At 38.5% G+C, this 70093-nt stretch overlaps 2 protein-coding genes and 1 pseudogene across 2 annotated transcripts; all 3 read left to right on the top strand.

Annotated features, from left to right (window-relative positions):
* Nucleotides 1–22110: 22110 nt before the first annotated feature.
* Nucleotides 22111–23111, top strand: LOC127078536 (putative F-box protein At1g65770; annotated as a pseudogene).
* Nucleotides 23112–29386: 6275 nt separating this feature from the next.
* On the top strand, nt 29387–30651 carry LOC127087117 (F-box protein SKIP23). The gene has a single exon (XM_051027971.1). The coding sequence runs from the start codon at nt 29473–29475 to the stop codon at nt 30502–30504; it is 1032 nt and encodes a 343-aa protein (XP_050883928.1). The 5' UTR covers nt 29387–29472; the 3' UTR covers nt 30505–30651.
* A 16299-nt stretch (nt 30652–46950) lies between these two features.
* Nucleotides 46951–49054, top strand: LOC127078535 (uncharacterized). Its single transcript, XM_051018984.1, has 3 exons — nt 46951–48160; nt 48661–48755; nt 48839–49054. The coding sequence occupies exons 1-3, from the start codon at nt 46951–46953 to the stop codon at nt 49052–49054; spliced, it is 1521 nt and encodes a 506-aa protein (XP_050874941.1).
* The last annotated feature ends 21039 nt before the right edge of the window (nt 49055–70093 follow it).

Genomic DNA, 70093 nt, shown 5'->3' with positions numbered 1-70093 from the left:
TCAGTGCCTTGCAGAGCAAGTCAGAGGGTATTGAGGAATGCTTTGAAATATCGACGGGTAAATTTTGGGGTATGACAGCTGCCCCTGTTCAATATTCTTGAACCGAGAGAGTAGAATGGTATGTGTCGTTCGTGGTCTGGAGGTGAAAGATTATTGAACACTAGAATGCCCCAAAAATTTGCGCCTATCCATTAGGCTTGATGGGGATGGGCTTAGAGATGCCATCCAGGAAGTTTGATGACGAGCTTTCGATTGTGTCGTACATTAGACGATGTCTGAAGACATGGATGTCATACCGGGTCATACGCTAGACCGTATAATGAATCATCCATCATGCTGTTGCTATCGCTGGGGAGTCAGCGTGTGCTATATACTGCTGGGGATGAGGGATCAGAAATGTACCTGTCCGAAGGTAGCATCTGAGTAACAGAATGCGCCGTTCATTAGGCTGAATCTGCTTTAAAAGGGAGTAGTCGTATACTAGACTACCATTCAGAAATGAACCTGTCCGAAGGTAGCATCTGAGTAACAGAATGAGCCGTCCGTTAGGCTGTACCTGCTTTAAAGGGAGTAGTCGCATACTAGACTACCATTCAGAAATGTACCTGTCCGAAGGTAGCATCTGAGGGGATGAAGGTCTAACTTGGTCGTACATTAAACCATATCTGAGCAGAATGAGCCGTCCGTTAGGCTGAATCTGCTGAAAAGGGAGTAGTCGTATACTAAACTACCATTCAGAAATGTACCTGTCCGAAGGTAGCATCTGAGTAAGGGAGTAGCCGTATACTAGACCACCATTCAGAAATGTACCTGTCCGAAGGTAGCATCTGAGGAGATGAAAGTTTAACTTGGTCGTACATTAAACCATATCTGAGCAGAATGAGCCGCCCGTTAGGCTGAATCTGCTGAAAAGGGAGTAGTCGTATACTAAACTACCATTCAGAAATGTACCTGTCCGAAGGTAGCATCTGAGTAAGGGAGTAGCCGTATACTAGACCACCATTCAGAAATGTACCTGTCCGAAGGTAGCATCTGAGTAAGGGAGTAGCCGTATACTAGACCACCATTCAGAAATGTACCTGTCCGAAGGTAGCATCTGAGTAAGGGAGTAGCCGTATACTAGACCACCATTCAGAAATGTACCTGTCCGAAGGTAGCATCTGAGTAAGGGAGTAGCCGTATACTAGACTACCATTCAGAAATGTACCTGTCCGAAGGTAGCATCTGAGTAAGGGAGTAGCCGTATACTAGACTACCATTCAGAAATGTACCTGTCCGAAGGTAGCATCTGAGGAGATAAAGTTTAACTTGGTCGTACATTAAACCATATCTGAGCAGAATGAGCCGTCCGTTAGGCTGAATCTGCTGAAAAGGGAGTAGTCGTATACTAAACTACCATTCAGAAATGTACCTGTCCGAAGGTAGCATCTGAGTAAGGGAGTAGCCGTATACTAGACCACCATTCAGAAATGTACCTGTCCGAAGGTAGCATCTGAGTAAGGGAGTAGCCGTATACTAGACCACCATTCAGAAATGTACCTGTCCGAAGGTAGCATCTGAGTAAGGGAGTAGCCGTATACTAGACTACCATTCAGAAATGTACCTGTCCGAAGGTAGCATCTGAGGAGATAAAGGTCTAACTTGGTCGTACATTAAACCTTACTTGAGTTGTTGAAGATCAGAGTGGATCGTACGTTAGATCGTATCTGAGCTGGAGGTCCAAATGGGTCGTACGTTAGACCGTATTGGAGTTGCAGAATGAGTCGTACGTTAGGCTGTATCTGAAGAAGAAAGTAGTCGTACGCTAGACTACACCCCGTAATATACCGTACGCTAGGCAGCATCCGAGGATTTGAAGGTCCAAATGGGTCGTACGTTAGACCGTGTTGGAGTTGCTAAAAGCCAGAATGGATCGTACGTTAGATCGTATCTGAGCTGAAGGAGTCATATGTTGGGCTGAATCAGAATGAACCGTATGTTAGGCTGTATCTGATAATATTTGTTGTATTTGCAGTGAATATCTGGGGTGGGCTTAGAGATGCCACCATTGGGAAGATGTCAGAACGTTCGTCAGATGGATTATATCTGAGAGCTGTATTCGAATCTTGAATGCGATCAGAAAGATAATCAGCCTGAAAAATAAAGTTAGTTTCATGCAATGTCATGATGCATGCGTGTGCCGTGATATGATGTGATGGATGAATTATGCGTCCGGAATAAATGCGGGCATTGTATGCATGTATATGTTATGAAATGATGCGGAATGAAAATTGTATGTAGGTGTGTAATATGAAATGATGTAATGAATGCATTAGGCGTCTGAACATTCTTCCAGGGAACACTACTGGGGAGATAAATCTCAGTCTGCCGGTCGGAGACATTGGTATTGATGACCCTGTCTCGGCTGGGGGATGCTTGATTTCTGTCTGACGGTGAAAACACTCCACAGAGCCTGGCTGGGGATGGAAAAGATGACCCATTTGTCTAGTAATGCCACTCTCTTCTGGGGAATAATTGGCGTTGCCGGGGAATCGAATTAGCAACGGATTCATTGGAAAGCATGGTTAGACCTTCTCCTTGGTCCTGAAGTCTCGTAGTAATTGCAATTTCCATTTTAGGCATGTATTTTTGATAAACATTGATCATATTCAAATGCATATATCAATTCAAATTAAATCAATGGACGTTTATGCAAACAAACAGAAAAGTAAAATAACAACATTTTTTCCGAAATGAAATGGTATTGATTTTGAAAGAGGGCCTATAAACAGGCAATTTGTGTACAAGGAGACAGAAATCCTAGTAAGAGGAAATTGTCAAGAAAACAAAGAGAAAGCTATGCAGAAAAAGTCCTATTGATTCTAATTCCACTACTGTCATCATGTCTTCAGGCATCTCATCTCCTGCTGTCGGATAGAGGTGATTGGCTTGTTCAGTCCCTTGAACTTGGTTGAAGCTGACAGAAAACGGGACATAGTCATACGCTTTAATCCCTAATTTTTGCCTGGACCGCCTTTTCAGGTTTTCAGTCCACCGGGATACCCCTTTTTGCCCAAGCCGCCTTTTCAGGTTTTCGACTTGCCGGGTGCACGTCTTTATATGTTTATCCCTAATTTTTGCCCGAACCCTTTTGGTTCGCCGGGATGCCCTTACTTTTGCCTAGGTACGTCGACCTAGCGGGTCTCTGTTATGCGTAGTATTTTTTAACTATGTCCTCGTTCACAGGATGCGGGAAGTCTTCGCCATCCATTGTAGCAAGTATCATGGCTCCACCGGAGAATACCTTCTTAACCACAAATGGCCCTTCGTATGTGGGAGTCCACTTGCCTCTGGGATCACCCTGTGGTAGCATGATACGCTTTATCACCAAGTCGCCAATTTGATACCTCTGTCTCTTGACTCTTTTGTTAAATGCCTGAGTCATGCGCTTCTGATACATCTGCCCGTGACAAACAGCCGCAAGTCTCTTCTCATCAATCAAATTTATCTGATCGAGTCGAGTCTGAATCCATTCGTCCTCGTCTAAACCCGCCTCTTTCATGATCCTTAGAGAGGGAATCTGAACTTCCACTGGTAAAACGGCTTCCGTTCCGTAGACTAAAGAGAAAGGAGTTGCCCCTGTCGAAGTGCGTACTGAAGTGCGATAACCGTGGAGGGCAAACGGTAACATCACATGCCAGTCTTTGTACGTTACTGTCATCTTTTATATGATCTTCTTGATGTTCTTATTAGCAGCCTCTACGGCGCCATTCATCTTTGGCCGGTACGGGGAAGAGTTATGGTGTTTAATTTTGAACTGCGTGCAGAGTTCAATGATCATCTTGTTGTTCAAATTAGTACCATTGTCAGTGATAATCCTTTCAGGGATGCCGTATCGACAAATAAGGCTATTCTTGACGAAACGTGCCACCACATTCTTGGTGACAGAAGCGAATGAGGCTGCCTCTACCCACTTGGTGAAGTAATCAATAGCGACGAGAATGAAGCGATGTCCATTAGAAGCCGTGGGTTTAATCTCTCCAATCATATCGATGCCCCACATTGCAAAGGGCCAAGGCGCTGTTAACACGTTCAATGGAGCAGGAGGCATATGTACTTTGTCCGAATAGATCTGACACTTATGACAGGTTCTGGAATGATGGTGGCAATCAGCTTCCATGGTAGACCAATAATACCCCGATCTCAGAATCTTCTTGGCCATTGTATGTCCATTAGAATGAGTCCCAAAAATACCGTCATGCATGTCTTCCATAATCTTTTCTGCTTCCTTTTTATCCACACAGCGAAGCAGAGTCGAGTCATGATTACGTTTGTATAACACTCCCTTACTCAGAAAGAATTTAACGGAGAACTTCCTCAGGAATTTCCTGTCATTGATGGATGCCCCTTCAGGGTATTCCTGAGTTTCTAAATATCTTTTTACGTCGTGGAACCAAGGTTTTTCCCGTACTCCCTCAGTGTTAAGTTCGTAACAGTATGCCGGTTCATCTAGTCGCTCAATGGTAATCCTGGGGGCTTCCCCGTCCCATCTGACTCTGAACATAGATGACATGGTAGCTAATGCGTCTGCCAACTGATTCTCTTCTCGTGGAATATGTTCAAATGTAATCTCTTCAAAGTATGGGATTAATGTCATTACCTGCTCTCGACAAGGGATGAGATTTGGATGTTTAGTATCCCATTCTCCTTTGATCTGACTGATTACCAAGGCCGAATCTCCGTATACGCTCAAAAACTTGATTCGCCAATCTATAGCAGCTTTGAGTCCAAAAATACATGCTTCATACTCAGCCATATTATTGGTACAATGAAAACATAGTCTAGCTGTGAAAGGCGTATGGTAACCCTCGGGAGAAATGAGTACAACCCCAAAACCATGGCCCAATGCATTAGAAGATCCATCAAAGACCATAGTCCATCGGGATCCCCATTCGGGTCCTTCGTCTGGTTTAGGTTTTCCATTATCAGTAACAAGCATGACATCCTCATCTGGGAACTCAAAATTCATAGATTGGTAATCGTCCACCGCTTGATGAGCCAAATGATCAGCTAGCACGCTTCCTTTGATTGCTTTCTGGGTAGTATACTGGATATCGTATTCCATTAAGATCATCTGCCATCTCGCTATTCTTCCGGAGAGGGTAGGCTTCTCGAACATGTATTTGATGGGATCCATCCTAGAAATCAACAAAGTGGTATGATTCAACATATACTGTCTTAGTCGGCGAGCAGCCCAGGCCAAAGCACAACAAGTTCTCTCGAGCAGTGAGTATCTTGTTTCACAGTCGGTAAACTTTTTGCTCAGGTAGTATATGGCATGCTCTTTTCGACCAGACTCGTCATGTTGCCCCAATACACACCCCATTGAACTTTCTAACACGGTCAAATACATGATTAGAGGTCTTCCTTCGACTGGTGGTATCAGAATTGGAGGTTCCTGGAGATATTTCTTGATTTTGTCAAAGGCTTCTTGGCATTCGTCATTCCATATCATCTCTTGATTCTTCCTCATTAATTTGAAGAGGGGTCTACAGGCAGCGGTCAAGTGGGAGATAAATCGGGCAATGTAGTTCAAGCGTCCCAAGAAACCTCTGACCTCTTTCTCCGTACGGGGCACTGGCATTTCTTGAATAGCCTTCACTTTAGCCGGGTCAACCTCAATTCCTTTACCACTGACAATAAAGCCCAAGAGTTTACCGGATCTTACTCCAAAAGTGCATTTGTTCGGGTTCAATCTCAACTTGTATTTCTTCAACCTCTCAAACAGCTTGTATAAATGATCGAGATGTTCCTCTTCAGTATGAGATCTAGCTATCATGTCATCCACATATACTTCTATCTCACGATGAATCATATCATGGAACAAAACCACCATAGCACGCTGGTACGTTGCCCCTGCATTCTTTAAACCAAATGGCATTACTTTATAACAGAACGTGCCCCATTGCGTCACAAACGTAGTTTTCTCCATGTCCTCAGGCGCCATCTTAATCTGGTTGTAACCTGAGAATCCATCCATGAATGAGAACACCTTGTGTTGAGCGGTGTTATCTACCAGAACATCAATGTGCGGGAGTGGAAAGTCATCCTTGGGACTCGCTTTATTCAGGTCTCGGTAATCTACGCACATTCGCACCTTACCATCCTTCTTTGGCACTGGCACCACATTAGCAACCCATTGAGGATAAGAAGTAACGGCCAGAAAACCTGCATCAAATTGTTTCATCACCTCGGCTTTGATTTTCTCAGACATTTCAGGACGCATGCGACGAACCTTTTGCTTAACAGGACGACATTCTTCCCTCGTTGGCAGTCGATGCACTACTATATCGGTATCCAGTCCTGGCATGTCTTCATAAGACCAAGCAAAAATCTCTACATAGTCATGCAACATCTGAATCAACCTTCTCTTGACACTGTTTTCCAAGCCTGCTCCTATTTTGACTTCTTTCTTGTTTACTTCAGTGCCCAGATTTACAGTCTCAACTGACTCCTCGTGTGGCTGTATAGTCCTTTCTTCCTGCAGTAACAGTCTGGCAAGTTCTCCAGGTACTTCACAATCTTCCTCACTTCCATCCTCGGCTTGGTAGATAGGATTTTCAAAGTCATAATGAACAGTAGTAGAACTATTGTCAACAGGATCCAGAGTGGGTATGGATCTGCAATTCGTTACGTGAGTGTGTGTAAGAAAACATAGCTCGTTTGGAAGATGATAGAAAAGATAAAGAGCGCAATATTTGAATGCAAAAAGTCCATTGATTTATTGAATATGAATATGCTTATGAAGATGACAAAACCCTTAACAAATTAGCTATTGTGCCCCGGGCATAGACACAACGCTTGGAGAAGTTCAATTGTAAAAAAACAAAAATTTGCAATACTAAATGGACAATAACAATTACTCCTGACTAAAGGAAATCGGGATAGTGTCTTCAGCCTTCCAATTATTGAGTCCGTCGCCAATTGTTGGGAAAATCCAGCTATCCAGGTCGCAATCACTGTCAGCATCTTCTACAGCATTGATTTGATCTTTGACCATCTTTTCCGAGCTAAATCCCATACCAGATTTATCAGACTTGTAGGGTATGTTGATCAGTTGACCCCAGCCAGTACAGCCACCATCTTCAACCACAGCTTGAGCGTCCTTCAGGGAGACCATGGCAGGAGGAGCTCGAATAACCTCGGGCACAAGGGGAGTTGGCTTAAGGACAGGACTAGGCGGAGGAACCACTTCAAATGACTGGGACGGGGTCTCGAAGAATTCACCATCCATCTCAACGTATCTGAAGGTATGCACACTACTGACAATGTATTCTTCTTCCCCACACACAGTGACGATCTTACCCTCTATTGGATACCTCAGCTTTTGATGGAGAGACGAAGCTACAACACCTGCCTCATGAATCCAAGGGCGTCCCAGTAAGCAAGAGTAGGCAGGACGAATGTTCATTACATAAAAGGTAGTGTTGAAGACCTGAGGTCCTATCTTGATAGGGAGAACAACTTCGCCGTGGACAACACTCTTTGCACCATCGTAAGCCCGCACCACAATGTCACTAGGCTTCAGTTCAACGCTCTTGCAGTCAAGTTTATCGAGCACGGCTTTCGGTAGCACATTCAAAGAAGAGCCATTATCGATCAACACATGGGACAAGGTGATCCCTTTACACTCAATAGAAATATGCAGGGCTTTATTGTGATTCTTCCCTGCCGGTGTCAGGTCAGCATTGGAAAAACCTAGGCCATCGTCAACAGTCAGGTTAGCAACATAGTTTTCAAACTGATCGACGGAGGTCTCCTGAGGTACATGGGCAGTCTTCAGGAATTTTGTCAAGGCATTGGCATGAGATTCAGAAGATAACAGCAAGGACAACATCGAGATCTTAGACGGGGTATGCCCCAACTGTTCTACCACATCAAAATCACTCTTGCGGATGATTTTCAGCACTTCTTCCATTTCTCGTTTGGCAACGTCTTCAGTAGTAGCTTCGATCGGTGCCCCTGACGGGGAAGGGTTGACCGGTTCCTTTCCTCGGTTTTCGGGAACTGGAGGTGAGATCTCTGGAGAGAAGATCCTTCCGCTTCGAGTAACTTTACTAGTCCCAACAATGTCATTAGGATTAGCAGAATCACCAACTTTCTTTACGCCATGGATGTAAATATCACCTCCATAGTTCCACGGAATGGCTTTGCTTGAAGAATACGGTACTGGGCCAGGGGCAGTGATGATTAGAGGAGCTACCCTGGGCTCAGCAATAATCTTCACAGGTATTCTGGGAGCAGTAATCTTCACTGGAACCTTGGACCTCGCAATCACAGATACTTCTTCAATAGGGTTTTCCGTCTTAGAAACCCTTTCAAAGAGAATTGTACGATCGTCCATCAGCCGTTGAATACCATTCTTCAATTTCAAACAGTCCTTGGGCCAGAGTATGCAAAGATTGCAATCTTCAGTACAACCTGGAAATAAACCAGCTTGCAATAAATTCCTCTTTATGATCGGGAGAGGAGATGTTAAGTCCGCCACAGCAGTGATGAGAGAATCGTCATCGAGAGCATTAACAGCCTTGTCATGATTAGGCATAGGAGCAGTGATGACATTAGGAGTCTCCGGAGGCTCGAACTCAATTTCCCCAGCGTCGATCATGTCCTGAATCTTATTCTTCAACAGCCAACAATCGTTTGTATCATGCCCGGGGCTATCGGAGTGATATGCACACCTGGCATTGGGATTATAACGAGGCGAAGCAGTGTTGACATTTGCAGGAGGACCTCTGAGAGTGATTAAATTTACCTTCAGCATGCTTTGCAGTGCTTGTGCTAAAGTCATATTGAGCTTGGTAAACTGCCTTCTTGGTCTGTCTTGTCTTTGCTGGAAGTTTTGAGCTGGCGGGGCTGCGATTGTCACTGCTCCAACGGCGTGGTCACCATTTTTCTTACTATGGTTCTTTTGACCATACACAGCATTCGATTCATTCTTCCCATGGTAGGACTTTTTACTGCTTGTAGAAGTAGCCGCCTGTAACTTTCCACTTCGAATGCCGCTCTCCACCCGTTCACCTGTCAGTATAAGTTCAGTGAAACCTGATGAAGAACTCCCTAGTAAGTGGCTGTAGAATGGGCCAGTCAGGGTACCCATGAACAGGTCTACTAATTCTCGGTCCGTCATAGGGGGTTTGACCCTGCCGGCCAAATCTCTCCATTTCTGAGCATACTCTTTGAAGCTTTCTTTAGATCCCATGGCCATATTCTGCAACTGTAGCCGAGTAGGTGCTAATTCAGAATTGTACTGGTACTGCTTATAGAAAGCTGTTGCTAAATCAGTCCAGGTGCGGATGTCAGAGCTCTCGAGCTGATAATACCATTCCAACTGTGTGCCAGACAGGCTCTCTTGGAAGAAATGAATCCACAACTTCCTATCAGTGGTATGCGGCTGAATCTTTCTCACATAAGCCCTTAGATGCATCTGAGGACAAGACGCACCATCGTACTTAGTGAAAGTGGGGATTTTGAATTTGCGGGGAACGGTCACATCGGAGACCAGACCCAAACTTTCGAAATCCAGACCAGGTGTCTTCTGACCCTCCATGGCTAGCATGCGTTCCTCCAGCAATTTATACTTATCATCCCTTGGAGAGTACTGTTCATTTTCATACTCTTCATCGTCATCCTCAGGGTTAGAGAAATCAGCATTCTCCTCCTCTGAATCATTTTCCGCCCCCTCTTCTGGGCCATTCGGGATTCCAAATTTGATTCCCGTAGCCTGTCCTTTGCGCCTTCTTCCCGGGTTAATGAAACTCACAACTTTCTTGTCTTTCTTCTTTTCGACCAAAAGAGCCTTCAGTTCCTCCTGCCCCTTGGATAAGCTTAGCATCATCTCCTTGAATTGAGCATTCTGAGTCTGGAGATCTTTGACAGTTTGTTCGAGATCCATTTTTCTGTTTAAGAGGCAGACCGTGAGAATATGGTCCTTTAGAATACCTGTTATGCAATGTTATGTTATGCTATGCAACGTATGAAATGTTTTCAAGGACTTTCGAAATTTAACTTTGCGTAAATCACCAATAAGAGAGAAATGTTTATTGCTAACTTTTTTTTGATCAATGTTCATTACAAAAGGAACAATAATAAGATACAATGAAAGCTCAAGTCTCCCAGGGGCGACTTCTTTTTGGGCGAAGATATGCATTGAGTCTTCGTTCCTCATTAAGCTGACTGGTGAGCTCTAGTACTTTCTTCCTTTCTGCATTGAACTGAGCTTCGAAAGTATCTCTCTCCTCCCTCAACTGGGTCCAGGATCTTTTCAATTCCTCAACATCAGTAGGCATATCTGGATAAGGAATGATCTGGGAAGTACCTCCTTCGACCTCTGATTCAACAATCAATGGTCCGACTGCAAGATATGGCATGACAAGTTCACGAGCTCTGGCGCGTACCCATCTGAGATAAGGCTCCATAGGAATAGAATTTTTCTTTCCTAAATTGCTTCTTTTCACCATGCCCCAAGCTCGTACAAACTTTTGACGGAGATTTTGAGGGTCATTGTCATAGTCGAACACTGTACCTTGAACAATCATTTCATGTGGACCATCCCTTCGAGCATACCCAAACTGACGTAGGGCTAAGGCAGGATTATAAGTAATACCTCCTCTTATCCCCATGAGTGGTACATTAGGGAATTCTCCACAACGGTCGATGATGATAACATTTTCTCTGAGGTTAGAACACCACCGGATGTCTGAATGAGAGAGTGCCATTATCCTTTGAGACCATTTCAGATTTTGATCATTCTTCAAGACTGATTGAGGAAGGTGCGAAATAAACCACCTAGACAGTAAAGGTATGCAGCACATGAGAGTCCCTTGCCTTTTCATAGTACGAGTGTGAAGGGAATGCAAGATGTCTCCAAGCAAGGTAGGCACGGGGTTATGAGTGAGGAATATCTTAATAGCATTCACGTCTATGAATTGGTCTGGATTAGGGAATAGCACCAAACCATAGATTAGCAATGCTAGAACGTCTTCAAAAGCATGGACATTCATAACTTTTAGGAATTCTCGGGCCTTACCTACCAGAAATTTGGCAAGTAAGCCCTTAACTCCACTCCTTGTTACCCAGTTGGTCTCAATGTCAGACTTCGTCATGTGTAGAGCTGCGGCAACTTCTTCAGACTTTGGCATCTTTTCCAGACCACTGAAAGGTATTTGATCAAGGATAGGTATCCCAAGCAGCTTGGAAAACTCTTCTAATGTGGGTACCAACTGATAATCTGGGAAAGTGAAGCAATGATGCTTAGGATCGAAGAACTGGAATATGACTCTCATCATATCTTCTTTGAAACCAGTGGTAACAAAATTGAGGAGATGACCATGTTTCTTGTTGAACTGAGCATGATCGGGGAGTTCTGACACCAAATCCTTGAGTTGAGGAGAGATCGTTACAAGATTGATCCGGATAGTCTTCCTGGAAGCCATAACCTGTTCAACAGAGCAAAGCTAAATTCCTAAGTCCTTGAAATGGTTAGTATGATGCCATGATGTTATGATGTTATGATGTTATGATGTTATGCAAACACAAGCATGTCACACAACAATTATTCCTAGGTTTTAAGGCTTGCATGAGTTCCATAGGTGAATACCCTCCCCACTGAAGTTTGGTTGGTTCAACCTGTCCTAGAATAGTAACCGGGTTCTAGAAGGATCTCCAATCATCGACCTTTCTTTAAGTCCACTTCAGTGCAACATCAAGTGATTGACCGAAGCTTCCCTAAAGTCCAATCTCAAAGAGTGTAGCATCGAGTATCAACCAACCTCAGTCGGAACCGAAATCAGTTATCTCACTACTTTCTAATGGCTAGGATAAGTCAATTAGGGTTCTAAAGGTCTGGTTAATGCTTTGATGACACCACGCGAATGCCAAATTTCTCCTCAAGTGAACATGAGGAACATCAGGACATCCAAAGTGTCACATTAACCGTAGCTATCATTTTAACCATTCCAGTATACGCCGGATAGTCGCGATGATCTATTGCTACTTACCTAAGGTACACTAGATCCGGGTGTAGGATCTTTCACTCAACAATTCCCTTAAACGGAAGAACAATTAGGAAAACATAAATGATTTTTTTTTTAAGGTGGACCTCTCTTTGTATTCCCCAGCGGAGTCGCCAGTTCTGTCATACGGTGAACTGGACTTTTTGTTTTTTAATCGCGATGTCGCGGTTAGCAAGAGTCGCCACCGACTTTTCTTTTATCCCATAAGGAAAGGTGGAAAAGAACAGGAAAGACCTTAATTTAGATTCTTAGGTTCGGGAGGTACTTTATACAAAGGGAAGGTATTAGCACCCTTTATATCCATGGTTATCCATGGGCTCTTAATTGCTCAATCATTTATGTTTTCTAGTTTGAAAAAGGTGGTTGAGAAATGTGTGAAGGATGTTTTGAAAAGGGAGAATTTAACTTTGTAATGATTCTTGCATGAATGTATACAAAGTGGTTATCTCGTTTAGTGTTTTGAAAGTAGTTTAGAAAATATAACTCGGCAATGATCCTAGTACGGATGTATGCTAAGTGGTGATTTTCCAAAAGGATGTTTGAAAGGTGTGAGGTGTGAAAAGTATTTTTTAGGTTATGAATGAGCAATTAAGGTTATACCTGTCCGAGGTCTTTCCGGGCATTTCCTATCCTTATGAGGGTAAAACTGTCCTTACTATTGAGAAGTAAGTAGTTTATCCTTTGGACGTTAAAGGGTCATCGTAGGGTCATCGATTGGTCATTGAAGGCAACAGTTGTGAGGATACCTTAGCATTCGAAGGGACTATCATCATTTAACCGTAGGCTACACCGAAGGGTCATCGAGGGACAAAATCGTATTTCCGAAGGCAACATCCGAGGGACCATGATTTATTTTATGATGATTTAATCGAAGGGCCATTGCTAAGTGTATCCCCACATTCGCGGGACATGACCGTATTACGTAATCGTGGGGTAATAAAGAGAGGTCCGGTATGGTTTATTTAAAGTCCATATTTTAAGTTCATTAGGTAATTATGATGATTCCGCATTAAATCGATACATTAAAATCAATACATTAAGAATCAATACATTAAAATTGGTTAGGCAATCAATATGAATTTTCACGTTAAAGTGAAATAATTTAGAATCCATCTCCATGAAAGTCTTCCACACATAAAGTGGAGTACCTAGCCAGCCACTTCCTTGAGAATATGCGAGCTTTAACACAAATTAAACACACGGGTGAGAATACCAAGTTAAAGTGCAATTGAAAATTGCACTACAGAATGAACACAATAGTCACAAGGTCAAATAATGCATGATTACAATAAGACAAACATAAAACGAAACATGAGAACAGCTACTGGTACGTTCGCCTCTGCTTCGCCTAGCGACGGCTTAGCGAATATTCGCTCCATGCTCGCTTAGCGATGTGCTAGCGAGCGGCCACAGATTTTGAATTTTGGCAATCGTACCGTCTCCGGAACCTTGAATTATGACATTAAATTACAGGCACAGCATGGATAGCATTCATGATGTTCAAGCATACTTAAATTTGCATGTGAAATCAGGTTACATATCAAAATTTAATCATGATGCATTATGTAGGTAACGGTTATCAATTGGAAGCATATAACAGCGATAATACGCAAACCTGTTTGCAATTGCTATGTTGAACTGATCACTCTAGGTATCGGATTGAGCTGGGCGGTGGTAGCTTCGAGGCGGGTGAGCGGCCTTCAGGGTTTCCGTCTTCCGAATTCTCTGGATCAGCAGGGTTTCTGTGTTTCTCCCTCTGGGTCTGTGTGTCTGTCCTTTTCGTGGCTGAGGAGCTGGTATTTATAGTAGTAGTGGTGGTGACCTAATGGGCTTAAAATGAGGTCCAAAACTTCAGATTTTCGCAAGCTTCGCTAGGCGAAGGAATTGCTCGCCTAGCGAGCAAGCTAGTTCTGGGCTTTTTCCTGGATCTGATGCTTCGCTGGGCGAGTGTCATGATGAAATGTTCGCTAGGCGAAGGGACTGCTCGCCTAGCGAGCAAGCTATTTTGGGCCGCCTTTGGATTGGGCCTGTTGTGAGCTGGGCTTTTGTCCATTTGATATCAGTGCCTTGCAGAGCAAGTCAGAGGGTATTGAGGAATGCTTTGAAATATCGACGGGCAAATTTTGGGGTATGACACCCTAACAAAATAAAAACGTATATTGAGATCAATCTGACAGACATAATTAAATATACAAATACACACGAATATTTAGGGGAATTTCACTTACGCGTCAACCGTCTTCTTCATACTCGGATATTTACTCCAATCACCCGGTAACGAATCGAGATAATACACCATTAGTCTCGAAAGATCCATAGCAACCAACACCCAGTGACCACTGTAAAATAAAACAAAAATTTAGATGCATGAAAATTTTCTACGTAAAAGATATTTATAGATTAGAATGAAATTATTAGAAAGAAAATCTAACCCGTTTCCAGAATTAAACGGTAAAAAATACAAATTGGGTGTAGTATTATCGCCGGCCACCATGAATCTATCGACTAGTTCATTCATTACGGATGTTGGATTTTTCGTTATAAACATTGTGTTGATACGGGAAGCAGCAATAAAATTGAATCGGTTACACAATTCAGTTCCCCGCATCAATGTGTCATACATATACCTTAAATAGAAACATAATAAACATTAGACTACTCATTGAAATGTGTAAATAAATTGTTCAACTAAGTAAATAATAGATTGATCGGAGTACCATATGTATGTATGAATGACAGCGATGCCCAATTCTTCGTGTTCAAAAAGTTGTTGCATGTCCTCCTTTGCAATTAATTCAGAATGAGCAATTCCGAAAACACCTTCATCCATATCTACACTACGGATGGCGCCGTGCATAATATCTGTCTCTTCCACCATTTTCTCAAGACGCATCATAATTTGAGATTTTGTCCTGGACGTCGTTGGAATTTCCTTACTAGCTTTGTCCAACATTTGACCGGGAACCTAAAAATATAAATTAAATCATGACTTTTTGTGATGCAACAGAATCGTTGTGTATATAATTCAATGGGTATATATATTTGTACCTCTTTTTGAGATTTAGGATTTGTTTTTGTCCCGGACTTCGTTGGAATATCCTTACCAGCTTTTTTCAACATTCGACCGGGAACCTAAAAATTCATATAAATTAAATCATGACTTTTTGTGATGCAACAGAATCGTTGTGTATATAATTCAATGGGTATATATATTTGTACCTCTTTTTGAGATTTAGGATTTGTTTTTGTCCCGGACTTCGTTGGAATATCCTTACCAGCTTTTTTTAACATTCGACCGGGAACCTAAAAATTCATATAAATTAAATCATGACTTTTTTGTGATGCAACAGAATCGTTGTGTATATAATTCAATGGGTATATATATTTGTACCTCTTTTTGAGATTTAGGATTTGTTTTGTCCCGGACTTCGTTGGAATATCCTTACCAGCTTTTTTCAACATTCGACCGGGAACCTAAAAATTCATATAAATTAAATCATGACTTTTTGTGATGCAACAGAATCGTTGCGTATATAATTCAATGGGTATATATATTTGTACCTCTTTTTGAGATGCAACCGACTCAATGCGTCTTGAAATCCCTTTACCAGCTTTATGTGTGGGTCTTGTAGGAGTCTAACATTACCATGTAATAAGGATTGATTAAATATCATAATTGTAGCTGAATTGAAATGTGAATACTAAATATTCATAATCATTTAGAACATATATACCTCGGCATCTGGGAAAATTAGATCTGACGGCCATCCAACAAAGGATCCGACTGCATCTTGCATCAACATTGTCTCTGAAACAACGTCAGGTAATGGTAGAAGCGCGTCCGTATCTAATACAAGGTCAACCAAAACTTTCATATATCCCACCGGGAGGGGATTATGGTGAAGTAATTCACCCGAAGTGTTGTGCACTTTTCCCTTGCCAACTATGCGATAAGTTGGTGACGATAGATACAGCTGACAAGGTGTAATGCCCTAAACCAATAATAAATATGTTATTGTTAACGTGTATATGTGTCAAGTAAAAAGTGCTATTTTAATTTCATAATAACATATATAATTACCTCGGGAAATTTCGGTTGACAATTGATACTAGCTCGGTCACTAGTATCTTTTGCCTCGGAACCGCGCCTTTCCTCTCTATACCTTGCATTCTCCTTTTGCAGTTCGAGTACTTGTGCCCTTAACTCCGCCAAGGTCTCCATCACCTCTTTGTTGGTAGGATTTTTGTTTTTGGTTTTTATAAAATGACGACGGAGTCACACCAAAACCCTTACCCCTCACACGACCGGAATACTCAGGAACATTTAGTACTCGACTAAGTAGGCTCCTGCAATCCTGGACCTCGGTTGAAGGTAAGGTTTGGGATAAAGTCTCCTGAAATATTATTAGAGGAGATTAAAAATGAATTATATGTCTAACAAAATTTTCGATATAATTAAAGAAATAATGTTATATATACTTACACATTCGTCATAAACATTTTGAACCGCTTCAACGACAACCCCATCCTTCCAAACCGAGCAGCCTTCCACAATACGTGCTCCGGAAGAGATGTTGCGTCACTTTTCTCCTCGGCTAGCTACACATTGAATCAGATTATAAGATCATCAATTATAACATATTGTGACAATGTATAAGCTCATAGCATTTGAATATACTCACAATTCTTTGTTGTAACCGTGCATATCCCGTACGCCCTTTTTTGTACGGATACGCGGGTTTTGATGCCCTTTTCCGATTTTTGTCGCTTACTTCCTGGATAAAAAAGTTTAAGGCATATCAGAACCAAGTAACTTAACAATTGTATAATACCATAATTAATAGACATTACATGGAATTTTTCGTTTCTTCGTTTGGCGACAAAGTTATCCCATTCTTCGGCTGAAATAATCTCCGCATACTTCATTGGCCGTTCTGCTTCAACAAATTTTCCTTCCTCATCCTTGAGAAATTTGTTGGACAAAAAGGATCGAAATCCTCAGAGTCTTTTTCCGGCCAATTGAATACAATATTTTTGCCGGTTTTCATCGATGTGAAAGGATCTCTAAAAAACATACACATGGAGTGTGTTATTATAAGTAATATTATAACAATATATGGTCAACAAATAGTCAAAAAAAAACATATAACAATATATCGTAAGTACCTGTATCTCGGACCATATATTCAGAATATGTTGTCCAATTATCACATGTAATCAGAATATGTTGTCGAACAAGGAAACCAATGTAACTTGCCAACATTGAACCGTTAGGCTCAATTAGTTGGTCTTCAGCACTCCAATGTACTTCGAATTTTTCACCCTTGTCTCTTGCACGAATGATTGACTTCATAACAGTCAATCCTCGTTTGATTTCATTTTCAACATTGTTACGTGATCCACTCGCGTCATGGGTATTGTCTTGGTTACTAGCCATTTTATCTGTAATATAGAAATGATTCAATAAGACCCAAGTAAGACAATGACCATATTCGTGAAGCTACACAAAAAACACATTCATATACCTTCCATTTCTCTCATGTTACAACAATCTAAACTCTCTTTTTTTTTCATCATTATTGAATACAAACTCACACACACCTACTGCATACAAAAGACCAATGCAAACTTATGGTGTTTGGAACATGAACAAACTTGCATCCATAATCATCAAATTTCCAAGCACAAGCTCAAACACACTCCAAATGACATCAGTTTTCAATCAGAAATAAAAAACCTTACATAACCATACAACATACAACATTCAGTGATCAAAACCATACACAAAAAAATAACAAAAAATGATTTTCAACAAGGTGCTCATGAACACCATATAGTGCTCGTTTGCCCTAAACAACATTAATCAACATAATGCACAAAATGTAAAACTCAGTTTAGAAAATGCCCTAATCAAACACCTGAAAATACAAACTATTGAGAGAAATATCTTCAAGGTGACAGTAACGATGGAGAAGAAAGTGCACAGCGACGGTGGACGCAGATAACTCAGTGAACGTGAACGCAGCAGCAGAAAAAGGCGACGGCGACGACGACGGTGAGGGAGGGAGAGCGAACGGAGGACGAGAGTAATCGCAGTAGAGAGTAATCGCAATAGAGAGAAAACCCAGTTACGTAAACGAAATAGCATATAGCGAGGGAAAATAAAGAGACATGCAGTATATGTTATAATTTTAATGTTTACTAAAGGGGACCTTAGAGGGCGCTTGTGTAAAAAAAGCGCCCTCTAAAGGGGGCATAAGAGGGCGCTTCTAAAAGCGCTCTCTAAGGCTTTCCAAAAGCGCCTTATAAACTGGAAATGTACATGGACTTAGAGAGCGCTTTTTTAAAAGCGCCCTCTAAGGGTACCCTTAGAGGACGCTTTCATAAACGCGCCCTCTATTGGTGTCCCTCCATTTCCTCATTATTTTTTCGCTTCACTTTAGAGGGCCTTTGTTACAAAAGCGCCCTCTAAAGTGTGTTGTCTATTCCAGTTGTTCGCTCCTTATTTTTTCTCTTCACTTTAGAGTGCGCTTTTGTAATAAAGCGCCCTCTAAGGTGCGCTGTCTATTCCAGTTTTTGGCGTAGTGCCTCCTTTGACTTTTTAGCTTATTGGGGTTGACCATATGCCTTATAAAGGGCCATGAGCATGTCAATCACCTAGACTCTAAGTCATTGTTAAACTCTTGATTTGCTTAAACATTTTATTTTAATATTTTGAGTATTAAAAAAAAATCCCCTTGATTTTTAACAAAAAAATGAGAGGTATGTGGCATTTTGGTTGAAACATATTTTATTGTTTTTTTATTTAAAAAGAAACAGATTTTACCTCGGCTTTGAGTAACAATCGAGGTAAATATAACCTTGTTTATTCAGTTTCTTCAGCTTCTTCAGCGTCCTTAAACAAATCTTCGTCGTCCATTTAATGAGTATCAACGCTCAAGACACTATCATTAGTGATCCTCCTGAAACCTAAAACCAATATTATAAAAGTATTCTGAATATTAAAATTTGATAGTAGTGAATCCACAAGAAACTCAAGCGTTTTTGTGAAATCCTATATGTTTAATCATAACGCCAAAGATTTATGTGATGAATTGCAAGTTCAGAAGAAAAAAATCAGTTCAAAGATTTGTGTTCTAACATAATCTCTTAATTGAATATTTATTTTATTCATGTAACATTTTTTTGTTTTATATCAAACATTTGATCTTCCTCAAGATCAATGAAACAAGGATCCCCAACATTTGCTCTTCTCCAAGAGATTTAGCATTTGTTCTTAACCGACAACGATGACGATGAAGAACAACATTTTTACTTGAATATTTTGTGTAAACAGTGTAATATTTGGTGTAAACAATGTAGTTTGTGAACAAATTAATTTATTAATATTTTTTGTAAACAATATAATGAGTATTAATATATATATATATATATATATATATATATATATATATATATATATATATATATATATATATATATATATATATATTCACTCAATTTGTTATTAAACCAAGAGGTTTTCGAAAATATAAAAAAACTATTGTTAAGATTCAAACTCATGACCATTTAAACTAACTCCTCAGTTATTTTTAAACCGTGAGTAAAGTTCCCACTTTTCATGTTATCATTCGTTACCTTGATATTATAACTAAGGTGAAATTAATTTTGTGTCCGACATGACATGTGTTATTTGTTATAGTAAGAGTGTTGAAACAAAATCTCTAATAGTTAGAGAAAGCTATATAAATCCTCTTCTCTATTGAACTTCATATTTGGAAAATGCTTATGAAAGAGAGCTAGAACAAAGGTGTTATGATTTACCTTATAATGTAATACGGTAAAATAAGAAACACATATTTCTAAACTCATTCATTTATATCGAAATGTTTTAGAGTTTCAATTACTCTTATTTTTGACCCATACTTCGCCAGGTATATTAGAAATAAAACTACATTTTTTTAAAAATAATTGATATTTAAATTTTTATTTGCATATAAAATTATCTTGCAGGCCATTTAGATTATGTATGCAATTATACTATTAATTTTTTAATGTGAAAGACAATAAATCAGAAAAAAAATACTATGATAATTTAAAATGTATAAATTTAAAGAAAGGAGTATTAATTAATAAAATAATATTATTAAATACTTCTTTGTAAATTATATTTAATGTTGTATCTATATGTTCACATTCATTATTAGTCACCAATATCTTCAATCCTTTCCTTGAAGTAACCTTTGATATGGCAATATATATTTGTGTTAGAAAATTTGTTGTGTTAGATATACTCCAACATGTTTAAGTGATTGTCTTTACTTTTATCGATAGTCATTGCAAATGAAACAACTAAAGAAAATTGACATTCTTGAATTTTGAAAGATACTCTTTTACTAGAAAGAGTCAATGATAATCTTGGGATATAAAATCATTGACTAATATTAATAGTCATTAATATATTACAAAAATAAAAAAATTTAAACTCATATATCAAAATCATTTTTTAAAATATATTTTACCTTCATACATATGAAGGTTCAGGTTTAAGGATTTTGTGTTCGTCGGTTTGATTGAAGAATGCATAAAGAGATTTAGTATGAAAGAATTTAATGAAGAGTGACTTGGATGAAACTAAAGTTCCTCTTCGTCATTTAATTGTCTATATTATGGTTATATAGACAAATTATCTAGTCGTGAGAAATTATAAATTTTATCTTATAAATTTAGTGTTTTTTTAGTCAATCACCTCAAATATATAAATTGTATCGTCTTTTACGCTCTATATCACTTTTTGAGTCATTCATCCAATCTAATTTAAATTATTTAAATAAAATATATTTATTCTTATTTATAAATGTCAATTCTTTATATTAATTCAAAATTAATAAAAAATAATTTTATCTATCATAAAATATATAAAGAAATAATTAAATCATTCTTATTTTTAATATTGTAGCTTAATATTCTATTATTATTACTATTGTTAATTATTAATGTAGAGTCAATTTAATAAAAATTATTATTATTAATTAAATATGATATTATTTATATTATTATTATTATTATTATTATTATTATTATTATTATTATTATTATTTATTCTTAATGTAGGATCAAGTAAATAACATGATTAAGGTTTTTATTCAAAGTTCTATCATGATAACACGTGAATAGGGGTTTTGTTAAAAGTTCTCGTGAATAGGGGTTTTGTTAAAAGTTCTATCATGATAAGACGTGAATAGGGTTGCCAACTTGAATTTATATATTAAGATTAACCTATGTTTACGGTTTCTCTGAGTATATTTTACCTTCATACACGTGAAGCTTCAGGTTTAAGGATTTTGTGTTAGTCAACTTGATTTAAGAATGCATAAAGAGATTTAATATGAAAGAGTTCAAGGAAGAGTGAATTGGATGAAACTAAAGTTCCTCTTCGTCATTTAATTGTCTATATTATGGTTATATAGACAAATTATTTAGTCGTGAGAAATTATAAATTTTATCTTATAAATTTATAGTGTTTTTTTAGTCAATCACCTCAAATATATAAATTGTATTGTCTTTTACACTCTATATCACTTTTTGAGTTATTCATCCAATCTAATTTAAATTATTTAAATAAAATATATAAATTGTATTGTCTTTTACACTCTATATCACTTTTTGAGTCATTCATCCAATCTAATTTAAATTATTTAAATAAAATATATTTATTCTTATTTATAAATGTCAATTCTTTATATTAATTCAAAATTAATAAAAAATAATTTTATCTATCATAAAATATATAAAGAAATAATTAAATCATTCTATCATGATGGCACGTGAATAGGATAATTAAAAGTTCTATCATGATGGCACGTGAATAGGGCTGCCAACTTGAATTTATATATATATATATTAAGATTAACCTATGTTTACGGTTTCTCTGATCATATTTAGGGTTTAGACATTATAAAGGGTTTCTCTTGTGAACAAGTTTCTAAACAGAATCATCCTATTCAATTTTTTCTCCATCATGATGATGAATAGTAGAACAAATGAAGGAAAAAGAATGGGCGTAGCTGAATTACCACAGGAAATCATTGAATTGATATCCAAAAGGTTGACTATCTCCGATTCCGATGCGTATGTCGCACCTGGAATTCCTCTCTTCCCAAAACCCCTCTCCATCTACCACCTCAACTCCCATGGCTCATGCTTTCTCACAATTCCTTCTTCGACCTCACCGCCAACAAACTCCACCTCCTCAATCTCCCTCTATCTCGTATCTGCGGTTCTTCTTTTGGCTGGCTCGTCATTCTCCACCAAATCTCTGAGATTCGTCTTCTCAACCCTATAACACAAGTCACACTTTCTCTTCCTTCTCTCTACACTTTGCCAGAGTTGGTTAGAAAGCATTTGGATCATAATAATAACCGTTTCCTTAACAAAGTTGTCTTGTCGTCTAGCCCTTCGCGTAGCGACGACTTTGCTGCATTGGCCATTCTTAATCCTAGTGAGTTAGCATTCTGTAAAAAAAGCTACGATTCTTGGTTTCTCTTTAGTGTGAATGAAAATCACCTATGGATGGATGTTGTATCCAAAAACGGTTTGTTTTATGCTGTGAGCTCAGAAGGAATGATAGCGGTGTGTGATGTTGAAGGCTCTAAAGTCTCCATTATTAAGACGACAGACTCTATCAATTTATGGAATGCAATTTACTATGCTGTGTTTTCCGGGGAGGACATGTTGTTGGTTTATCGGTATTTACTAAAGAAAAATGTATCTCAGACAGAAAGGTTTCGAATTTTAAAGATGAATTGGAATGTGCTAAAGTGGGAAGAAATTCATAGTTTGGGCGAAAACATGTTGTTTGTAGGGCAAAAGTCTTGTGTTTCTTTTTCTGCTGCTGATTTTGTTGGATGTCGTCGAAATTGTATCTATTCTGTTAGGAAAGATGATATCAGCATCTTTAGTTTATCAAATAACAGCATTGAGTTATGGCCCCATTATCCACTAAATATAGATCGTAGTTTGGGATGTCCAATTTGGATTACACCAAATCCGGGATGACCGAAAAATTGTCTTGTTTAACACTTTGCTTACTATTATAATATATTGACTATAGCTTAAATACTTTGGTTTGTGTTCTCTTTTTTAATGGTAATGACTTTGAGAGATCTAGGTTGCAGCATAGCAAGATTATGGTGTTATTACACTAACCTTGTTTACTTTAAACACACTAACATAGCGTGTATACGTGTGTGTTTGTGTGATATTCTTTTATATACTAAAGTATGTTATTCTTGTCTCTCATTGATGTTTTATTAAAGGAATTTCAATTAATTGATGATGAACAAGTGAGTTAAAACACATATATTCTTATATATTCTTTTATGCGGGGCGGTTCTAATTTTTTAGAATTCCCGGACAAATAATAAAAATGGACCTCTAATAAAAATATAATTTTTTAAAAAAGAATAATTTTTTATTAGTCAAATAAAAATATGTTATTGTATTCACTTTGTCAAATTCTTGTATTCGTCACTAGCTATAACTACTTCCTCTTCCAACTCAAACACAACGAAAACAAACAGTATTAGGATCAATCTTGATATAAACATTTTCACAAGTGATAATTATCAAATTAAGATTATAAGCTAACTATGGTAAAAAATTTAGACAAGAAAATATTCTTACATAAGCAAGAACCATGCAATGATCAAACCTAAAAATGTATAACAAGAAGAATTGAACCCACAACCTTTACAACCATGTTCAAAAATCAATCTTCTATTGTTTGGTCAATGACAAACTCATATTTATTTCCATTTTTATAATTTATTTAATAGATTATTAAATATATATTTCGTTTATTTTAAAACAAAATGTGGCCCCTTAATTTGGACACCCTAGACTAAGGACCGTCTCGCCCTTGCTCAGGGTCGGTCCTGCTCTTATGTTGTGGGAATAATATTTGTAGCCAGTGGCAGAACTGAGGGGGAACGTGGGAAGACCACGGCCACCTCTCAACTTTTTATTTTTTTTAATTCATATATATTAAATGACTAAAACATCCTTATTTTAAATTAAAATTAATTTTTATTTTTTCTTTTTCATTCAAAGTTAGGTTAAAATACAGATAAGGTAAAAAACTCCTATCTTTCCTTTCTTTCTCATATGGGTTTGCTACCGGCACCGGAATCGGAACAGATTAAAGTGATCGGCATCTAACAGGTAAAAAACTTTATTCATTCTTCTTTTATAAAAAGTAACAAATTAAAGTGATTGCTTGATTTGTGTTTTTGAGATTTTTAGGGTTCTTCTTTCTTGATGTGTTAAAATAATTTATATGAGGTTTATTAAGCCAATTCATAACACTGTAATTTATAAATATAGTTATACACTGTAATAAGGTTTATTTAATCATTGTTGCTGCTAATTTCTAATAGTGAAGTTACCGGTATTTGAAAGCGGATTAAAGTTGATTAGCAAAAAACTAAGTGGACGTCCCGGATCACTTGTCTTTATTTCTATGGGTTTTAGAAATTGAAAGAAAGTTAGGAATGGAAAATATTGTTCCTTTCTTAAACACATAGGGAAGGATCCTTGCTCACCACACAACAATGCAATGAAAGCTTGTCAAGACTTGTTGAATCAAGATGGTCATATTAGAAATGTTATTCAAGTGCAAAGTTCAAGTCAAAGAATGAATAATCGGTTACGACTCAAGACTTCAATTGACACTGTTCGTTGGTTAACACTACAAGCTTGTGCTTTTAGGGGTCACGACGAAAGTAGCAAATCAAGAAATCAAGGTAACTTTCTTGAGTTATTGAAACTTTTAGCATCCTACAATGATGAAGTTGCAAAAGTTGTGTTGGAAAATGCTCCACAAAATTGCAAGTATACTTCACATCAAATTCAAAAAGAGCTCTTACAAATTCTTTCTAGTAGGGTGAAAAAGAGTATTCGTGAGGAAATTGGTGATTCCAAATTTTGTATCATTGTTGATGAAGCCCGTGATGAGTAAAAAAAGGAACAAATGACTCTTGTATTAAGATTTGTTGATAAAGTTGGTTTAATACAAGAGAGATTTTTTGATGTGACACATGTTAAAGACACCACATCTTTAACTCTTAAGAAAGCAATATGTGATATACTTTCTCGACATAACCTTGATGTTTCTAACATTCATGGCCAAGGGTATGATGGTGCTAGCAATATGAGAGGAGAATGGAATGGTTTACAAGCCCTCTTTATGAAGGATTGTCCTTATGCATACTATGTTCATTGTTTTGCTCATCGATTGCAACTTGCATTAGTTACATCATCAAGAGAAGTCAAACCTGTTCATAAATTTTTTGAGAAGCTGATCTTTGTTGTGAATGTTGTTTGTTCTTCTACAAAGCGTCATGATGAGTTACAAGCTGCCCAATTAGAAGAAATTGCTTATTTGTTAGAGATTGATGAGATTGTAACTGGTAAATGTGCAAATCAAGTTGGTACATTGAAACGAGCTGGAGATACTCGTTGGGGATCACATTACGATTCAATTTCTAGCTTGATAAACATGTATGAAGCAACTTGTTTAGTTTTAAATTTTTTTGCAAAAGATAGAGGGAGTTATGCTACACGTTGGGGATGCAGAGAGTTGTTACAGTTACTTGAAGACATTTGATTTTATATTTATTTTGAACTTGATGAAAGAAATCATGGGAATAACAGATATGCTTTGTCAAGCCTTACAAAAAAAATCAAGATGTAGTTAATGCTATGAACTTGGTTCGTTCAACAAAACATCTTATTCAAGGTTTGAGAGAAAATGGTTGGGATATATTGTTTACTAAAGTGGTATCTTTTTGTGAAAAGCATGGTATTGAGATTCCTGATCTTAATGATGTTCATTCAACAACAAGATTTGGACGCTCCCGTCTTGAAAAGAATCAAGTCACAATTCAACATTACTTTAAAGTTGAAATCTTTTTCACTACCATTGACAAACAGTTACAAGAGTTGAATAGCAGATTCAGTGAGCAGGCAATGGATTTGTTAACTCTTTCTTGTTCTTTATCTCCTAAGGATGGATATAAAGCTTTTAGCATTGATACTATTTGTTTTTTAGTTGAAAAATATTATCCTATGGATTTTAGTGATCAAGAGAAGAATAATTTGCAATTTCAACTCCAACATTTTCTATTTGTTGCTCGTCAAGCATCAAACTTGAATAATTTATCAACTATTCAAGAACTATGTTCATGTTTGGTTACATCTGGACAGACTGAAACTTACTTCTTGATTGATAGACTACTTCGTCTTATCATGACTCTTCCCGTTTCTACGGCCACAACTGAGAGGTCTTTTTCAGTAATGAAAATTATTAAGACTAAGTTGAGAAACAAGATGGATGGTGGGTTTCTTGGAGATAGCATGACAGTATATATTGAAAGGGAGATTAGTGCAAGCATTAGTTCGGAGTCAATTATTGACGATTTCAAGTCACTCGGAACGCGTAAAGCATTACTTTAAGGTAGTTTTAAGTCATGTAATTTAAATTTTCAGTAATTAACTTTGTATTTATTTTAACTTTAATGTTTTATTTAAAATACTATTTACATTTTATTTATAATCTTTATTTTACGTTAGCGGCTATCCCAATTTTTTTTATCTGGCTCCGCCACTGTTTGTAGCAGATCTAGAAAATATAATATTAAGTGAAATCTTTGTATATGCTTCTTAAGAGTTTAAGTGTCAATATTATTTAAAAAAATAATGTCATGGAATTGCATGTTGAATTGTAACTCCTTGTGTCGAAGCAGGTAGTGTTCGATAGAAACAAGAATGTGTCGAAATATGTATTTTGCGTCGAGTTGTATTAGATGTCGAAGTGTCAAAGCAGGTTGTTTGACACATGATTTCCACTTAGACCAAAATAGATATTTTTGGTCTTTGTAATTTTTGGGTTTTAGCTTAGGGAGCAAGCTATTTTCATAACAATCTTGTAATCACTTGCAGTTGTAAAATTAAGAGATTTTTCACAGACTGTGGGTAGAGAGACTCTGCAGAAATCATCTTCTTCTCCAATTTTCTTCAAACTCTTATCTTCTTTCTTATTCAATTTTATTTTCTTATTTTCATCATCATTGTGCAGTGATACAATCTTTCAACCAAGGTTGATTGATTTACTCGAATGAAGAGTGAAGAACAAGTGGGAGTTCAATCAGTTGGTTGAATCTTGTTCATCAAGATTGACTCAGAATTACTCATAATTTTGGATTTAATTCTAACATCTGGTATCAGAGCCTGGTTGAGCGATTCATGGAAGCATAGCAGGATGAATAATCTGAACGAGCATTTTCCGACGAGTCTCCCAATTTTAAAGAATCAGAATTACGAGAATTGGTGCAAGTAGATAAAGGTTATCATTTGCTATTAAGATCTTTGTGATCTTGTGAAGGAGGGATTGAGACCGCTTGCAACAAACACGATGGATAAAGAAAAAGATGCACATAAAGAATTGGGGAAGAAAAATTATAAAGCTCTTTTTATGATCCATGAATGTGTTGATGCAGACAATTTTGAAAAGGTTAGTGAAGTTGAATCAACGAAAGAAGCATGGGGAATTTTGAAAAATCGTTTGGAGACGGAGAAAAGGTGAAAGAGGTGAGGTTACAAACTCACAAAAGAACGTATGAGTTTGTAACTCACTTCTTTCACATTTCTACGCCTCCAAATGATTTTTCCAGATTTTTCCATGCTTCTTTCGCTGATTCAACATCACTAATCTTTTTGAAATTGTCTGCATCAACGCATTCATGGATCGTAAAAAGAGCTTTATAATTTTTTTTCTCCAATTCTTTATGTGCATCCTTTTCTTCATCCATTGTGTTTGCTGCAACCGACGTCAATCCCTCCTTCACAAGATCCCAAAGATCATGATAGCAAAAGACAACCTTTATCTACTTACACCAATTATCTTAGTTTTGATTCTTCAGAATGAGAGACTTGTCGAAAAATGCCTGTTCGGATGATTCATCACCAATCGTGTTTTGCTTCCCACGATTCGCTCAGCCAATGCTCTAGATATCAGATGTTGGAAATTCACCAATTTCCTTTCAAGAAATTCACCAAAATCTATGGAGAATTCTGAACTGAATCTTGATGAACAAGAATCAATCTTTCTGATTGATTACTCATCTTGTTCTTCACTCTTCACTCGAGTGAATAAACCAATCTTGATTGTAAGATTTCGCTGCACAATTGTAATGGAATGATGAACAAGAATCAATATTTCTGGTTGATTAGTCCTCTTGTTCTTCACTCTTCTCTCATCACTCTTCACTCAAGTGAATCAATAAATCTTGGTTGCAAGATTTCGCTGCACAATTGTAATGGAATAAGAAAGAAAAAATTGAATTTGGGGAAAAAAAAATTTAGGATTTACGAGAAAAGGAAGAAGAAGAAGAAATTTCTGCAGGGTTTCTCTCTGCTCTCAAACTGAAAGTTTTATTCTTTACAACTGCAAGTATGTGTTATCTTACAATGATAAGGGGTTACTCCCTATTTATAGATTGACTTTGCTTACTCTCTATTTATAGATTGAGTTTGCTTGCTCCCTAAGCAAAGCTCAAATACCTAATTTTACTAACACTGCAAAAATGGATCTACGGAAAAATCTATGTTTCGACCACACCAGTGTATATACTGAATTTTTGATATATTTGATAACCAAATTTATAACCTTACCACCAAATTTAAAAAAAAAAATGGGAATGCTCTATGTATTTTATCGACTATTTTAAAAAATCTAATAAAAACTCTCACTCATTATATTAATTTTTTAAAAATATACAGTAAAAATACATCAATAAAATTGTATTATGTCGGATATATCTAAAAAAATTCGGTATAACCCATAAATTTGATGTTACATTTAAAAACAAAAGGATAAAATTGATTTGATTTTCTGAAAAATAATCTACGAAGCCCAAATAAAACGGTCCTAGTACAAAAAAAAAATATTTATTTTCTTCGCATTAGAAGCACAATTTTCCAAAACCTATCTTCATATTGGGCAAATGCTTCTGAAATAGAGTTGGACGAAGCGTGCATTACACTGTAACGCGGCAAAGTAAGAAACACATATTTTTGATCTTATTCATTTATATATATTGAAATGTGTTAGGGTTTGAATTGCTCTTCTTTTCTTTATTATTTCTCTGCTCTAATTATTAGTTGATCCTATTTAGGGTTTACAGTATTGATTCAAGTTAATTGACTCTAAATTATTATGTAATTTTAATTTCACAACTTAGTAGTTAATTTCCCGGTCCAGAAAGATAGGTATTTTTGTGAATTTCTTGATTTTGATTACTGTTATTATGTTTGTTGTGAACAATTTTCTAAATAAAATCATATTTGTTGAGTCAGGTTAATGGCTTTATATGAGAAGCAATCGAGGATCAGAACAAGTCTTGGTGTTCCTCCATTCCCAATAAAAGAGGGGAAACTAATGGGCGTGGGGTGGGCGGAATTACCACAAGAAATCATTGAATTAATATCCAAAAAACTGACAATCTACTTCGACTATCTCCGATTCCGATGCGTCTGTCGCAGCGTTCCTGAAACCCCTCTCCATCTACCACCTCAATTCCCATTGCTCATGCTTTCTCCTAAATCCTTCTTGGACCCACCCACCAACAAACTCCACCACCTCAATCTCCCTTTATCTTCTTCTCACCGCACTCGTATCTGCGGTTCCTCCTATGGCTGGCTCGTCATTCTCCACGAAATCTCCGAGGTTCGTCTTCTCAACCCTATAACATGCGTCACACTTTCTCTTCCTTCTCTCTACACTTTGCCAAAGTTTGTTAGAAAGCGTTTGAAATGTAATAGTAACTCATTCCTTAATAAAGTTGTCTTATCGTCTAGCCCCTCGCTTAGCAGCGACTTTGTTGCATTCGCCATTCTTAATTCTAGTGCGTTAGCATTCTATAGAAAAGGCCACGATTCCTGGGTTCTCTTCAATGTGAACGGATATCACGTATGGATGGATGTTGTATCCAAAAACAATTTGTTTTATGCTGTGAGCATGGAAGGAACGATAGCAGTGTGCGATGTTGAAGGTCCTCGAGTCTCCGTTATCGAGACGACAAACTCTGTCAATTTAGGGAATCAAATTTACTATGTTGTATTTTCCGGGGAGGACATGTTGTTGGTCTCTTCGTATCAGACAGCGTGGTTTCTAATTTTAAAGATGAATTGGAATACCCTAAAGTGGGAAAAAATTCAAACATTGGGCGGAAAGATGTTGTTTCTAGAGTCGAGGTCTTCTTTTTCTTTTTCTGCTACTGATTTTGCTAGATGTCCTACGAAACTTATCTATTTCACTAACGATGTTTCTAGCAAAGACGAATTGGGCATCTTTAGTTTAGGATATCCAATTTGGGTTACACCAAGTCTGTGATGAGCTAAAAGTCTGAATGATGTAAGTTTAGCTAACTGCTACTTGTTTATTTGTATATTTTATGAGTTCCCTCCTTTGGTCTGTATTCCTTTCATAGTGATATTACCAAGATCATGGTTGCAGAAGCATAGCAAGATTATTGGTATTATGGCGGTAACCTTGTTTAGTTTAAACTTGACTTGTATGTGTCTCTGTAAATACTTTGGTGAATTTGGTAACGATTCAATTTTGAAGTAGATAATGTTTTATGCTTGACGAAGATGTCATTCCAATGTTAAGAAGATAATTGTCAAACAGTAAGTTAAATTATGTGTTTTAGATTTAAATCATCTCAGTCATGCTTTTATGACTTATTGTTGTTTCCCTGAACTTTTAAAAGCTGAGAACCAAATGTAGAAATCAAATGAAATTGAAGAGCTATGTAGAAGTTTAGTATGAGAAATGAGATGATAGAATACATTTCATTAGAAACTCAAATATGGTAATCGATTACTTCCTTTCCAACGTTTTAAAATATTTGAAAATTTTAACTTGTATATGATTATTGATATCCGGTAATATTATTGGCTCTATTTTCTTTAAAAAACCAAACTTAAATACTTTACTGCAAATATTTTAACTTTGAAAACAAGTTAATTTATAATTGAATGGAGTTTTCTGAGAGTACTAAGTCATATATATGCTAAATGATGATATATAAAACACAGAGACATATTTAACCTTAACATAAATGCTCATCGCCATTTTGTTATTGGTCATTTGTTTTCATCTTTTTTTTTCTTTGTTGATATTGTTATTAGATTGGAGGCTGTGATCACCGTCACCTCCGTTCAATACCTCATTTTTGGTTTTAAGATTGATGCCGTCTATGAGAATTAACTTTTGATTTCTATGATTTTGTAAATTTGCATTTGTTATTCGACTTTCGCGGCTTGATACTCTTTCTAGTCACTGGAGAAAACAATCATAATCGAACGCGAATACCTATCATGTTCTAAATCAACTAAGCACAACTTCACTCTCATTTCTTCAAGATTTTTGGATCATCGATTTTCATCTTCAATAGATATGGTTGGATCCAAAACTACTGGATCCACCACTACACGGAAAGTTGTCATTGCCGCCTTAGCAGCAAGTAATCAACCGCCTATTCCTCCGCAACAAAACACTGCAGATTCTAGAGCATTAGTTCCTTCACACTCGAATCAAGTACGAGTTTCACATGTAGCGAAGTTAGCTCTGATCAATCTGTTAGAGACTCTTATTCCAGTTTCGACTTTGTAACATGAAACCTTACCTGGCTTTCACACGCTGCAAGTAAACCTCGACGTACAATGCGACAATGACTTACCGAATAATGTGTTCAACATTGTTTGACAACAAAAATCAAATGTTATTGAAGAAAGACTTCAATGCCTTAACAAGGCCTTCACAACGCTGCCTTCTGCGAGAATACAATTTAAGAGGCTATTTTAAGAAAGACTCGCGCTGGGATGCATGGATTAGTATAGAAGTAAAAAACACTAGACTCCCCTCCGAGCCTCGGAGAAGACCAACAAAGTTATGCTCTGACCCTGGTTCAAGCATAAGTTCATCCGAATAAGGTACAACCAAAGCACCCGCTGTTAATACAAATTTTGGAAAGTAGGATCCCAAAGTCTATGTAGAAGCCACCCAAGCTAACTGATTATGACGGAAAGGGAGATCATGATGAACATATGCAATTAATAAATAAACGACTGAGTTACTTTGGTGCCGACGATGCTTCCAATGCAAGTTGTTTACGCTAACTTTGGGCATACCAACTCGGTTATGGTTCAACAGCTTACCTGATGGATGCATTGATTCTTGGGCGGAATTTCGTAAGAGGTTTTCGGCATAATTCACAGCCTAGAAGCGAGGTCCTATCATTGAGGCCGCTCTAACATGGATCGTTCAAAGGAAGAAAGAAATCTTGTGGTCGTATATCAACCGATTTACTCAAGTCTCAATTGAAGTAGATGTGGCTTAATAAGGCCTGCAGTGCTGGATTTTTGAGAATCACCTTATCAGCGACCATCCTTTCAGGCCAAAGATGGGAAAAGGAAGGTCAAATTCGTTCAAGAGATGTTAACTATGCCCGAACCTTTTAGGATTTTAGAAGAAAAGTTGACCACGTGTGTTTGATAACCCCACGTCTAGCGAGTCTCACTCCGGTCACCCATTTAGAAAAGAATATCACTGACGCCAAGATGATCTTGATCGAAACATACAAGGGAAATCCGACAGATACACCATGTTGATGGTCTCTCGTGAAAGGATATATCAAGAGTGTGTAAATATCGAATTTTGAAGGGTGGGAATCTGGCCACTGTATCCCGTCAGAGAGACAATCCTGACGGATCGATCAGATTGTCGAGTGAGGCGTGTCAAGCATTCTTCTTCAGTTATCTTGACATTGCTAAGACATAAATATTTTTCCAACTAAAAAGGGAATTGGGTAAGATCTGGATAAACCCAAATTGTTGAGTCACCATGTTAGGTTGATAATCAACAAGCCCTAAGATGTCTTTGGTAGTCTCAAGCCTAGTCGACAACAATCTGGGGGTAAAGAAGGCTTTCAGATCTCAATAGCCTCAACTTGATGTTCAACATGAAGAGCAAGAAATTCTCTCTTGAACCAATCTGGTTCATGGCTTCGGTAAGAAAAGGGGGCCATGGAAGGAATAAACACATGTCGACTGGCAAGTTGTTTACGCAATAATCTCTAGTCTTCCTATCGAGGTTTACTTGCAGGACCGACTACAAAGTCCTAGACTGATATGTGTTAAGTATTGTTAGCTGGAGATTTCGACCATTAGGTTGAAGTTCTTATAAAATATTATGTTTTGGAGAATAATATAAAAATGGCTTTGTGAAGCTATTTATTAAATCCTTTTCTTGGGAGAAAGGACCTTTTTGTCGAAGCTTAAGACTTAGAAGATTTTAGGATCTCCACAAGTTCTCTTCGACATCGGCGTTTGGCATATTTGAAGCTTCGAGCGGGAAAGATTTGAAATTAAAACAAAGTAGTTTCGTCAGGCGAACGCGTGGAAGCATCTGAGACACGCAGCGCTTGAAAATGTCGAATGTGGCAATCATCTGTGTAGAGACCGTTAGGGTCGAATTGTTATAAATGGGAGTCTTAGTTTTTAGATTTCGTGTGTTCAAACTGATATACAAAATTCACTAAAAATACTCAAAGTACCGGAGCGAGAGAAACAAGTCTTTACTGAAAATGTATGTATGAAGAACACCATGATTACATTTGATGTTATCTTTTTAATGCAAGTTACTTAAATTAAACCATTTACTGTCTTTATTTCTATTTAAGCCTTCTGTCGAATTGCCTATATCTTTAAAGTCTTACATAATTGCTTTTACCTTTACATTTACATTTCGTCAAACCTTTATTTCCAGCACCTTTTCAAACTTAAAACCTTTTACTTCAAGTTATTTATCTTTACTTTTTCCAATTACCTTTGTTATCTTTAAAAAAGCCTTTTTACAGAATTACTGCCATTTATCCTTTATCTTTAAAGTCATAAGCCTTTAGATTTCGTTTAGAGTTTATTGTCGAAACACCTTTTACTTTGTACCATTAACGCTAGATAAAGAATCCTAATTACCATTCACAAACCAGAAACAAACTTAATCATGAATCAAATCACCATAACACTAGTTCTTGAGACACATGTCCTAGGATCAATCTAGCCGATCCTGTAAGTTACCAAGATTAATAATATTGGAGGACTAGCGGTTGTTTGTCAGAAATTACTGGTATACAAGTATATGGTGTGTCCGTTGGTAAAGTATTTGGAACACTAGAACAATAAGAGAAATGTTTGCAGAATAGAAAAATACTATAACAGTAAGAAAGGGTCAAAACAAGATAAAGATGTAAATGAACAAAGCAAATGAAAATAACTTGACAAGTTAAATGGTTTGAAAATAAATATGGAAGCAGAAGTATACTTTACAGGAAGTTAACTCTTTTCTCTCAGACGCTTGATACTTCAAGTGTTTTCCTATTGCAATGTTACAAATTCCACCCCTTTTAGAAATGAAAATCACATCTACTTAAATAGTAATAAAAAATAACTTCTAAGAAGTCATGATCCATTCATGATGCGCCACGTGTCGGAGCCTATCACCCACGTCTCTGGTAGCTTCCCACTTTCTGTTTCCCACTATCAGTTCCCATCATGGTACGCTTGCCTTCGATTTCGACAGAATCACCTCCTTCATCGGTATAACTTTCTTGATATTCCCCTTCGTCGACTCTGCTTCGACCTCCTCTTGGTCGTCCTGGTTTCGTCCCTCGCCGGGGTCGAAATTTGTCAGCTAACAAATTCCCCCCTTAAAGGCCAGTTTTGACTAAGACGCTTCGATTGAGAAACTTGGCTTTTTTTACTTTCCAAATTTTGGTTTGACGTCTAATCGTTAATGATGTTCTCTGCAATGATGATTTTCCCTGTGCCACGATTTCCCAGAAACATTGTCATCATTAGGAGCTACTTCCTAAGTCGTGGGATCTCAACTAATGCTGCTAACTTTCCCAATACCTCTTAGTCGGACAGTTGTCGTCAATCGACTGAACCTTGGTTGTCATCTAGTTTTCCTATAAATAATGCTTTTTTACATTCAACATTTTCTTCCTGTTTCTTCATCTGCGCATTTTCTCTGTAATTTCTCACAGCGACATTGTTCTTATCAGTTTTTCTTCTTCTTCTTTCACTGCAATGGCTTCCTCTACTCACACCAAGAGCGTAACAACCTTCAACACTGGAAACAACCCTGTTGCATTTTAATTTACTGAAATCGACAGCATGAAACCTATTCCTCAACCCACTTCTATTGATGAAGCTGTGGTAAAAATCTGGCAATGCCAAATGCTCATTCCATTTGTCGTTGCTGACAAACTTGTTGCATTTCACGGGCCTTACCCAGACACCATAACTCAACCAAAAATCGTTCAAGCCCATTTTCCTGGTTACACTCCTATTATCCCTCCAGCTTTTGAAAGGGACGGGTACCATCGACATTAGGTTCATGGACCCAAAGGCTAGAGTCTTTAGGTCGATGCCTACTCCAGGCAATAAGGAGTACGTAGCTTGGCTTAACAAGGTTCAACGAAAACGCCAAGACCAGTGGAGAAGCGCGAGGATCTTTGATGCTATATAAATTTCAAGGCATGCTCATCAAATCAACCCATGCATGTTGCTGGCTTCGATGTATTTCTGGGAAGGTTCGACCAATACCTTCCAACTTCCTATGGCATGTTGACGCTAACTCTCTTTGACGTGGCGTGTATCACAGGCTTATCGCCACTGGGCGAAACTTTTGACCCCATACTTCCGATAGAAACCACCTTTTCGTTTAGTCACGCTAGCCTTCAAAACTATATCGAAGATCACCACAACAAGGATTATGTCGAAGTCTCAAACGAAGACATATTACTTTTCTAACACTATGGCTTTCATACTATCTTTTCTGTCTTGGCTCTTTACAAATAGCAAAAAGTTACATAAGCCTGGCCATCCAAATCCACGAAGGTCGACAGGTTTCTCTAGGTAAGCTTTTTCTAGCTTCCTTGTACCACTCTTTGGGGCTCGCAACCATAAAATTGAAATAAATCCATTCTACTTCCAAGTCCCTGAACTTGTCAAGTCCTATGTGGTTATTGCAACACTGGTTAAACGCCACTTTCGAATACCAGTTCGGTTATCCGGTGTTGGAGCGCATAATGCGTTTGAACGAGGATCGACCAGTCAAAGGTGCAAGAGTCACCCTGATGACATGCCAGGAAACCCCCAACAAACATCTTTTTATGAAGTACCTCAACATGTTTATTGAGGCCGACTCCTTTGTTCTAGGTATGGCTCCATTTCTGGACCGAAGCTTTGGCCCGAAATGGTTCAAAAATCCTTTCCCAAGTAATTCTCCTCAAGCTGCAACACGATCGAGTGTTGTGTGGAGGGCGTTTTTGACTCCTACACTGATATCCTTTAGGATAGAAGCGGGGTCAAAGGGTACAATTTCATGAGTTACCAACCCAACTTGCTGGCTCACCAATTTTGGCCTTAGCCAGATGTTACCGAAGCCTTTGGTGTCACATTCGACTGACATCGTATGGGTTGGTCGATCACTAAACGCTGACGACCATAAAGCTTGCATAAGATCCCACAAGTCCATTCAACGCCTTGAACTACCGGTTTTTAAATTCCAGCAATCCTTTTTGACAACCTCACACTTCGACGAATGATGGGCCGAATACCGACGTCAATGTTTTTCTAGTGCTCTTTTTCTTTAACATATGATCGATGCTTTTTCCACTCTCGCTGGCGAAACGTTGCCTCCATCGCCGACTACTAATGCCCCCGATGCAACAATCCAAATTACCAATGTTGACGAAGTCCCAACAAAAAAGGTAACCATTGTTCTTTTTCCTTTTCCTTCTTTAGAGAGCAAAAATAAACACTTCTTTTCTCTGCTGTTAGGGTCGAAAAAGGGTTCTAGCCACTACACCATCCCCTAGCAAACCTTCCAAAAGACAAAGGGCACCATCGACTCCAAAATCGCAGGTATATCGTGTCATCATTTCATGAGGCTTTGTTTTTTTTAAAATTTTGTTACCCTCTCACTTATCTTATGACTTAGGTTCCTGAAGAGGTTCCTTCGGTCGATAGTGAAGACTTTGATGGCAGTGTGCATTCACACATCTTTCCAACATCGAAGGTGCCACCGGCTACTCCACCTACTCCGGCCCGGAAAAAGAAAGTCCAAGACAAGAAACCCCCTTCAAGGATCGCTCCTTCGACCATAAAGACCTTAGTTCCAGATGATCTTATTGAGGTCTTTGCCCCCCATGGTCAAGAAAGAAGTACTCTTGCTTCCCCGTAACACGTGGTTTCTCAGGTATTTGTCTCCCTTTATTTTACAAACTCACGAAATATTCTCCGACGTGGGTCCTAACTTCTTGGTTATAGGAACATGTAGCCGATTCAACTCATGTTGAGCCCACAGTTGACGTGAGGGTCGAAAGTCAAGCAGTTGAGACTATCTTGAGTCCTAAAAAACAAGACAAGTTCCGAAGCGCGTCACCTGAGGCTCAACAAAATCTCATTGCTAAGAAAACTCAGGGACCTTTGATCGTTACTGGCGAAGGCATCTCTATCAGCACTTTGACTCCGGAATAGGTTTTAGCCATGAAGTGACAAAATCCGGCAGAGGCCTTAAGGAAGCTGCAGCAACTTCGTCAAATTTCGACTGAGGCTTAACCTTCCTCTTCGACTGATGTACCTTCCCCAGGGATGGATGCCACTGTCACTCTCAAGCTTCAACAGTTAAAAGGTTATTTGTTTGAGCGCGATGTTTTAATTGTCGTCTAAGAAGAAGAAGGTATGACGCGCGACATATTTAAACTTCTCGATGAACTTGCCCTTCATGGGCTTCCTACCCCCGCGGCCAAATACTTGATTGAGTTCGAAGCTTTCTTTACCCAACTGGTCAAGGATCCTGCCCTTCGTCAGAATGTTGATTTTCAAATTAAAACGAAGATCAACAAGATGAGGCTAGAATGGGATTTTAGTGAGGACTGTGAGAAGAGACTTAGTGACTTCGAGGCCAACAAGCCTTCGATTAGCAAATCTCAGATTATCAAGCTCAAATATCTAAACTTAATAAGAAGATTGATGAGGTGGAAGCGCAAAAAGCCTCTTTAGATACAGCTGAACCTCTTCCTACTCAAGATGCCGTCGACCAGGAAGTTCTGAAAGGGATTTCACATGGTGAAAAGGCCCTTGAAATCGAAGCCAAGATTAAACAACTGCGGGAGAAGAAGAACCTTCTCGACAGCAGAATCAGTAATGAGAAGACCCTTTTCGAGGACTTTAAGTCTAGGTTTCCTGCTTGATTTTTCTTTTTGTCGCGACCCTTGTAAGGATGGTAGACCACTTTGTATGCCATCTTGGCTTTAAACAATTAATGAATATTTTCCCTATGTTTGGGTTTGAATCTCTTGTAGCATAGGTTTATATTTTTTCAAATATTTCCCATTTACCCTTAAGATCCTTCGATCCATACCCAATTCTTGAATTTCATAGGCATTGTTCGTAAATGTTTTGATTATTTGAAATAGTATTTCCCACTTTGGTGACCATTTTCCTAAAGTTCGATATCTTCGATCCATAGGTAAAATTACCTTCCAAACATAATCATTTATTGCAAAGGTTTTCATTTAAACCCTTTTGTTGTATACTCTGACCACACACACCTTTTGTCGTATCAATACGTCTATTACGGCCAACCTTTCTTCGTCTAAATCAATCAGTTCATCGAACATCAATCTCCAATACTTCTCCGACTGAATGTCTTTTTGGAGTTGCACCCTGACTGATTGTAAACAAATCTCTGCTGGCAACACATCATTGTACCCAAATGTCAAATGGAAAGGCGTCGAATTCGTTGCCTCTTTTAGGGATGTTCAACAAGCCCATAAAATTTGGTCTAATGTTTTGTGCCAATTCTTAGGTTTCTTAGCAACATGTTTTTTTATTAAACTAATTATCACTTTGTTGGCTGCCTCGACTTGGCCATTTGCTTAGGCGTAGTAAGGTGTGGAAGTAACCAACCTGAACCCTGATTCAATGGCAAATTTTTGCATCTTTTGTCCCACAAAAACTGAGCCTTGGTCTGTGGTAATGGTTTTGGGGATCCTAAACCTATACATGATGTGTTTTTGAATGAATTCGATCACAACCTCTTGATCCACTTTTACCAAAGGGATAACTTCTATCCATTTTGTAAAGTAGTTTATTCCTACCAGGATAAACTTTTGTTTTTTCAACGAGGCTGGTCGAATTTCACCGATGACATCTAATGCCCACCCCCGAAAGGGCCAAGGCTTTATAATCACATGCAACTTACTTACTTGTACGTGTTGTACGCTCGCGTGCATCTGTCATTCTTGGCACCCTTTGACAAACTCAATACAATCTTTCAACATACTTGGCCAATAAACACCTTGTAGAAATAAAAGTCATTTCATCTTATGGCCTGCTTGGTGTGCGCCACAGGCTCCACTGTGTACCTCAGATATTGCCAAGTAAGCTTATGTATTTTTAAGACACTTGAGAAATATTCCTTCTGGAGTTTTCTTCAACAACTCATTTCCCAGGTGTACATAACTTAAAGCTCTATACTTGATTTCAATGGCGAAAACTTCGTGCCTTGCAAAATATTCGAAAATTTTAAGACATTCATTGTTGTTGCTGAAGACCTCTGACCCCCAGTTTTTGGGATTGCCATATTAGGTGACGACGAGACGTCCGACACCATCTTTTCCTTATCTCAATAAAATCCTTGAGCTTTTATTTTGATACCTTGTACCCAGAGGCGATTTGTGCTAACTTGTTGGCTTCTTGATTCTCCATCCTTGGCACATGCGTAATGCTGACAACCTCGAAGTATCCCAATAGTTGTGTCGCTATTGTGAAATACATTAGCAGATTTTCTTTAATGCACTTGTATTCTCGCGTGATCTGTCTAATCACTAGTTCCGAATATCCTTTTATTTCTACCTTCTTAGCCCCTAAAAATCTTAGGATTTGAGACCAGTTATTAGGGCTTCATACTCTACTTTGTTATTGGAACACTTTCCGTCGACTTTACATTCGAACTTTGTCGGAATGTCTTCTTGGGATAATATTAAGACCCCAACTCCTGTTCCATTTTTGTGACTTGACCTGTCAAACTATAACTGTTAAGGGTTCGTGTCAACCATGTTTAGTGAAGGTTCGACTATGGCATGATCCACAATAAAATCTGCCACTATCTGGCCCTTCATAGCCTTCAAAGGCTTATACATTAACGAAAATCCTGTTAATGCTAGCGCCCATTCCCAATTCGACTATGTAGAATGGGTTTCTACAACATATGTTTAATAACATCACAATGAGACGAAACATATACATCAACTGATTTTATTTATTACTTTAATTTCATACATGAGAAGTACATGCACATGCACAATTTTTTAATCACATTGTACCTAGTTTCAGCATCTATCAAAATTCGACTGAGATAATATATGGGTCTTTCGGCACCACTGACATCCTCTTGATCTAACATACTTCCTATGGTCGTATTCGACGCAACAATATACAAACTCATATTCTTATTCCTACTAGGAGGTAACAAAATGGGAGGCTTTGTAAGGTATCCTTTGAGGGTGTCGAAGCCTCCTGCTGCTCTTGCCCCTAGTGAAAATCACTTTCCTTCTTGGTCTTGAGTAGTGGCGAAAAAACCTCCGTCTTTCCACTTAGATTCGATATGAATCTTCTCAAGAAGTTTATCTTCCCTAACAAAGACTGGATTTGTTTCTTTGTCGACGGAGGCTTGAGATCCAAAATTACTTTTGTCTTTTTTTGGTTGATCTCGATGCCTTTCTTGTGTACCACGAAACCTAAGAAGTCTCTTGCATGTACACCAAAAGCACATTTTAGTGGATTCATTTTTAATCCATATTTTCTCATCCTCTTAAATGAGTGTCGAAGGTGATCAAGATGACCATTTTCAGATGACGATTTTATCACGATATCATCAATGTACACATGTGTAAAATTTTCAATAAAATCATGGAATATGACATTCATGGCTCTTTGATAGGTTGCTCCAGCGTTTTTTAAATGAAACGACATCACAACCCATTCATATGTCCCCAAAGATCCAGGACATCAAAATGCCATCTTGGGAACATCATCATTTGCTATGAGAATTTGTTTATAACCAGAATAACCATCAAGCATACTCAAGTATTCGAAGCCTGCGGCTTAATCGACTAGCATCTCTACCACATGTATCGAATATTCATCTTTTGGAGTAGAATTATTTAAATCTCTAAAATCTATACAGACTCTGGGAGTTCCATTTTTCTTAATAACAGGTACTATATTAGCTAACCATTCGACATACCTTGCAGTTCTGATGAACCGGATTTTGAGGAGTCTTTCGATCTCTTACTTAATTTTTATAGTGACTTGGTGAGTAAACCTTCGAGGATGTTGCTTTACTAGCCTTTTTCCATGTTGAATAGGCATTCGGTGCTCCACCATACTTCGATCTAGACCAGGCATTTCGCTGTAGTTCCAGGCGAAACAATCTTTGTATTCTTTCAATACTTCGATCAGTTTAACCTTCATCTTTGACCCAACTTTAATACTTATGTACGTTGGTCTTTTTGTGACTCCATCTCCTAGATCAATTTCTTCGAGTGGGTCTTTTGCTTGCATTTTCTACAACTCATTCAATGGGTTTTTCTTAATCCCCAAAGACTCATTGTCATAGATGCAATCAAGCCTCAGACTTTCTAAAGCTGTTGTTTTGCCTTGTCGGCCATCTTCTCCCTCTTTGGTTTCAAAAGCCAAATTCTTAAGTCTCTCAACTTCTAGGGCCGACTTTCTTTTGTTCTCAGCCAAATAGGACAAAATTCAAGATAAACATTCTGACTCAGCATTCATCTTCATCGACTGCTGGCCACCCTGTGGGTGGAATTACCATTTCTGGCTTCATTTCTTCTTCAACATCCCTTATGAATCCGTAGTCGAGATCGAGGTCCAACACGCGACCTGTGTTGACTGAAGTGTAGGACCCTGATTCGTCATCACAAGGTGCGATGTTTGCCAAATGTTGGTCGAAAGATTTATTCGAGCCCTTGGCCTAATCGACCCTGTAATTACTCTGGTCAGCTTTGATGTTTTCCATGATGTCATCCTTTCTCCAGATTATGAGCCTTTGATGTACAGTTGATGGTATTGCTCATATTTCGTGGATCCACTCCCGTCTTAGGAGTAGGTTAAAATTTACTCTGGAATTTATTACCATAAAGAGCGTTGAGTGCGTGGTCATGCCAACGGCTAGATCGACCTGGATAACACCAAGTGTATTACTAGTTTTTCCCTCGTAGTTGGATAGAACCATATTATGATGTCGGAGATCATCGTCGCATTTCCCTATCTTCTTGAACAAAGTGTAAGGCATTAAGTTGACAGCTGCACCACCGTCTACGAATACCTTGTTCATTGTTATCCCGTCGACCTTCGCCCTTATGAATAAAGGCTTCAGATAGTACATCATCCATGGGCTAGGTCTTTCAAACATGGCTCTTTGCTCCTCGACCACGCCATTATTCATAACGTAATAGCATAATGGTTTACCTCGAACAGTTTCGTCTGGCATGAAGTCCTCCTCTATTTCGGAGACTTCTGACACCATATCATATTCTACAGGCAACACTGATACGATGCCGTAGTTAACGATGAAATCTTCACCATAAGTGTCGTCATTAGTATTGTCGTAGATATCCTCGTCGAACTCTTCATCAGATTGGGGATAATATTCAGGTTCCCCCTCATCCAACAAAAGGGAGTATTCAAGCTCCTCCTCATTCAATTTAAGCGCGTCCTCTGGCTCTTTCTCCTTCTCGACCTGAGGCAAAAATTTCATACTTTGGGAAGATACCATCCTTTTTCTCCCTGTAGGGTCAATAATGATGGCTATTGTCTGATTAGCCACGATCTTTCATTTTTCTGCCCACGCTCCTTTTGGAAGTTGCCTCTTCTGTCCACAGGTTTCGACATACTTCAACTGCGAAGTCAGAGCCTTTTCCTAGCTTTTTTGTTCCGCTGGTAACGCTTCTATTGTGTTTTGGTCATTGAGTTTTCCCCTTGTAGTTGGGAGAAACTACATTACCTTTTGTTTCGACCTTCTTTTCTAGCGTCTTTGTTTCCTTTTCCAAATCTAACACTCTCCACTTTGTCCTCTTTGCCCCTCTTCTGGTTCACCGATTCCACCCACTTCTCCTGTGTGATATCCGATGACGAAAGGAAAGTCTTTGGTCGAGGCTGCTGGAATTGGCTCCTGTATTCTTCGTTTTTACATAGTGCTCCACTTTTGTCGAACATGAATTTGGGGATGAGAGGCTTCTCTTCTTCCTGTGCCTTCTTTTTGTCAGCTTCCAATCTTTCAGCGGCTTTCTCGTCGAACACAACGTTACACCTTGGACATAGTATTGCTTTTGACCCACTTACTTTGCATTTCTCTTGGAAATCTGTTAGGTTTTCACCCGCTTGGGGATAAGCTGATTTTAGTTCATCTTCAATTCTCTTGTCGAAACCCTCAGTAGTTTCAACCATTAATACTTCAAAAGATTCAGCTAGAGAAACAACATCCATATACTCCATAAGACCATCAGTAGTCTCCACCATCATGCATTCAAGAGGTTCAAAGTACAAGGCTTCTTCAACCTTCAGAGGATCAGATTCCACTTGCATCTTTGGCCTTTCTCTAAATTGAAGCATTCCTTCTTTCAATGCTTTTTGCCCCAAATCCCTGAAAAGAACACATTGATAAGTTTTATGACCAAGAAAGTTATGAAGCTTACAAAATCCCCTTTTCTTTTTCTGTTCTAAAGGGGGTCCCTTAAACCCTGAGGAACAACGATTTAACCATCTTTAACCAGTAAATCAAATATCTCGTCACACTTAAACACATTAAACATGTAAGTTTTAGCAACATATTTATCTGTGTTTTCCGCTTCGATGGGAGTTTCCCCATTCGATGGTTTTAATACTTTACACGTGTAAGTAGGTCCAGGCTTGAGTTCATCCATGCTGATCTCGCTTTCGTCGACAAACTCTACCTCGTCGGAAGAGTATTCCACAACTGTTATATAAGACACTTTCTCTCTCTTATGGTATCGACCAGTTTTAGTCTTTTCAGCTTTCAAGCGTTCGATGTGTCAAACTCTATCATCTAATTGCGCCATATCCCTCAGATACTGGGTATCCAACTTCTTTATGATAGAATAGTCTAAACCGCTTGCAGCTATCTCGACTAACTTGTGCTCAGGGACTTGAGTAAAACATCTATCCTTCAACAGTCTAAACCTATTGAGGTACTGATCAACTAACTCCATAGTCTTTCATTTGACGCTGGCTAGTTCTTTCAGACTTATTTTCGACTGTCCCACGTAAAACTGTTCATGGAACAATCTCTCTAACTGTGTCCACGTTTGGACGGATTATGGAAGTAGCGTCGTAAACCATGTGAACGCATTTTTTGTAAGAGAACTTGGAAAGTATTCAACTTAAAATCCTCATTATTTGCTATTTCTCCAACTTCGGTTTGATATCTGACAACATGTTCGATGGTAGATTCTTTGGTATCTCCAATGAACTTGGTGAATTTTGAAACCTTCCACCCCTTTGGCAATTATGTTTGTAAAAAAAAATATGGTAAAAGAGAAGAGTATGTCGACCTTTGTAGGCCTGGGTTTATCCCCTTTCACACTATGATCCGTTCGACAATAACCTCTAAGTTTTGCTCCCCAGTCGTTGCCTCTGCCTGACCACATGGTCAAGATCCTGGTTCCCATTAACTAATACAACGAGAGGCCTTCGATCTACCCTAGTAATTGGTTCGACTTCCTGGTATTCTTGTTCGATCGTTTCGTCTGCCATCTCCTCTTGTCGGACTGGGGTTTCCGGTCGAGGTGGATGTGGGGGAGTTTGGCGAACTTGCACTCTATGAGCCCCTAGGAAATCCCCTATTCGGGTCATTTGAGTTGCCAGTTGTTGGTAACTCTAGGTCGAATCCGGAATTAAAGGTCCCAGTATGTGTTTAGCGTGAAAATTGGTAAACAACCGTTGGTCTTCCAAATTACAGAAACTTTGGTTACTCACAGGATCGACCAGATTGATCCTAGGACATGTTATATTGTTCTAAAAATCTTATATGAGAATACAGACACTTCGACAGTATCCTTGAATAAAAAATACTTGATGAAAGCGTTCTTAATAAAATAAATGGCAAAAATGCAAGTGCAGTATAAAACAATGTTTGATAAATGAATGATAGTAAAAGATAATTGTTAAACAAGAAGATGTAAATGAGCTTTAATTGATATAAAGTATAATGGTGTTATCAAACTTACATTCTCAATTGTACTCTTTTCTCTACAAACTGGATACTTTGAGTAAATATGATTGATTATAGAGTAATTTGAACACCCCAATCTAACATTAGGATGCCTATTTATACTAAATTAAAATAATTTTCTCCAACGAATCTTTTTCCAGGCGCTGACACGTTACACTCGACATGCCTTCGACTCATGAGAATGTTCCACGTATCCTTTCTTATCAAAAGTGGATAAGAATGAAATAAGGTTACTCCTTTGCCATTCAAAATTCAAATATATGTCGAACAACCCTTCCGTCGAAGTCACCTTGAACTTGAGATTATCCCTAAGCTTCACATTCATCTTCCTACACAGAAGGCAAACTTCGATGTAATTTGTTTGGTATTCTTGCCGAACAATCCTTTGTATCAAAATCCTAGATAATTCCAAAGAGCATTCTTCTTCCTTATTTTATCACATCTAACCTAATGTCAAAATTCCCACCTAACAAATTGCCCCCCAAACAATGCCTCTTTTCGATCTATAGAAGAAAAAGGTATTGTTTTGTTTTTTGACAAACTTATTTCGACATCACATAACTTTTCCTCTGTTATGACGTCACCGTCATGATGACCACCTTAGCAAAACGTCGCTTCAGAACCCACATGAGGATTCTTAGGTAATCATCACGTTTCCTAGCCTTTAGGAAATCGTGCCTAGCCATTAACTGCTACCGCTCATCATGGCCATTTACACTGACACGTGCCCACTCTCGATTTCCCCATTAATGCCTAAAAAATGTTTCCAATTCACAGCTTATAAATAGACATCCTCAACATGTTTTCTTTATTTTTCTCTCAACTCTTCACATTCTAATCCTTCTCAAAGAACTACACTTCTTCCACTCTTCATCTTCCTTAAGCAGAAAAAACTTACTTCAGTTCCTCCTTCCAACAATGGCATAATCTACGAAAATCACTGAAGAATCCAACAAAAACACCAAAGATTCCAGGAAATCTCAAAGCCTTCCAATTGCTGCCAAGATCTTGGGCCCAAACATCGTCAGTAACCAACAATATGTTCTAGAACCATTAACTAAAGAACAAAGGATGATTTTTCAATCTCAGGTACTAATTCCTATTTCTATATCTGGGAAAACGTATGCAATGCTAGGACCTCTGTCATACCCAAATTTTGATCCTGACAGGCTCAAGAAATTATTCCCCACCTACCATAGATATAAACCCATAGTTTGCGTCAAAAAACCCAAGGCCAATGAGGAAACCCATACTGATGAAAACCCTCATCCAGATAACCAGTGTAACCTTTTGACTGAGGAACCCATCAACTTGACTTTTATGAACCATGGTTTCAGGGTATTTCGGTCATGTCCCTTATTCCGAGATCCCTCCGATTATTTAAGTTGGCTAGAAAAAATTGAGAAAAAGAAATTCCATGTCTGGAAAGAAATGGGCATCTTCGACTTGTTACAACTGTCGAAAGTAGGACCTAGCTATTGCCAGTCTATGCTAGTTTCTTCTTTGTACTTTTGGGATAGTACTCATCACACTTTTCACCTTCCCTGTGGTATGATGACACCCACATTGTTCGACATTTCTGCCATAACAGGACTCAAACATATGGGCGAAACCTATGACCCATACTTCTTATCTAAAGACAATATTGGTTTCGACACTTCCAGGGCCGCCTTCACCATGCATATTGCTTACTACCATGACAAAGATATTGAGGAAGTTTCTGACACTGAACATATTGCTTTCCTGGCTTTGTGGCTGTCTCGCTGTGTCTTCTGTTCGAAGTCTCTCCAAGTAGCCAAGAAATTTCTTACATTGTCAAATCAACTTCATGCTGGGCGCAACCTATGCCTCAGCGAAATGATCTTAGCCAATCTCTATGAATCTCTAGGAGAAAGAGTCACTACCCTAAAGAATACTCGAACAAAGGGAAATTTGATATTCTCTGGCCCCTTTTGGTTGCTACAATTATGGTTAAATGCAAGCTTTGAAGTATGCCTTCCAACCCACAACCCTATTGATGCGGATGCTGTAGAGGTGAGAAATAAGAGAGTTGAAGGAACACGCTTAGAAATGTTAACTCCAAGAAATGAAGGTCGAAACCTTCAACAAAGTTTCACTAATTATGTGATGATGTTTGCTAAGCGCTACAACTTCACCCCAACCATGGCCCCCTTCGCCTTTAGAACTTATGGTCCAGACTGGTTTACAAGGAAGTTTCCCTATCCGTCGAAAGATAAAGAGGCCGAATCGGTTGCTATTTGGGAAGCATTCCTCACTCCTAGAGTATTCTCCCTGAGACTCAATCAGTCGAAGAGTCAAGTTACCTTGATAGCATACCAACCAAGTCTAGTCGCTCGACAGTTTGGCATAATTCAAATTTTCCCAAAACCTCTCTATGCAAGAAAAAATTCTCTCCTCCTTTATAATGCTATTCACACCAAGGCTACTAGTAGTAGGAAAATAGCCAGATATGCTGGTCAAACAAAACTCAGTCCATTCTCCTTCAAGCCTTATTTTCTCTGTACTCACGAACTCGACCTGTGCTGGTGTGATTACTATGCAACAAATTTTTTTAATGTTCCTGCATTCCATCGTCATCTCACCAAAGCTTTTTCTTCTGTGCAGGATAAGGTTAAAAAAGGTATTTCAACTCACATCAAAGAAATCCAAGCATTCCAAAAGTACTTTGAAACTTCCTACATACATGATGATCTTAGTCGAACCGTCCGCGAAGCAGCAGTCACTCTGAAGGAGAAATTTATGAAAAAAATGGAATTTTTAAAATTACCTTCATACGTTAAACCTGAGCAGCAATATTGAACCTCTTTTGACATGTATCCACCCAAATTCCCTCGAATACCAAGTGCTAAATTTGGTGTGGCTTTTTGCCTCCATTTCCAGACTGGTTCGTCTGTGGGGACTTTATAAAAACTCTTCAATAAGAATCTAAAAAAAAAGCTAAATGGGTGGTTTTAACTAAGCATAACTTAGACATTTTCAAAGGGCACCTTCATATTGGCATAGAAGATGTTCACATAGAATCTGAGATTTATGAAGGTGTGGAATGGGAGGTTTTTCGAATCACTCATTCCTTTTGGTCCTTACTTCTTTATTTTGCAATAATCTGATATCTCTTTCCAGTTGTAAGAGTTCCACCCAAGAAAACTGCCCCCACAACAAAAAGACCCACCGAAGCAAGAAAGGAGAATACTGACAAAGCAACACCAACAACAAAGGTATGCGTATTCCACATAATGACACCTTCGACTTGGGCAACACTTTCTTGTTACTTAATGTTCCTCCTCTTTTCCTTTTTTAGGCTAGCCGAAAGCCACCGTTAACCCCCAAGAAAAGGAAGCAAAAAGAAATCGAGGTCGAAGCCACTGACTCCGATGATGAGGACTTATCCCCAGATGCCCTCATACCCATAAAATCAAAGAAGAAGAAACAACTGAATATCCAAGGTGCTCCTGTCCACTCGAAAAAGATCAATACATCAAAAAAAACCTCTTGCCCAGGAGACAACTGGTGTTGAATTTGAGCCTCAGTCGAAAAAGACGCCATAACAAATGGAGAGTGATAACTCCAGTCCTGTGGTTGAAGATCCTAAGGTAAAATGTTTAACTCTTATTTTGACTAGATATATCTTCCTTTTGCCTTCGACTTACCCAATCTTCGTCTTATTTCCAGGTTGCTGCAGGAAATCTTCAACACCCAATTGTCACACCAATCGTTGTTACAATTCAACCTGAAAGAAGTGGGGCTCCCACCTATCATCCTACAACTCCCCTTGATTCCGAAAAAGGATCTATGGACGAAGTGAACAATCTTGGTGCAAAAGGACAAGAAAACTCTCCATAAAAAATCATCACCCAACATTCCCACACCAGTGGTTCTGAACCCCAGGACGAGCACAACAAAGACGCCCCAGTGGAAAAAGATGTCAAGATGCAAGACCCTAAAGACGAATCTGAAGACGGTTCCCCCGACACTAACCAAGATGTGGATGATCCTGATAACAAAGAAGAACATGATCATTCTATGTTTAACTTCGACAATGAACTCCTTGAGGACGAAGATGAGGATCAAACTGATGCTGGTGATGAAGAAAGGAATGTCCCAGAAGATCAACCAATACCGAAACAAACCAAAACCAATTCGAAAGTTGATGTTGTCAGAAATGTCCCAAAGCCTCCGACAGACTTTGTCGTTGCCATATCTTCTGCAACACTAGAAGCGCTTAAACGAAGCAATCCATTGGAATATCTAAAGGCCGTCATCAGTGCCATAGGCAACTCATCAGAAAAAAGTCCCAGCACTTCGACATTGTTAGGAGGTCCAATCACAAGCCATTATGGTAGCGAAGTTCTCTAGAAACTTAAAGAGAAAGCCTTTGACATTGACTTAATACAACTTTTAAAGAAAGACACCTCTTCCTCTTACGGGATCAAAGATCTCCTAAAACAGATTGATGTCGTAAATACCTCCTCAGAAGTTACTAACTTGGCCATGGAGTTAGGGTTGCTGATCGATTGTGTTGTTGCTGACCTTGGTCGAATAAGGGAAACCTCTAACAAAATTTAGACCCCAAATCAGACACTCAAACAACAGAGTGGGAAGCCGCCTCTGAATCCATTACAAGAAGTGCTGAGCGGGAAAAGACTTCTGAGAAGAATACAAAGGAAATCAAAGCCTGTGACAAGAACATAAGAATTTGGGAGCAACGAATCAAAAAGTTGCAAATCAAGATTGTCAGGGCTAAAGAGCGCAAAGAGGAACTCCTAAAGTTGGACGAAGACGTGCTAGTGAAAGAAGTGCAAATTTATCTACAACATGTGGAAAAGGCCCAAAAATTGGGGGAGGAGATTGACACTCTTACTGCTTACAAATCTAGCAGGGAATGTTGCTTACAGTTACACAAATCAAAGTACCAAAAAATGAAAGAATCTCTCCCCTTTTAAATGGGTCGACATCAATTCAAATATTTGTCTTAGTTTAACTTTAATGTAATAACTTTTAAATCCCTTCACGGCTCTGGATGTAAAAACTTGGCCATTTTGGCAATTGGTTAATTTTACCATTATGGCTGTGACTCTTTTCGTAAATTATTCTTTCGCTATTTTTACCTTCTGAAGTGCAGGCTTATATTTCTTCAAATATTTCCCATTTACTCTCAAGAGTCTTCAATCTCCAACTAATTCTTCGATTTCATGTGTGCCGTTTGAAAAAACTTGAGTGACTTGAAACAAACCTTCCCATTTAGGAGACCATTTCCCAAATGCTCTATCTTTCCGATCCATGGGTAAAATCACTTTCCACACTAAATCTCCAGTCGAAAATAATTTAACTTTAACCCTTTTGTTATAAGACTTTTCTACTCTTTTTTTCTGCCTTTTTAATAATTCTAAGGCACTTAATCTTTCTTCGTCTAAATCGACTAATTCATCTATCATCATATTCCAATAAGTTTCAGATGGAATTTCATGATGCCTATGAATTCTTGTTGATTGTAAGTGGATTTCGACTGGCAAAATAACATTATGACCATATGTTAACCGGAAAGGCGTAGCATTTGTAGCCTCTTTAGGGGAGGTTCGACAAGCCCATAAAATCTAGTCTAACGTCTTATGTCAATTTCTTGGCTTCTTCCCCACATGTTTTTTTATTAGCCCAATTACCACCTTATTTGTTGCTTCGACCTGACCATTAGCCTGAGCGTAATAGGGTGTAGATGTTAATAATTTGAACCCCATTTCTTTAGCATACTTCTGGACTTTTCGACCAGTAAAAAATTATCCTTGATCTGTTGTAATAGTTTCTGGGATTCCGGACCTATAAATAATATGCTTCTGAATGAATTTGATCACGGTCTCTTGGTCAACATTCATCAAAGGAATAACCTCAATTCAATTGGTGAAATAATCTATACCCACTAGAATGTATCTTTGATTCTTAGATGATGCTGGTCGAATTTCTCCAACTAGGTCCAACGCCCAACCTCTAAAAGGTCAAGGCATCACAATTGAGTGAAGTTAGCTTGCAAGGACATGATGAATGCATGCATGCACTTGGCACTCTTGACATCCTTTAGCGAATTCCATACAATCCTTAAGCATGGTAGGACAATACATTCCTTATTGAAATAATATCCATTTCATCTTATGACCTATTTGATGTGCCCCACATGCCCCACTATGGACACTAGAGAGGGCTATGTATGCCTCAGATTCACTAAGGTATTTAAGTAAGACTCCTTAAGGTGTCTGTTTGATGTGCCCCACATGCCCCACTATGGACAGTAGATGATGTTGGATTCTCTAAATATTCCACTATTGGTTTTCTCCAATCTTCATCTGCCAAACAATCCATTGCCAGAATCTCGAAATTTTCTTTGTTAGCATAACCTAGCTTTGTTTCCTCCAAATCTGATGGGAAAAGTCTATTCGACACTACTCTTCCTCTGACCTCGACCACATCTTGTAACTTCTCTTTCTAAATTTTATAACCAGAGCCAATTTGAGCTAAGTCATTGGCCTCTTGATTATGAAGTCGAGGTATATGTCGAATGTTTACCACCTCAAACTTACATAAGAGTCTACTAGCTATCACAAAGTACATAATCAGATTTTCTTTAACACATATGTATTCTTTTGTGATATTTTTATTACTAATTCTGAGTCTCCCATTATTTCGTTTCGAGTTTCCCCCAATTCCAACAAGATCTCAAGGCCAGTTATCTAAGCCTCATATTCAGCCTCATTGTTTGAGCATAGGCCTTCGACCTTATACTTAAATTTTGTTAGGAGAAATAATTAGTACCCCCACGTCTGTTCCATCTTTATGAGTAGAACCATCGAAGTACAACTTCCAAGGCTCCAACTCTAGATAGTTTAAGGAGTTTTGTACTATAGAGTGGTCGACTATAAAGTCTGCTACCAATTGACCCTTAACGGCCTTTAAAGGCCTATAAGTTAAAGAATATTCTGTCAAAGCCAAAGCCCATCTACCAATTCGACTATGTAAGATAGGTTTAGATAACATATACTTAATAACATCGAAATGAGACGAGACATACACATCAACTGACTTTATATAATGCTTTAGTTTTGTACAAGAGAAATATAGACATATGCATAATTTTTTGACTATACTATATCTGTTTTCTCATCATTCAGGACTCTACTAAGGTAGTAAATGGCCATTTCGACACCATTTTCATCCTCATGAGCCAACATGCTCCCTAACGTTACATCAGATGCAGCTATGTACAATCTCATACATCTATTCCTACAGGGATGTGACAGAATCAGGGGCTACACAAGGTAGTCTTTGATCTTGTTAAAAGCCTCTTGTTGCACGTGCCCCCATTCAAAGTCTTCCTGCTTAAGTCAAAGAAGAGGTGAAAAGGATTGAGTCTTGCCACTTATGTTCGACATGATTCTTCGCTGAAATGGACTTAACTACAATATCATCTATGTAGATTTGCATGAAAATTTTGACAAAATCATGAAAAATGGAGTTCATTGCCTGCTGATACATTGCCCCAACATTTTTTAGGTCGAAAGGCATTACTACCCATTTGTAGGTACCTAATGCTCTAGGGCATCAAAATGCCATTTTTGGCACATCTTCGTCAACGATAAAAATCCGATTATATCTAGAATATCCGTCGAGCATACTAAGATACTCATGTCCCGCGGCAGAATCTACTAGCATTTCTGCCACAAGCATTGGATACTTATCTTTCGGGGTTGCATCATTCAAATCTCTGAAGTCAATGCAAACCCTCAATGTACCGTTCTTTTTAATAACCAGTACTATGTTAGAAATCCATTCGACATACCTGGTGGTGCGGATGAAATTGCAGCTGAGAAGCCTTTCAACCTCCTCTTTGATCTTCGACTGAACTTCAGGTGCAAATCACCTTGGGTTTTGCTTGATAGGCTTCTTCCCAGGCTTTATTGGCAACTTCAGTTTGACCAAATCTCTGCTTAAACCAGACATCTCATCATAATCCCATGCGAAGCAGTATTTGTACTCCTTCAGCAGCTGGATCACTTCGATCTTGAGTTCTGGGCTGATGTTGGCACTTACATATATGGGCCTTTTGATTCCCCTTGTCCCCAAGTTGATTTCTTCCAAGGGATCATGCGCTAGCATCTTCGCGATACTTGCCAGCAAATCCTTTTCGAAACCTAAAGGCTCCTCATCATAGATGGTGTCAAGCCTCTGGCCTTGCATTTCGTCAGGAACCTTATCAGGTGGTTCTGGATTGAAATCCTTTCCAGGACCATCCGAGTGAATTTCTGTCTCTTTGGCTTCGATAGCCATGTATTTAACTTCGGCTCCAAGGCCGCTTTTAATTTATTTTTGGCTATATAAGCCGAAATCCTTTTTAATATCTGTAAATCAGACATCGTCACCGAATTCACTTCCCTAACCCGTAGGTTGGATACCTTCGACACCTCCACAGCCGAAATCCTATTCGCCAACTACTTCTCTATCCCACTGGAACCTGTAAGTTGGGTGCAAATAGAGTGAGCAAAATGCATTGTCCGTAGGTGAAAGGTCGAAACCTGTTGGACTACAAGGCGCTATGTGGGCAAGGTTCCTGTCGAAACTGCTCATGTTCACATGGTTAACCTCAGCCATAAAATAGCTTTGGTCCGCCTCTATATTCTCCACAATCCCATTGCTTTTCCAGATGGTTACCCTCTGGTGCATCGAAGAGGGGACTGCGCCTATGCCATGAATCCATTCCCTACCTAGCAATAGATTATAGTTGGCTCTTGATGCTATTACCATGAACATTGTTGGCCTTTTTATTGTGCCGACAGTGAGGTCAACTTGTATCACCCCTAATATAGTTCCAACTTTCCCCTCATTGTTCGAGAGAACCATGTTGTGGGGCTTCGTGTCAGTGTCATCTTTACCGAACCTTTTTAGCATGAAATGCAACATCAAGTTCACTGCCTCTCCACATCAACGAGGATCTTATTTACCCGTACATTTTCCACTTTGCCTATGATAAACAGAGGTTTTATATGGCTCCTCATTGATCATCCGACCTTTTGAAGAGGGCGTTTTACTCCTCCACACAACCGTTGTTCATGATGTAGTAACACACAAGCTTGTGTTTCGCCATCTCCATTTCAACCATTTTTTCTGGCTCCTCGAACTCCGTAACTTGGTTATATTCCCTAGGAAGGATAGAAACCACATTGCACACAATGTCCAGAGAGGTGTCCGAATTAGAGTCGAAGTCGTCTGTCATCATGTCTTTGTTATGATCAGACTTCGCCGCAGGAACTTTCTCTTGAGGAGAGAATAACTTCCTTTCGATCGACTTCTTTTCTTGCTTGGGCATCATGTTGCTACTGGATTCAGGCTTCGCCTGTTCTACAACTTCTCTTTCGGCTTTCCTCTGTCGTTGTTGCCTTCTCCACTAGGATTGGGACATCGGGTTTTTTCCTTTATAATTCTCAAAATGATAGGCCACTTGTTTCGATGCCTGAAACTCTTTTCGATAGGCCACTAAGGACCCTCTTTTGACATCGAAATTTTGCCTTTTTTGGTGGCCTTTCTCTCTTCCCCCACCTGGTTTCGTCCAAGTGTCCCTTGGGGCTTCAGTAGTAGGCCTATAAGTCGAAGGCCTGTTCGCCTGAAAGGGTAAGCCCTTCTGGTTTCCCCTTTTGGGATCCCATTTATCGTCAGATATTTGGATATTTCTTGAATCCTTCCAATTTCTCCCTTTTTTGGTCAGTCGAATCCCCTCGAGGTTCTCCGCAGCATTCTTGTCAAAAATCAAACTGCACTTTGGGTACAACATAACTTTTGACCTTTTCCTCTGACACCTATGGAGGAATTTGACCAGGCCTTACTCCTGTTTAGGGTAGGCTGTTTTGTTTTACTCCTCTTGTCGGAGGCTTCCTTCGTCTACCTCTATTTTGGCGGTTTTCGAGGCCAAATCAACCATGTTGATTCCCATGTTGATATCTTCAATAATGTCTAACTCTTGCAGCTTAACTCTAAGGCCCTTAGTGGCCTCAGTCATGTCTACGTGTATGAAACCTTCAATGGTCTCATTTGTTGTGAAACTGACAATAGTCCCCTTAGTGAGATCCTTAGTGACTTCTTTGGTGAAACCCTCAGCAGTTTCTGTTGGGACCATTTGATGGGGATCCTCAGTGACCCCCTCCGCATCTTCCTGTTTAAAGTCGTCAGCCATTTCGACCATATCGGCCTTCTCCCTAGATTCTTCATAAATTTCTACCATGTTGATCATAGAAAGTTCAATATAATGGGCATCAACTATCTGGAGAGGGTCGGCACCGATCCTCATTGGAATCTTCGATTTGTCTCCAAACTGGAGCCTTCCGTCTCTTATAGCACTTTGCACAAGGTCCCTGAAAAGAAAACATTGTGAGGTTTTATGGCCCAAAAAATCATGATATTTACAAAACCCCTCTTTTTTCTTTGTTCTAGAGGGGGAATTTTAGCGCAGGAGGCACTATCATATGGCCATCTTTAACAAGTAAATTGAAGATTTTGTCACATTTAGTAACGCCGAAGGTGTAAGTCTTCTTCAGGAACCTAGGTTCCTTGTCTAGTTCGACTGGATTTTTCCCGCTTGAAGGAGTTAGAACTTTGCAGGAATAAGGTGGTCCTTGCTTCAGTACAGCAAGGTTGACCTCACCTTCGTCGAAATCTACCTACTCCCCGAACGTTTTAGGTTCGTTAGTTCCGAGTTCGACATAGGCTACTCTATCCTTCCTATTGTTTTTGTTTTCTCTAGCTTTCTCAGCCTTCAAATGTTCCACCCGTCGATCTCTATCAGCGAATTGGGCCATGTCTCTCTGGTATGGGGTATCCAACTTTTTCCTAATAGAATAATCAAGGCCTCCGACCGCCCTTTCGACCAACCCATGCTCAGGCACTTGCGTAAAACATCTTGCCTTAAGTAGAGGAAACCTGTTTAGGTAATAATCTATTGACTTAGTGAACTTTCGTTTAATACTGGCCAATTCTTTCAGACTTATCATAAAATCAGTTGGTGTTTCGCCAAATGTCGAACTGGCATTATGCATACTTTCCATAAAATCAATTGGCATTCCCAAGATTATATGCATGGGGACTTTAAAGCTGGGCATATATTGCCCTGAAGTTCCCGTCGTCGTCGGACATCGGAGTTTGAGGCTGACGTGGTGTTAGAACTGGTCCATTATATGCAGTCAAAACCGCGGGTATATTGCCGGGACCAACATCGGTTGTTGGTGACGCGACTGTGTCTCCCCCCGAAGATGTTTCTTTGTGTGGACATGGTGACACCATTTTGCCACTATGTAGTTGCATATACTAAACACAACGAGTCCCATTAGGTGTGCCAATTTTTTTACGCAACAATATCTAGCCTTCCTATCGAGGTTTACTTGCAGGACCGACTACAAAGTCCTAGACTGATATATGTTAAGTATATGGTGTGTTTGTTGGTAAAGTGTTTGGAACACTAGAACAATAAGTGAAATGTTTGCAGAATAGAAAAATACAGTAATGTAAGAAAGGGTCAAAATAATATAAAAATTTAAATGAACAAAGCAAATGAAAATAACTTGACAAGTTAAATAGTTTGAAAATAAATGTGGAAGCAAAAGTACATTTTGTAGGAAGTTAACTCTTTTCTCTCAGACGCTTGATACTTTAAGTGTTTTTCTATTGCAATGTTACAAATGTTACCCCTTTTAGAAATGAAAATCACATATACTTAAATAGTAATAAAAAATAACTGCTAGGAGGACATGATCCATTCATGATGCGCCACGTGTTGGAGCCTATTGTAGCGGTAAAGTCATGACCATCAAACTATGGATAAGTTTAATGTCAATAAAACCAGAGCCACCACCGCACTTTTATTATTTCCGAAGGAAAAGGGAAAAGTACGAACAAAACCCAAAGATAAGAAGTTTTCAAATCAAAACTAATAAAATGCCAGAGACTACAGGTAAGGGGGTTGGTTACACAGAGGGAAGGTGTTAGCATCCAAAGTGTTCTAGGTACTTCTAGGAAGCCCTTTTTATGTGTGCATATGTGTTTGATATAAAAGATGTTTGATAAAAATGGAGTATGGGGATGAGAAAAAAAATTCATTTATTGTAATTTTGTGTTTAACAAGACCTTCGGCCTTGTGCCTACGTACCAACATAAAGATGAGGGATCAAAACCTCGTAGTTCGTGGTAAAAAAAGTTTAATAAGAAAAGGGCACAAAGTTTATTTACAAGTTTGATTTAAGAAAAAGTTTGAAAATTCATTGGCATACGGCCAAAGTTTCTAACTATTTAAACATGTCTAAGTTTGAAATCACAAGCAAAGAAAGTTTTTGAAAAGGGGGAGAGATTTTGAAATTTAAGAAGTGGGAGGAGATGAAGAGGCTATCCTAAGCACAAATTTAAAAGTTAAGAGTTAAAAAGATCTGACCAATGGGATGAAATCCAACAGACAAGAATGTCATATAGAAACCCATTTTCCTTTGGACTTTAATCAAGCAATAATAAATAAGCAAATAGCAATATCTAAACATCATGAAGATCAAGGCATCAAATAAAGATAGCCATATCCAAGCAAGCATTTCAATAGTCAGCATTCTTCATTGTCTTCCCATGTATCAGATGAAACATTCTTTGATCAACTTAGAACAAAACATCAGACACAAGGTCAAAATAAAAATTAAGCATAGAGACAGAGTAGCAAATGAATCCAAACAATTCCCAAGTCTTGCATCAAATGAAGGCACAGTTCAAAATAGCCCAGTCTCAAGATGTTGGCATTGGCCAAGTCCTTTTAGCACAGGGAATGTTGCCTAATCCTAAGTCCAAAAGTTCATATCAAGTTCAACAGTCCACCAGATATTTTTTAGGGTTTTTGTTATCATTAGGTATTTTAAGGTCCTAGGACCACAAACAAAATCAAAACACACAAACAAATACATACAATCACAAGATATGGCTCAAATGAGCAAAGTGAAAAGGACATAAACATAAACATGTTATATGAAATGTAAATGGCAATGAATGATAAAGGACTGAAATTTAAATTGCATAACAGTAAATGGTTTGAAAGTAAAGCAATATTAACAAGAGTTAGTTAAATGTTAGTCAAAAGTTAGTCAAGTGTTAGTGGTGATTTTTAATTGATTAAGTCATTCTTTGGAGAACACTAAACCATTCATTCACAAGTATGAATCCTTAAACCAAGACATCTTCCATGAGAAGGGCTCCAACATGGATAATTCAACAAGTATGCCACTAGCTCCCATGAAAGGAGAAAAGGTCAAGTCTCCACATGATGCCATGAAGAATGGGAGACTTACAATCTCACTTACTAGAATGATATGCCTTAAGGGTAAAATTTAACTTTATGTTAAGAAATCATAATTGAACTTATGTAGAAGTCACAACTATTTGAGGTCGGACAATAAAAACTTAGGTGTTAATGCATGTTAGAGATTTGGTATGAAGAACCAAACTCCTAAAACATACCACACACTAAAAGAAAATTCAAAAGGGAAGGACTTATCTCAGTCATACTTGTATTGATTCATCTGACACAACGTCATTGATGAATCAATTAGCCTTTAGATATTAGAGATTTCATTCGTCAAATGAGGGAATTGGAAAGAATAGGGATGGAGATGAAGAGGGAGGGGAAGGTAGACACACAAATTGATCATGAGAGGAATTTCATCAAATCAAAACCATCCATTCATTTTGGGAGATGAAATGTACATTTCATCAATCCCCTAAATCCAATGGTTTTGATTCAACAAAAGTCAAATCAACCATGACCAAGGCCCAAACAGAAAGTCAAACATCACAAGACCATAAAAATGGCTTAATATTATTTTTAAACATTTAATCAATTTAAAAAAAAGGATTAAAATACATTTTAATTTGGTCAAAACCTAAAATCCCTTCAAAACACCAAATAAATGGCAAAGAGATTTATCCTAGGTCAAACAAGGTCAAAGGACCTTAGACAAAAAATTTCACAATTTTTAAAAAGTCTGAATTATTTTTAAACAATTAAAAATATGCACAAAAACATTTAATTCATGAAAAATATCAAAGTTAATCCAAAAAATAATTTTAATTCAGAATATGAAAGAGAAAAATATTTAAAGATTTTTGGTGAATGTCCTATATTTTTTGGATTAAAAATGAAATTAATATGAATTAAACAAAATAAAGGGATTAAATGAAAAATCATAAAATAAAAAGAAATAAAAAAACAAGGGTCATCAGATCTCCCTCATTAATTGAGGTGGCAAATCTGATGGTCAAGCGCGCGCTTCTGTCCAACACCTCAGTCAACGCGTGTACACGCATGGTATGCAAAAGCAAGGGCCAGGATTAGAACGTGGATTCTTGATCAGATGGTCTGGGCAATGCCAACACACCACCGGAGCCCTAGCTCCGGTCATCTTCTCCGGTGGACCTTATCAGACTGGTCCACCATAAACCACCACTAAAATAAAAAGTAAGGACATGATTTTAAAGGAAAAATGCTCAGGAGCACGAATCGTACCTCTATTTCTTCCAATTCCAAGTATATTTAAAGATACATGGATTTGAAATTTGAGGTTCATGATTTGAGTTACTTCGATTTGACCTCAAAGCAACTCAATCTTGTTGCCTACATTGGTAGGACTTTAGCCAACCAAAAATCAAAGAGAGTGGTGAAGAATTGAGAGAGAATCAAAGAGAGAAAGTTTGACAAATTTCACCCTTATTTGCAGTGATGAAACTCGATGTAGATCTCAATTTGCTTGGGCTTGCTTCCACTTGATTGCAGGAGGTGAATTGAGAGCTCAAATGGCTTGGATTCTTGAAGTTTCAACTTCAAAACAGTAGTGAAATTGAAACTCGATTTTCAATTGAAAACCTTCAAGATTATCCTCTAATGGTGATGGGAAGGTTGCAGGAGCAAAGCTTGGGCAAGGTGTGTCTAATTCTGAGCATGAGGCAATGTATTTATAGGCTTGGCAATTGTTTTCACACCCTTCCATTCAAATGCCAAAAATAGCAATTCTCATGTTCATGCTTGCATGGGTGTGTGATAGGCCCATGAAATGATGTAATCAGGTCCAAAAATGATCATGAGTGATGTTGAAAGTGTAACATGAAGCCATGCATTTGAAATTGAGAAGTGGTCATGAGATTCATCCAAATGGAACCATGAAGAGTAACCATGCATAAGTCATTCAGACCTTGGCCAAATGAAGTGATTTTAGACTTTTCGGAAAGGTGACATCAAGGGGAACAACTTTAATGTTGAAAACTTTTCCATTTTAAGCTTGGATCATGATAAAATTTGAGGTGGAAGTTTGGGAAATCAAACATAATTGAAAATTTTCTAAGTACCAAGTCAAATGTTCACTTCTTCCCCCTTGAATAACTTTTTCCATAAGCTTTAAATGGAAAACGTTCCTTCATCAAAGTTGTATCTCTTTAAAACCTATTAAATATAGTCACAAATTTTACCTCATTTGGATTTGGCATGAAAGAGTTATGCATTTTAGAAGTTGAGGAAAATTGCTTGTTCAATGGTAATGGCCCAAAATGACTTATAATCTTTCCTCTTGGAACATGCCTTTTCAAGTTGAATTTGAATTTTCTCAAAGAATAAAAGTTGGATAGGACATATTGATATGGATCATGAAACTTGGATGGCCTTCATCTCATAAAAATTGAGCAAGTTATGGTCCTTGGAAGTTGACCTCCTAACTAGGGCACATACAAAATGACCTATATTGTTTCACCATAAAAAATGACTTTCCAAGCAAAAATAGCTCTTGATGTCAACATGAAATTTGTTTGAAATTTCATAAATAGTAATGTTTCTCTTGGAATCATTTTCATATGACAAAAATTGTAGGAGATAGGGTCTAGGGAACCCCAATTTTGACCAGTTGACTTTCTCTAGTCAACCACCTTGAACCAACTTGCAAACTTGAAGTTATCTTGATCTTTTGGACCCATGGAGAATCATACATGTATAAGATGATTTAATATAAAGTATCCTTTGAAATATTTGATCAATTGTTTAAGAAAATTCCTGAGGAAGTCACACTAGATACCCAGATGAATTAGGGCTTCCAAGGAAAACAAGCTTCAAACTCTTGATGATTCATTGATAAAAATGATAAGTGAAGATTATGGGGACCCATATATAATGTATAGAACCAATGTGAACCATTACTTGATTAATCTCCTTGCATTGAGGGTCTCAAACCCTAATTGTGAGCTTGATGAGGCATTGGTGGATGCACACACTACCTACAAAAGAAACAAAGTTATACATAGACATACTTTTGATATTTTGGTTAGTAAACAAAGAAAAATAAGGTATGATACAATAAAATATGCTTGGTGATATCTCCCAATCCAAACCCAATGAATAAGGGGTAAGGAGGATACCAAGGTGTGATCCCAAAGCCAATGCATATGATGAGATAGCATGAGGGATCTTAGGATCAAAATTGGGGTCTTACAGCTGCCCCTATTTAAGGACATTCTGACTGAGGATGTAAAGGTTAAAACCTTCGTATTAACTCATTAGAATGGGCTTAAATAACAACATATAGAAGCAAACTTTGGTCCCTAAGAGACCTCATGATGCATATGATATGAATGTTAGAACAATCTTCGTGTGAAATATATTGCCACAAAGGAAAAAGAATATGGAGAGATTGAAAGTCCACAACAGCACAATGCATTTCGTAAGGAAAACTACTGGGGAGACAGAGACTCTGGGGATAAAAGTTGTGCGTAGGCCAAGCTACGACTTAAAAACTGCTGGAGACATGAGGGGGGATTTCCATGAAAATAAATCAATGGAAAGACTCGGTTGGGGAACTAGGAAAAATCTGCAGGGGAAATGGGTAGATCAGAACGAAGTGGAAATACTCAATCTAAATAGGAAAAGGAGATTCCACTGAGGAAATACATACTCAAACTCAACTGGGGAAGAATGAACTTCAACACAGGAGTAAAAGAGATATATTATCTATTACCGGTTACTGGGTAGAAGATGATATACTTCTACATAGGGACATCCGTTACCGGTTATGGTAAACATATCAAGGATGACTCGCTGAGAAAAAGAGGTGTATTCATTACCGATTACTAGGTAAGAATAACCTATTGGGGAGAGAAATCAAATAGGATTTACAACTATCGATTACTAGGCATAAGACCAAAGATAGAGTATCCGTCACCTAATTAAAGTGAACATATCAAGGATAAACTCAAAGGAAGAATATCCGTGATCGGTTAGGATGAACATATCAAGGATAAACCACCTGGGAAAGAGGAAGAATATCTGTTACCGATTAGGGTAAACATATCAAGGATAGGCTTCCGGGGAAAAATAGGAATTACATCTATCAGCTACTGGATAGAATACCAAAGAGAGAATATTTGTCACTGGTTAGGATGAACATATCAAGGAGAGACTCAACAGGGGAAAGTAGGAATTACAACTACCAGTTACTGGATAGAATACCAAAGAGAAGAGAAAATCTGTCACCGATCAAAGTGAACATATCAAGGATAAACTCTCTAGGGAATAAAATAGGGATTACAACTACCTTTTTACTGGGTAGAAAACCAAAAAGGAAGAATATCCGTCACCGGTTAGGATGAACATATCAAGGATAGACTACTTGGGGAAACGTGAAAGCGAATTTGGTTAAAACGAAAGAAGTAGATTACATTTTACCGGGTATTAGGCAAAAGTAATGTACTCAAAAGTCGAGAAGAATATTACCGGTTACTGGGTAATAAGCTCTCAGGGGACCAAAATATCTATCTAGGTAACAACTAGAAAGAAACGGTCAAACAAAGACTCAACCCAATGAGGATATAACTCAAGGGGAGTGGTTCCATCCAGATGATTAACTGGAGAGGAAAATGAAATAATAATCATCCACGAGGAAATAACTCAATAGGGAATGAGAAAGGTTAAACTATTTTTGCTTGAGGGGCTGACACTCTCTAATTGAAGGAGGACAGACACACCAAACCTGCATGGGTAGATAATATTACTGAAGCAGGGGATCAAAAAGGAAAAATCAAATGTGATAAAATGCATAATAAAATATTTGATGTTGTGTTTTGTGCATGAATATGCATGTATATGATTATGATTATGCTGACAAAACAACACAAAGGATACAAATAACAAAGATTTGAATCACTGCTGTAACATTCAGCTAATCTCAACAAGATGGAAACACCAAATGGAGAACATGCTAGGGATGAAAATAAATCATCTAGCTCTACATAAATCAGTCCTGGCTGGGAAAGTCTTTGAGGCATGCTTCCAGTCAATCACGACAATCTCTATGGGGAGAGAGAACTGATGAAGGATGATCAACCAAACATGCTGAGGATAGAGAAAGGATCTGTCGAGGATCCAAACAAATCAACATTGCGAGGAATTTTAGGTCAACACCATATCAAATGGGAGACAACCTTGTAGGGGACAAAAATTAAATACTACTAAGAATCCAATACTGTCGGGAAAGAGGGATCTTCTAACAGAAGATGAACTCCTCCGAAAAAACAAGAGATAAAACTCTGCATGAGGATATAAGCAAATTGTTGGGGGAAGTTGTGACCAAGACCGTCACATTCCTCAACGATCAAATTTTTCTTGGAAATTGCAAAATAAACTGTTTCCAAGGCAAAGATAAACAATCAAATGCAAAATGGGAACCAAATAAAGGTTATGGATCTCCAGGGTCCAATCACAACTAACAGGGGGATACAAAGCGTGAGCACCACAGTTGGAGAATATGGATTTGCAAAAGGGACCGATTGTCAGCTCAACTCTACTGGGGATGATAAATTACTCGGGGAGAAGCTTATCAACCATGCTGGGTGTAATACCCCAAAATTTACCCCCCTCATTCATGCATTCATTTTTAGGTCATTTAACATTTCATATAGCATTTCATCATGTCAATCGGAATTAGATCCAAGAAGCTTGAATATCATCCAAGATACTTTGTGGGTCCTATCTGGGTGATCAGTCAACACAAGGGAATGGCTTGAGATACTTCCAACATGTTCAAATGGGGTTTATTCATGAGTCAAAACGTTAATCTTGAAGGAGCAAAAGTTTGTTCATGAGCTGTCATGCTCGCTAGGCGAGCAGAATGTGTCGCCTAGCGAGTCCCAAGAAAAGCCACCAGAATCACCTACGCTTAGAGGAATTTCTTGAACTGTCATGCTCACTAGGCGAAGCCCACGCGTTTCAGAAGAAAAAAAACGAAAAAAAAAACGAAAAAAAAAACGAAAAAAATAAATAAATAATAATAAATAAATAAATAAATAAAATATAACAGAAAAATCTTGGACTTGGACCTCTCTTTTCGAGCCCACAAAGTCACAAAAATCAGGTTATAAATTCTAGACTTCCATCTCCTAAAAACCCTGGGAAAAAGATAGTGAGAGAAGAGCTAACAGAGTTCAGAGAAACCTCCAGAGACTGAAAGGAACTCATCTGGAAAGAGCCAATTCCATCATATAAACCCTCAGATTGCTTTGCAAACCCAACCGGGCAATTCAATTTCATTCGATCTCTCCAATCAGGTTTGCCCTATTTCCATTACTCTATGCTTTCAATTTGAATGCTCTAAATGTGTGAGGTATTATCGTTAGGTTTTGCATGTGGGCACATGTTTTAGTATGTATGTCATGTCTTGATGTGTGAATCCTTGCCCCCTGACTTTGAATTTTGATACCCTTTTGATGCATGTGTTTGACAAGAGGTTTAGGCCTCCTACACTTGGTTGCTTTTTGTAAATTTTAATGGCATGATTCATGTGATTCTCTTATTTGGTGCAACTCTTGATTGCACCTCATCTTGTTTCTCTAACCTGTTTGTTGAGTTTTTTGTGAGGGCTCACATGACTCCTGAAAGGATAGCTTGCTTGGCATTCCACTTTATTTGTGGGATACCCCCTGGAGGTTTATTCCGATTACCTGTACTGACTTGCTTTCTTTGATGGTGCCAGCTCGAGAGATCTCTGGGTTTCTTATTTCTTTAGTTGTTGTTACTTCGGATTTTTATCCGTGTGGTAGATCTCTTGATCCCTTTATTTTTCCCGCATTTTACCTCTTTCTTAGCTGGAAGACCTCAATAGGAGGCAATGTTTTCTTTTGTTTGTTTACTTTTGTGCCCAAAGACCTCCAAGAAGAGGCATCAGTGCTAAAGACCTCCCTGAAGAGGCAATTGATGGATAAAAGGGATTAGTAGTCAATCCCCCGTTATTCAGTGCGTCGTTCTTTAAGATCACACTACGTGTCGATGCTTCAGAACAAAAGCCCAAAATCTTTTGTCCAGTCAGTCAGTGGAGAGGGTTCCACCTTTTTGAATCCCCACTTTTTGTCATGAGCTCACCCTGTCCAGGGTTAAGAGCTATGAGGTCTTATCCTCATTACCCTTTTGATCTGCTCACCCTGACGTTCAATGTCAGTGGTTAAGAGCCCATTTGATTACCTATTCCATGGCTTGTTTGTCGAGGTTGATATGACCCCTCTTGACTAAACCCCTACCCATGTATGTTTGAGCCCCCTCGTTGGTGCGTGTACTTTATGCATGTTTGTTTTGTATGGTGTGATCGTCTCCCCATAGGACTGCTAGGCTTCGTATAGTCTCCCGTTTGCATGTCAATTAAGGTAGCACTGTTCCTTCGTCTAGGACTTCATTTTTGCATGAGCATCCCTAAAACTCACACAAACTCATTGATTTTTCTTCTCATAAGAAGACGTTAACTCCTTCTACTACAGGCGAGTAAGTCTCCAAAGGTCGAGCATCCGGTAGATTGCGTAGTAACGTCGTTCACCCAAAAACACAACCCTTAACCCGTAGGTAGCCGAACTACGGCCTGCTCTGATTCTCCTTCCAGATGAGATATGTAGGCATAAGACGCGATGTCTTAGCGAGCACACTCCTCTTTAACCCATAAGTAGCCGAGCTACGAAGACTCTGATTCTCATATTCAGATGAGATACGTATGCAGTGGATGCGACACCTGTGCGAGTCATTTTCGTTTGACCCCTCTTTTAGTAAATGGTACATTAGATAAACCTACACCCTTTAGACAAGGAGAACAAGAGTGGATCCCGTAGAGTACTACGGATGCGTTGGGTGCTAATACCTTCCCTTCGCATAATCGGCTCCCGAACCCAAGATTTGGTTGCGAGACCTTGTCTTTTCCTTTCCTTTTTTCAGGTTTACTTCGAGCGTTTCCTTTCCCTCCTTTGGGATAAATAACGCACGGTGGCGACTCTTCTGTCATTTCCTTCTCGTCGGGTTTTTTTTTCGCATACACTATTTTTTAGGTTGCGACAGCTGGCGACTCTGCTGGGGACTTATTTTCCCTAGTGGGCCTTTCCTAGCGTTGTTTGTCTATTGTCTATTGTGTGTTATTTATTTATTGCTTTGCATACTTATCTGCATGCATTGCATCCTATGTGCGCTTTACTGTCTCATGCATACTGTGCTGGTTGAGTATCTGTTTCGCTGTTGGGTGGGATTCACAAGAGGTAAAAGGCCCAATACACAGGCTATGAGTGAACTTTAGGACACCTAGGAATAGAGTGATTCATGGGAAGCGGGTGGTATGGCGCCACTTAGAGGAACATGGTATCACGAGCAGTTCAGATTCTGATGGGGTATTATCGTTGCATACACCTGGTGTGCATATGATGATATTCTTGAAGGGATTGTTTATCCTGCGTTTCTCTTGACCTTACCCTGGCCTAGATTACACCCGTGAGTGGGGCAGGAATGAATCATTTACAGGTATTGATGGTGACTTGTTCTGTTGGTGACTGTGTCCTGATGGTGACTTTTGTTTGGTCCTTGTTGGTGACCGTTGGTTCTGAAGTATGGGTTCTAAGTCGATGACTGTGTTCTATGGTTCCCGGTTCCAAATTCATGCTGAAGTTCTGATCCTGTGCCTCGTGATATACAACCAACCCGGTTTTCTGGAGCAGAGTTTTGATCTCGTATTACATTTGTTGAAAAGTATATCTTCGGCAAATATTTTTGTATCGTATCCACAGAGATTGGGTAATATTACCGCCGTTCTATAATTCAAATGTTATAAGTTTAGAAAGTAACAGGGTTGTTTTGTTTGGAAAAATATCTTGTTAATAAATGTTAACAAAAACTATGAAATGGTTTTAGTCAAATATAAAGGCTTGGCAAGATTGGAGTTCACTATTTCAAATGTTTATGATTCCTTATGATAAATAAATAGATTCAAGATTATTGATGATGTTCAAATATCCTCTCAAAGTCATTTATGTCTAAATGATATCGTGATAATCACTATATTGATCCTTAGACGATCTCTCCACCTAACTATCAATATAGCAATCTTTAATGTTCAATATCAAAGAATAGTAATGAATAAATCTATCTCTACAACTTATTCACTACTTGAAAATCTGTTTTATGTCTAAACTCGAGTAATCTCTCTCGACAACTACTCAAATCTGGTTTTCAACTTAAAGAAAAAACAGTGTTCAATACATCAACAATCTTTATCTCATATATAAATCAAAGTGAATACATAAACAGATGAGAATAGCTACTACCTCCAATCTTGACAAAAGGGAGTTTAGCTCCTCATCATCATTGTTACAAAGCAGAAAGTTCAAGCAGAAAAACTCTGTTTTTCCCCCTTCCCAAAAGCTCTCAAGAACAATGTATGAATGAATATCCTGTTTTTCTCCCTTCCCAAAAGCTCTCAAGAACAATGTATGAATGAATATCCCAAAAATTGTTTCAATCCCCTAGGTTAATGTATTTTGTCTCTACCAAAAAAGGTTGACATTTCCCTAATTGGACTTTGTCATCTAAAGCAGAAAAGCAATTCCCAGGCAGACATCAAAATGGCAATTAACTTTTCCTGCACAGCAGCACTTTTGACCCTTGGTCAGCTTGCTGGATTCGCAGCCTTCGCGGCGCGAAGGAAGTTCGCGGCGCGAACTGTTGCTTCTCCAGCTTCCTTGTTTGGCAAGCTTCCTCCAAAATGTATTGTTGCAATCCAAGGTCTTGCTTATCCACAATTCTACAAAACTAACATAAAATGTGAAATAACTATTCAAAACAAAATAAATTAAACCTAATTGCATTTATACAAAATAATGAAGATAAAAGTGTGTAATTAAATCAAAACTTGGTAAAAGGGACCAATAAAATGGTATAAAAAGTAGTACAAATTGGTCCTTAACAACATTCTTCAGTGGGTTTCTTTTCAGACAGTGCAACCTGACAGATGTTCAAGCGGATACAGCAATCCTGATTCCCGTGTCACTGCATTGCATCACATCATTTTGCATTCATATCATTTAACACATGTTTATCCATTTCTATGGGGTTTATATCTTCTTCTTGATTCTAGTCGGGGTTTTCTGGTACTTTTAAAAGGGATATTTTATCCGATGAGAGACTGGAATCAAGGGGGTAGAATACCTTTGGAATTGATAAACATGTCATTGCATTTGCATATTCATTAGCATGTCTTGCATAACAGGTACTGCCGCAGTGTTCCCAGTTTGTTTGGTGTTCCACTACTAGGATAGCTGACTCAGGCATTCACCGATATGGTACCCGAAAGAGTCAACGAAGAAGATGGGGATAGTGATTGCGACATCGATAACTGGGTGCGTCCGAGGATCCCGAGTGAAGTCATCAATAACTGGTCTTCTAAGGAGATTGTCCAAGTCACTTTTCTGGAGGAGTAATTTTCTTTGTTTATTCATGCATATCCAAGTCTTACGTTCCGCCCAGGACGTAATGACTCATTGTAGGGCTCATCTATGTGGATACTTGCATTTTTTATCATAAATAAAGGACGTCTTTTTGCATTCAAATATTTTGTTCACTGTCCTTCTATTTTTGCAGTTTTCAAAAATCAAAAAATATTTGGCAATGTTTTGATTAGTTGTCATTCCTTGTTCACACTCATAAGCACATACCATCACTCATAGAGATGCACATCACCGGATCCTATTGATAACAGTTCTGCTATGGCTCGCTTCGACTTTGAAAATCCAATCTTTCAAGCTGAAGAAGAGGGTGATGAAGACTGCGAACTCCCTGAAGAACTTACCAGGTTATTAAAACAGGAGGAAAGGGTCATTCAACCGCATCAAGAGTCTGTTGAAGTGATTAATCTCGGCACCGAGGACGCCAAGAGAGAAATCAAGATAGGGGTTGCTTTGGAAGATAATGTGAAGAAGGGACTGATTGAATTGCTGCAAGAGTATGTTGACATCTTTGCTTGGTCTTATCAGGACATGCCAGGGCTTGACACAAATATTATGGTACACCGTTTGCCTCTCAAAGAAGGTTGTCCTCCGGTCAAGCAGAAGCTCAGAAGAACAAGACCAGAGATGGCTGTCAAGATAAAGGAAGAAGTGCAAAAACAGTTGGATGTAGGGTTTCTAGCAGTCACAAATTATCCGCCATGGGTTGCAAATATCGTTCCAGTACCTA

Source organism: Lathyrus oleraceus, chromosome 5, assembly GCF_024323335.1.
Source record: "Lathyrus oleraceus cultivar Zhongwan6 chromosome 5, CAAS_Psat_ZW6_1.0, whole genome shotgun sequence".
Lineage (NCBI taxonomy): Eukaryota > Viridiplantae > Streptophyta > Magnoliopsida > Fabales > Fabaceae > Lathyrus > Lathyrus oleraceus.
This window is presented reverse-complemented; position numbering and strand designations above follow the sequence as displayed.

Excerpts from the sequence above, each read along its gene's own strand:
- LOC127087117 (XM_051027971.1), top strand. The coding sequence starts at position 29,473 with ATGGCTTTATATGAGAAGCAATCGAGGATCAGAACAAGTCTTGGTGTT.
- LOC127078535 (XM_051018984.1), top strand. The coding sequence starts at position 46,951 with ATGGGCATCTTCGACTTGTTACAACTGTCGAAAGTAGGACCTAGCTAT. Across the intron at positions 48,161-48,660 it reads GCAGGATAAGGTTAAAAAAG|TTGTAAGAGTTCCACCCAAG; the intron begins GTATTTCAACTC and ends ATCTCTTTCCAG. Across the intron at positions 48,756-48,838 it reads AAGCAACACCAACAACAAAG|GCTAGCCGAAAGCCACCGTT; the intron begins GTATGCGTATTC and ends TTCCTTTTTTAG.